This window comes from Coregonus clupeaformis, chromosome 28 (genome assembly GCF_020615455.1).
Source record: "Coregonus clupeaformis isolate EN_2021a chromosome 28, ASM2061545v1, whole genome shotgun sequence".
In the NCBI taxonomy this organism is placed as follows: Eukaryota; Metazoa; Chordata; class Actinopteri; order Salmoniformes; family Salmonidae; genus Coregonus; species Coregonus clupeaformis.
Genome location: NC_059219.1, coordinates 21,432,679 through 21,503,760, shown reverse-complemented (window position 1 = coordinate 21,503,760; position 71,082 = coordinate 21,432,679). Strand labels below are relative to the sequence as shown.

The 71,082-nt window shown below is 44.6% G+C and overlaps 4 protein-coding genes across 4 annotated transcripts; all 4 read right to left on the bottom strand.

Annotated features, from left to right (window-relative positions):
* Positions 1-21,393: 21,393 nt before the first annotated feature.
* LOC121542833 (apolipoprotein C-II) lies at positions 21,394-23,436 on the bottom strand. Its single transcript, XM_041852393.2, has 4 exons — positions 23,344-23,436; positions 22,524-22,586; positions 21,999-22,200; positions 21,394-21,901 (listed from the first exon to the last, which is right to left on the bottom strand). The coding sequence occupies exons 2-4, from the start codon at positions 22,570-22,572 to the stop codon at positions 21,814-21,816; spliced, it is 339 nt and encodes a 112-aa protein (XP_041708327.1). The 5' UTR covers positions 22,573-22,586; positions 23,344-23,436; the 3' UTR covers positions 21,394-21,813.
* Positions 23,437-25,727: 2,291 nt separating this feature from the next.
* On the bottom strand, positions 25,728-27,522 carry LOC123482148 (apolipoprotein C-II-like). The gene is made up of 4 exons (XM_045208746.1): positions 27,403-27,522; positions 26,971-27,033; positions 26,443-26,689; positions 25,728-26,357 (listed from the first exon to the last, which is right to left on the bottom strand). The coding sequence occupies exons 2-4, from the start codon at positions 27,017-27,019 to the stop codon at positions 26,270-26,272; spliced, it is 384 nt and encodes a 127-aa protein (XP_045064681.1). The 5' UTR covers positions 27,020-27,033; positions 27,403-27,522; the 3' UTR covers positions 25,728-26,269.
* Positions 27,523-47,004: 19,482 nt separating this feature from the next.
* Positions 47,005-48,859, bottom strand: LOC121542835 (apolipoprotein C-I). The gene is made up of 4 exons (XM_041852394.2): positions 48,810-48,859; positions 47,983-48,049; positions 47,555-47,696; positions 47,005-47,318 (listed from the first exon to the last, which is right to left on the bottom strand). The coding sequence occupies exons 2-4, from the start codon at positions 48,035-48,037 to the stop codon at positions 47,252-47,254; spliced, it is 264 nt and encodes an 87-aa protein (XP_041708328.1). The 5' UTR covers positions 48,038-48,049; positions 48,810-48,859; the 3' UTR covers positions 47,005-47,251.
* Positions 48,860-58,804: 9,945 nt separating this feature from the next.
* LOC121542836 (apolipoprotein Eb) lies at positions 58,805-62,397 on the bottom strand. Its single transcript, XM_041852395.2, has 5 exons — positions 62,358-62,397; positions 61,721-61,786; positions 61,043-61,196; positions 60,209-60,496; positions 58,805-60,086 (listed from the first exon to the last, which is right to left on the bottom strand). Exons 2-5 carry the CDS (start codon positions 61,761-61,763, stop codon positions 59,744-59,746), a joined length of 828 nt encoding a protein of 275 aa, XP_041708329.1. The 5' UTR covers positions 61,764-61,786; positions 62,358-62,397; the 3' UTR covers positions 58,805-59,743.
* Positions 62,398-71,082: the final 8,685 nt, after the last annotated feature.

Genomic DNA, 71,082 nt, shown 5'->3' with positions numbered 1-71,082 from the left:
AGGCCGTCCATCTAGCGCCTCCACTGCCAATTGAGAGTTACAGGAGATTAATGGGAGTTGTTGTTGTTGGGCAAACTCGTGAGACATAAAGTTCCCGGCTGCTCCTGAGTCTAATAGAGCTGATGTGGATATATGATTGCCATCTAGAGATAATACTATAGGTACTTTGATGCAAGAACTGGTGTGATGTGCTTGAACACAAGGACTCACCGAAGAGGGATTACGAGGAGGTGGTCTTGTGGGGCAAAACGCCCTCAGATGGCCCGGTTGACCACAATAGAGGCAGAGATGTTGACGTATGCGGCGTTCTCGTTCTTCCGGAGTCAGGTGAGTATATCCGAGCTGCATGGGTTCAGTTTGAGACAGAGTGACCGGGTATTGTGTGCTGGTGGGTACCGTTCTGAGTGGACGACGTGAACGAATCAGATTGTCAATCTGAATGGTTAGTTCGATGAATTGATTCAGCGATCTCCCTTCATCTCGGCAGGCCAGTTCGGATTGCAACTCCAAGCTGAGTCCCTTGCGAAAGAGCAGTTTAAGTGTGCTCTCCACCCAGTCGGTTTGAGCTGCTAGAGTGCGAAATGTCAAAGCATATTCTGCTGCGGTATTCCTGCCCTGGCTCAACGCAAGTAGTCGGTCATCAGCTCTCATACCTCCCCTCCGGGTGTTCAAATATTTCCCGAAGCGTTGAAGAAAGGTACCAAACGATGGGAAAGCAGTGCCATCCTCTCTCCAAACCGCCGTCACCCACTCTAACGCCTTGTCAGTGAGGAGTGAGCATACCAAGGAAATCTTGCTGGCATCGGTGACATACATCGCTGGTTGTTGATCAATGAATAATGAACATTGCAGTAGAAATCCCTTACTTTTAGTTGGGTTGCCGTCGAATTTATCAGGGAGAGCCAGACGTGGGTTAACTGTGAGTGACGGTGGTGGAGAAGCGCCCACACTCGCGTTCGGTTGAGGAGGGGCTGGGTTCGTTAGCGACACCGGCAACCTCTGTAGCGTCCTGACGAGTTCCTCTGTTACTGTAGTTAAATGGGTTAGCTGCTGTTGATGAATGGCGAGTTGGTTAACTTGAGTGGAGATCTCCGTGGACATCTGAACCAGAGCTGCTGGATCGTGTGTTGGCGAAGTCTTCTGTAATGACGCTCCAGGAGAGTGAGGATCCATTTGCAGTTTTATTACAATCTTGGTCGTACAAACAGGGTCAATCGCCAGCAGACACAACAGTAGGGATAAGGCAACTCGTAATCCAGGTACAGGCATAAGGTCAGGGCAGGCAGCAAGCTTACAACAATCAGTCCAGTAAAGAATATAGTCCAAGGCAGACAGCAAAGAATCAAGGAGGGAAAACAGTCCAGAGTAAATCCACGGGTAGACAGACACAGGCGAAAACGCTCAGAAATTATCACCAGGGCTAACAAGACTTCGCAAAGAGAGAGAGTTAGAGAGCACCTAAATAGTCTACTGATGGGAGTCAGGTGCAACGGTAATCAGAGCCAGGTATGTGGGAAATGAAGTTCAGGGGTTTAATACTCAGGAGAGGGTTCCCTCTGGTGGTGAGCAGGAGGAACAGCGGGAGTCTCGTTTGTGACACTAATGATGTGAGGGAACATATACAGTAAGCCAGTTCAGAGAGCACTGGTTTGTGAGGCCCTACAATGGATAGAAATCTGAGAGGAAGAGTTCGTGTGAGAGGAGGTCGAGGTGGTCGAGGTGGTCAGCGAAGACAAAGAACAGTAATATCTGATGAAATCAGAGCTACTGTGATTGACCATGTTCTTGTCCATGGTATGAGCATGAGGGAGGCTGGACAAAGGGTACAACCAAACATCAGTAGATTCACTGTGTCCACCATAATCCGAAGATTTAGAGAAGAGAACAGGTAATTACCTTTTTTTGACATTATAGTACAGTATGTAAATGTTGACAGCAATTACTGTATGACATACTATATACTGTACCACAGTATACTGTAAGTAAATATATGTTTCAGTACATCACTGTACCAATGTACTGTAGTATTGTAATGGAGGGTTGGTCTAACTGTTTGTAGGCCTAGTATTCCATGTATATTTTTGTAACTCCATGTTCTCTTTTTGTAGAATTGAAAGACTGCCACATGGGGGTGGGAGGACAGGTATGTTCTCCCCACACCAAGAGACCCTAATTGTTGATATGGTCCGTGAGAACAATGCCATTAAACTGAGCGAAATTCAGCAGAAGATCATTGAGGACCATTTACATTTTGAGGGTATCAACAGTGTCAGCCTCTCTACTGTTGATCGTGTCCTCAAGCGCAACAGACTGCGCATGAAACAGCTATACAGAGTGCCCTTTGATCGCAACTCAGACAGAGTCAAAGAGCAAATATTCCAGTATCTACAGGTTAGCATATATCCAGACACATTCAATGTTGATTACTCTAAGTAGTGATTTACTGTAGTGGCCTAAATCACTTTTTCCGTATCACTTACAAAAATATATATTTCTACAGAGGGTTTTTCAACTGGATGCAATGGAAAGACCCCATCAATACATCTACATGGATGAAGCTGGGTTTAATCTCACCAAAAGGAGAAGGAGAGGCCGTAATGTGATTGGCCATCGGGCCATTGTTGGTGTTCCTGGGCAGCGTGGTGGCAATGTCACATTATGTGCTGCCATCAGCAATCATGGGGTTGTCCACCATCATGCCAACCTGGGTCCCTACAACACTCACCAGCTCCTCATTTTCCTCAATCACATGCGAGATGCTTTGTTAGGGCAGCAGGATGAGCATCCCATCTATGTTGTTGTTTGGGACAATCTGAGTTTTCACAGAGCCCTCCAGGTTAGAGAGTGGTACAATATGAACCAAGGTTTTATCAATCTTTGCCTTCCACCGTACTCCCCTTTCCTAAACCCCATTGAGGAATTCTTCTCCTCATGGCGGTGGAAGGTATATGAACGCCAACCTTACACCAGGGTAAATCTCCTGCAAGCCATGGGACTTGCCTGTGGTGACATAGGTGTGGAGGCATGCCAAGCCTGGATACGGCATGCCAGGGTTTTTTCCCCCCGTTGCCTGGCCAGACAAAATGTGGCCTGTGATGTGGATGAAGTCCTGTGGCCTGACCCAGATGGAGACATGATGCTGTGGCTGAGTAATGCACTTATTTGTATATTTTTGTACTTTATTTTTACATGGGCTTACTGTACACAAGTGGCAAACGCATAAGATTTCTGTTTGTTTTTACAAGTGCTACATGTAAATGCACAAGATTTCTGTTTTGTCTTTTTGTACAAGTGCTAAATGCACAGGTTTTTTTTGTTTTGCAACATGCATTTAGCCTACAGTGAACAATAAACATGTATTTCTCCAGCTTCATGTCCTGAGCATTGTGTTTTCTATTTTTCTACGTAGTGTTTAGTGACTGTTCAGTAGTGTTTTTTATTTTGATTGACTCGGGGCACGATTTGACAACATAGTTCAGTTTTGAGCACAGATTGAACTGTTTTGAGGTGAAAGTTTGGTTTTGCAAGAAGAGTCTGAGGTTTTGTGAATGTAGCTTGAAAATGGGGTTTTGTGTTCACAGTTAAGAGAAAAGGAGAGCAGCTTTCAAGAAATGTGTCTTAGCAATCGAGAAAAACTGTAATGTGAGACTTGTTATAGGCAAGAAATGTATCGGAGGTTTGTGATAGGCCAGTATTGTTAGTATATGTCGTCCTCTGCTGGTGAATAAAATAAACGCATGCTGGATATGATAGACTCAATGGGGCAAGTGAACAGAATGTTTCAGTACATATCACTTTTTTGTTTTTCTTTTCAATCACCATGTTGTAGCTGCTGCTGCAGTGGTCCACACAGGTGCAGGTGTAGGATCAGGGGTGTTCATGATGTCACTGATCCAGTCAAGGTACAGGCACAGGCTGGTGTACAGACCAATGTCAGAACAACCAGACCAGAACAACCCCTGTAGCTCACCCCCACACACCAGAGAGAGAGAGAGAGAGAGAGAGAGAGAGAGAAAGAGAGGAAAATCTTGATTAGCTCGTTGATCGTACTATTCTCTTATACTGTTCCAATGTGACAGCCAGAGATACAAATATAAATGTTTGCAGAGTAATGTGCTGTTGATGTACTGACAAGGCAATTGTCGGTTGAGAGGAGGGTTTTAGCACAGAATGTGTGTACTATCCAATAAACGGGCAAGGCTATCTGGCACATCTTGTCATCTATGATCCGCTGTGTTTCACACGTCTGTATGGAGGGACAGAGAGAGGGACTCAGGGGAGTTTATTTGGTGCTTATCTATTCCATTAATTTGGGTTGAGGCATATAGCCCTCCCCTGGCTTTATGGTCCACTCACCCTGTCCCGGTATGGTGGAGCCCCAGCCGCTGACCAGACACTTCTCATGGAGCTGAGGGCAGCATGTGAGTAGGGCTACGGGCATGACATGCTGAGTGAACCGGGCAGGCTCTGCCAGCTTCACCATTGCCAGACTGTGAGAGGGGCCTCGTGCATACGGCCCGTGCTGCACATATCTGGCCATCTGGATGTGCTGCTCTGTCCCTTCCTCCACCGTCAGGTTATGCTCCCCCAGAGACACCATAGTGTGGCCAGGTTTGAGGAGGAGAGGAGAGGAGTAGAGTAGAGTGGAGTAGAGAGGAGAGGAACTTATGGGCTGCATGCATTTTCACACTGATTTCAAGAAAGGAAAAAAGGGGGAACACCCACTCGACAAAGCAGTTCCACTCGTTGATGAGGGCACCACTGCACCTTTCCTTCCCATACCAGCCCCCCTTAGTGTTCCACAGGTAGACCTGCCAGGGTCTGGAGTGGGGTTGGCAAACTTCCTGCAACAACGCTCCATCCTCCTCCACTGGAACAGCCGCTAAATAAGAGAGAGAGAGAAAGGGAGAGAGACAAATGGTCATAGTATAGATGTACACTGAGTGTACAAAACAATAAGAACATATTATATACATATTATTCCTAATATTGAGTTGCACCCCCCCATCTTCAGCCTGCTACCCTCAGAACACCCTCAATTCGTTGGGGCATGGACTCTACAAGTTGTCGAAAGCGTTCCACAGGGATGCTGGCCCATGTTGACTCCAATGCTTCCCGCAGATGTGTCAAGTTGGCTGGATGTCCTTTGGGTGGTGGACCATTCTTGATACACATAGGAAGCTGTTGAGCTTGAAAAAACTCAGCAGTGTTGCAGTTCTTTACACAAACCGGTGCGCCTGGCAAGTACTACCATACACTATTCTTAGGCACTTCAATATTTTGTCTTGCCCATTCACCCTCTGAATGGCACATATACACAATCCATGTCTCAGTTGTCTCAAGGCTTAAAAATTATTTAACCTGTCTCCTCCCATTCATCTACACTGATTGAAGTGGATTTAACAAGTGACAATAAGGGGTCATAGCTTTCATCTGGATTCACCTGGTCAGTCTATGTCATTGAAAGATCATAATGTTCATAATGTTTTTTACACTCAGTGTATATCTCCCTCCCTAGCCTCCAAAAAAAGAAGGTATCATTCTTCATGCTCTTGCATGGCATAACAGTCTCATGATGCTGCAGATACTGTGTAATACAGTCTTACCTGCACACCCCAAAGCCAAGGTCATCAGTAGCAGCTTCATTATGTCCTGTTCTCTGTATGAGACTCTGGGTTTAGTCTGTGGTTCTTTTATACCTGTGTATGTATCTGTTTCTCTAGCCTTTAGATCTCTGGGAGTTGACTTCCTGGGCTGCACCTGTGCTTCGTTTTCCTGGCACTTCTCTTATGTTTGTGACTGAATTTACAATTCTTGACATAAGTACAGTAAAGTATTTAGTCAGCCCCCCCCACTGTGATGAAAGTACTCAGTGTTATCTACAATTACGCAACCCCTTGTATCAGTGTGCTGTGCCCTCGTTTAGTAATATCAATTGAAGCTATTCATAAACTGTGGTTTGATTACTAAGAGATTACTGTGAGACAGATAAAGTTGTGAGAGTAATTGGGAAACCAAGATGTGGAAATGCAGGTACTCAGAAGAAGCCTAATCAGGGATTTTAGGTATTTAGTTTGAATACATTTTGAGTCAGTTTGAATGAATCTTTGACTTAGGCTACATCAGATTGGCCATATCCCTGCTAGTGTCACAACACTATGAAGAGATTAACTAACAGTTCAAGATGTGTTTAGATCTCCTCTGTGATCTTGTAGCTCCAGGCTCTTACATCTTCAGTGAACATGATCATATTTGAGGTCAAATGTATTATTTCTGTCTGTTTTCATTGCAGCTTCAAAAGGATCATGAATAGCTCACTTCGAACCTTTCTGAGATCAGAAACCCAGAGGGCACCCTTTTTTCCCACTAATTTAGAAACTCAAGCTCTGGTTGAGAACGTGTCTGTCAGAAACAAGTCACAGGAATCTGTGTTTTCGTTTTCCTCTGTGTTTTCGTTTTCCTCTGTATGACCTCTTTCTTTTATTCAGAGGAGAGGCAGTTTACTCAGTGTTAGGTGGTAGTTATGTACAGTAGGCAGTTGACTCAGTGTTAGGTGGTAGGTTAGGCTTGCCTGTTTTGCATGTTATTTTGGCATTAATACGTGTCACATATCAGTTTGCAAACAATGTAAAAAAAAAAATATCTCATTGAGTTAATAAAGCCGCGTACAAACATTGTCTCTTTTTTGTTTTCTTGAGTAAGGCAGCTCCAAAATGCAAGTGTTTCAGCCTAGCTCAGTGCTTTCTGTGGTGGGACAAGCCAGCAGAAAATAGGAGCGTTGCGCCGTGATTGGCTCAGTGTTCTGTCACTCATGGGGACACTACGTCACCGCCAAGTCCTTAGTAAGGGCAGACATCGAAAATTCAAGCCCTTTGGGTCCTGCTATAGAGTTACATTAGAAGTGCCCTTCCAAGAAGGCTCAAGGTCATTGGCCACAGATAAAATGACGTCAAATCACGTTATATGTACAGTAGCTTTGATTGGACTGATCATGTCAACATCTTACTTTAAAAATCTTAGCTAGCAGTCATCATCATGAATCAAGTCGACAATCTACTGGCAAATCCTTTTTAATCCTTGTCATTGAAGAGAAATAATGAAGAGAAATTATAGATAAAAGGTATCGGTGCTCATCGGCCATTGGACATAAACATTACACATTTACATTTACATTTACGTCATTTAGCAGACGCTCTTATCCAGAGCGACTTACAAATTGGACACAACAAGTTGGAAATCGCAAATTCAACAATGAGTGGTTTGGAAGGAATCGGTGACAGTGGCTAACTGCAAGCATTGCAACTGGGAAGTCGGGAATAAACGAGCTCAGACTGAGAATATATGTTTTGAACGGTCATCCAACTCGGAATTATAAATCCGGCCTCTTTCTCTTTCTTTGATAACAAAATTTGCCCACGAAGGACCACCGCACCACCTTCCTGTTCAAGTGAGCACATCACAACAAGGTGAGTCCAAAAATGTCTTATATGCTGCTGCATAAATGATGTAATATGCCAGGGAGATATGTATACTGTTGCTAAGAAAGTAATACTAAGTGTATGTTGTGTAGTAAGCTGTTAGTAGCCCCTAATAATTTGGTCGATTTTCACCCCTTAATTTCGCCTACTGTTCTGACTTGGTGGGCACATGTAGCCTATAACCTGTTTTAGAGAAATGTAATCATTGAATATTGTAAGAGCTTTCATTGTCTGCTCATATGCCCCCTTTATTTATCCTACGGTTCTGACTTGGTGTACAGGGAGAACACTGTAAGAACGGCCCATGTTCTGAATTCTGTCGCTGTACATTTCAAAAGTGCTGAACAAATAGTTTTATTGACTACGTCCGTCCTGGCTTGCTCATTAATGTCTTAATCGAAATTACGGATTGCCTCTTATCCGCTTGTCCTCCCCTTATGCCATGGTTTGTACATCTCAATTGTCAGTAAAAACCACAATTGTTTAAGCAAGTCAGCCATATCAGCTATGTTTTTTTTAAAGGCAGTAAATGAGGCTGAATGAACTGTTTCGCTGCCAGACAAGGCTCCGCTGATAGCCAGGTGTAGCAGTGGTAAGGTGTGTGGACTGCTGCTGGGACTCAGTTTGTGGGCACCATTTGTCACCGTTATAGTTTAATTAATGTATTGATTAGTGTTGTGTTGTGTAGTGGCTTTGCTGACATGCATCCCACATTTGTATTTTTTGCCCCACCAAGATTTACATGCTAAAATCGCCACTGACAGTAGGTATTGTGAGACTGCATATTGTCCATATTGTAAGCTCTGAGACATGATGTACACATAACCATATTGATGACACGAACCTGTGGGAGAAATGCATAAACATAGCCTACGTTTCTCAACTTTGTCTGATAATGCAACACTAAGCACATTGCTCATACTGACTCATATGAATAATGCCCTTCAAGTAACACATAGAGTTTACTGGTTTTCTACAAACGCATGTTTTTATTTCAAGATAAGTTGACATAAAAAAACATTTAAAAAATGATTTTCCTACTAGCACTGACTTTGCTGATAGCTACTTTATTGTGGAAAAATGTACTTGCCATGACTGTGATATGTGGTTGTCTCACCTAGCTATCTTAATATGAATGCACTAATTGTAAGTCGCTCTGGATAAGAGCCTCTGCTAAATTACTAAAATGTAAAATGTTGACATCAAATAATACTGTATTTCAATCTACACAGACTGAAGCTGATCAGAGGCTCCAGGATGTAGGGGCCCACAGCTGCGACGCTCTCCTCACCAAGGACTTTGAGGACGTTGGGGACACAGAGGGAAACCAGGAAGGGTCTTTACTGTTTGTATAAGATGTGGTAGACCTGGTCCTGCAGGATGCCAGAATAGTAGGCCACCGCCACGGTGGTGCCAGCGTAGGCATTCCTGCGGGACACACAGACACATGGACAATGCATTAACTGTCAGCCTGCTATCTTGACCTGCTGTTCCGTTCTTGTGTGCGTTCGTGCATGTGTCTTACTCTGCCTTCTCCTTCAGCTTCAGGCTGTCCAGCCAGTTGGTGGCGGTGCTGATGGATGTTTCGTAGTAGCTCTTGGACGGCGCTGGTCAGCTTTTCCAGGGTTCCCTGCTCTGCATCAGCCTCGGCAACATCAGCCACCCGGTTCCTCAGGCGCACCCTCCTCAGCTTACCTAGGAAGACGGAGGCCCTGAACAACTGGAAGGGGAGGGTTAGGGTTAGAGAGTCAAAATGGTTGGTTGGTTGGTCAGTCTGTCAGTCAGTCAATGTTGCTGCTCGAGGTGCTCTTATTTGCAGTCTGGAGTGTTTAACGTTTCAAATCAAATCACATTTTATTGGTCGCATACACATGCTTAGCAGATGTTATTGTGGGTGATGCGAAATGCTAATATGATATGGCAACCTTCTGGGATGCGCACAGTGAGGCTGCAAAAAAGACACCCTGGAACAACACCAGTCTGTCAATCAGTCTGTCAGTCTGTCATTCAGTCAGTCAGGGTCTTGGGTGTGTACTTACTGAGGCCCAGAAGAGTGATGAGCACAGTGATGACCAGAAGCTTGTTCATGATGTCACTCAGATCTGTGTGCAAAGCAAACATCTTGCTGAGGTCAGATAAATCATGTATCAACTTGTCCACTAGGTGGCATCATTTCCTCCTCCTTTTCAGCTCTGCTCTTAGCCTTACAGTGAGGGGAAAAAGTATTTGATCACCTGCTGATTTTGTACGTTTGCCTACTGACAAAGACATGATCAGTCTATAATTTTAATGGTAGGTTTATTTGAACAGTGAGAGACAGAATAACAACAAAACAATCCAGAAAAGCGCATGTCAAAAATGTAATAAATTGATTTGCATTTTAATGAGGGAAATAAGTATTTGACCCCTCTGCAAAACATGACTTAGTGCTTGGTGGCAAAACCCTTGTTGGCAATCACAGAGGTCAGATGTTTCTTGTAGTTGGCCACCAGGTTTGCACACATCTCAGGAGGGATTTTGTCCCACTCCTCTTTGCAGATCTTCTCCAAGTCATTAAGGTTTCTAGGCTGACGTTTGGCAACTCGAACCTTCAGCTCCCTCCACAGATTTTCTATGGGATTAAGGTCTGGAGACTGGCTAGGCCACTCCAGGACCTTAATGTGCTTCTTCTTGAGCCACTCCTTTGTTGCCTTGGCCATGTGTTTTGGGTCATTGTCATCCTGGAATACCCATCCACAACCCATTTTCAATGCCCTGGCTGAGGGAAGGAGGTTCTCACCCAAGATTTGATGGTACAATGCGCCGTCCATTGTCCCTTTGATGCGGTGAAGTTGTCCTGTCCCCTTAGCAGAAAAACACCCGCAAAGCATAATGTTTCCACCTCCATGTTTGACGGTGGGGATGGTGTTCTTGGGGTCATAGGCAGCATTCCTCCTCCTCCAAACACGGTGAGCTGAGTTGATGCCAAAGAGCTCGATTTTGGTCTCATCTGACCACAACCCAGTTCTCCTCTGAATCATTCAGATGTTCATTGGCAAACTTCAGACGGGCCTGTATATGTGCTTTCTTGAACAGGGGGACCTTGCGGGCGCTGCAGGATTTCAGTCCTTCACGGCATAGTGTGTTACCAATTGTTTTCTTGTTGACTATGGTCCCAGCTGCCTTGAGATCATTGACAAGATCCTCCCGTGTAATTCTGGGCTGATTCCTCACCGTTCTCATGATCATTGCAACTCCACGAGGAGAGATCTTGCATGGAGCCCCAGGCCGAGGGAGATTGACAGTTATTTTGTGTTTCTTCTATTTGCGAATAATCGCACCAACTGTTGTCACCTTCTCTGCCTGGCGATGGTCTTGTAGCCCATTCCAGCCTGGTGTAGGTCTACAATCTTGTCCCTGACATCCTTGGAGAGCTCTTTGGTCTTGGCCATGGTGGAGAGTTTGGAATCTGATTGATTGCGTTTTTCTGGATTTTGTTGTTTATTCTATCTCTCACTGTTCAAATAAACCTACCATTAAAATTATAGACTGATCATTTATTTGTCAGTGGGCAAACGTACAAAATCAGCAGGGGATCAAATACTTTTTTCCCTCACTGTATCTCATCTCAGCCTCATCTAATCTCTTCTATTTGATCTCAAACATGTTTCTAACAGGTTTCCAATTACTAAGGTAAGGCTATTCTGAGGTTGGCAATGTTTTTAATGACAATGAAACTAGCATTTTTCGTGGTTTCTGTCACACTATGATGCAGCAGACCACGTAGAGATGCAGGATCTTAATTTGACCAGTTTCTCACAGCAGGAAAATAATCCTGGAGAAACAGGAAATGTGAATTATTATGTGGATCATAATTAATGGACATTTTTGTAGGGGTTGATCTTTTTTTTTTTAGGACAAATCAAGTCTGAAATGTTAAATTACACGTTTGCGTTTCCTACATCTGTATAGACATGCCATCATTTCTTTAGTTATTCTGTACAGTTGGAACCCCTCTCAAGACCCTGTACTTGATCTCTCCCAGAGAGCGTTTTGTCCAACAGTCTGGAGACAGACATGTGTAATACCCATCTAATAATACAACACAACACCTTATAACAGTGATATTATCATGACGTGCACCCTGAAGTAGCTACACTAGTAAGAGGTGTTTTATTTATCTCCATGCAGGTGTGTGAACCTAAAGAAGATGGTGATCAGAAAGATGGCGAACCAAAAGATGGTGAACCAAAAGGTGGTGAATCAAACGAAGATGGCTGTACTTACTGTTTCTCCTCTCTGTACTGGGTGACAGGAATTAATAGCAAGCAGTAGCTGAGAGCCAGCAGTGAGCTTGCCTGTATATATATGAGTGGGGATGTGTTGACTTGTCGTTCTCCGAGCCAAAGTGCACTCCTCGTAGATAAACACCCACTGTTCAGGCGTTTGTATATGTGATAAAGTAAGTGAGAGAGAGTGCAGACAGGGTCAAAGATGGAGATGCTATGGCAGTAACATGTTCATAATTTGTTGATTTAGTATCATTTAAGTTTAGTGTAGGGACATCTGTGTATTTGCCAGATCCAGATAGGTGTATTGAAATATAACAGGACAAGTTATCCTGTTTGCTGATTGGTTTTGATTGGGGACTGGTTGATTTCCATTGGTCTTTATTAAGTCAGTAGAGTAACCCATTCATATTATATATTGTGTTCATATTACAACCCCTACCACCACCCCCTTCCACCTACCCCCTCCCATGCCTAAGCACACAGTCCTAAGTCTAGATCACCATTGACACGTTGGTCTGTCTACTACAGGTTCTCACAGACTCCACTGCAGCCAAGTGGTGCTGGTAAACTAGGACAAAGATTCACCAAGTGGTGCTGGTAAACTATAGGTCAATGACTCACTACCAGTGAAAGTTAATGGTGGGGCAGCATGATCTGTTATCACTGAATATCTAATCTGAAGCCCAGGGCTGTAGCTGTGGGCTGTTTAAACTGTATAATTTAAATCTTGAGGTGCATTATGATGAATCTGCCATGGTATTTGAGCAAGGCACTTAACCCTAATTGCTCCTGTAAGTCGCTCTGGATAAGAGCGTCTGCTAAATGACTAAAATGTAAATGTAAAATGTATTTTAGCTAAAAACTCATCCTAATAACATGTCCTGGCTGTGTGTGTGAGGTTAAGTGATTTTACAATAGAGTATGATTGTACATTTCCAGTATTATGTTACATTTCCCGTGTTAGACTTGATTGGTTTAACGGGGGAAAGTGTCTATGGGTCAGGAGAAACTGTAATCCATGCTTCAGTTTTCTTTTAACAGTCACTACAAACTCAACAATAAGTTGTGAAATACTGAACTTTGCCTTAATATGTAAGGCCCCTTTTCTTTTTATACTCAATTTAGTGCTGTGTAAACACTGGCTGTACTCACTGTTTCTCCTCTCCGTACTGGGTGACAGGAATTAATAGCAAGCAGTAGCTGAGAGCCAGCGGTGAGCTTGCCTGTATATATATGAGTGGGGATGTGTTGACTTGTCGTTCTCTGAGTCAAAGTGCACTCCTCTGTTCAGGTGTTGATGAAGAGTGCGAGCGAGAGTGTAAACAGGGTCAAAGATGGAGATGCTATTCCCACGTAATGTGGCCCCGTGTAGCTCAGTTGGTAGAGCATGGCGCTTGCAACGGCAGGGTTGTGGGTTCGATTCCCATGGAGGGCCAGTATGAAAATGTATTCACTAACTGTAAGTCGCTCTGGATAAGAGCGTCTGCTAAATGACTAAAATGTAAATGTCATTTCAATGTGGCGAATTGGGTAATAGTGTGTTGATACGTTGATCAATGAGATTGCAACCTATTTTCACTGACTTAAAAAGACAGCCAAAAGTTTGCTGAATTCCCAATGCGATATCACTATGATTTCAACAATCTAAAAGCACAACCAAATTCCAATGGAAAATCAATGTCAGATTTCTTTGTTTAGTTGTCACCTAAATGTGTTATCACTGTGCTTTCAACCATTTAAAAGCACAACAAATTTCAAATGGCAATACAATGTCAGTTATTTTATACAGCAACTTAAAGGTGCTACACAAAGGATATATATACTTTTTTTGCATTGTAATAAATAAATAAAATCCATAATATATCTGCAGTAATAGTGGAATGATAGTGTTTCACAGGGAGACTTGTTTTGAATGCAGCCCAGTGCTAGGTGAATTGCAACAGCACTGGGCTGCATTCAAAACAAATATCCCCCTCCCGGCGGAGACTTGTGCTTGAGCCTTTTACCTTTGGATTTGGTCCACCAGCTTCAAACAGCTATAAAAATGATGTTGATTGATGTCACGAACCTGTGGGAGAAATGCATAAACATAGCCTACGTTTCTCAACTTTGTCTGATAATGCAACACTAAGCACATTGCTCATACTGACTCATATGAATAATGCCCTTCAAGAAACACATAGGGTTTACTGGTTTTCTACAAACGGCAGTTTACTCAGTGTTAGGTGGTAGTTATGTACAGTAGGCAGTTGACTCAGTGTTAGGTGGTAGGTTAGGCTTGCCTGTTTTGCATGTTATTTTGGCATTAATACGTGTCACATATCAGTTTGCAAACAATGTAAAAAAAAAAATATCTCATTGAGTTAATAAAGCCGCGTACAAACATTGTCTCTTTTTTGTTTTCTTGAGTAAGGCAGCTCCAAAATGCAAGTGTTTCAGCCTAGCTCAGTGCTTTCTGTGGTGGGACAAGCCAGCAGAAAATAGGAGCGTTGCGCCGTGATTGGCTCAGTGTTCTGTCACTCATGGGGACACTACGTCACCGCCAAGTCCTTAGTAAGGGCAGACATCGAAAATTCAAGCCCTTTGGGTCCTGCTATAGAGTTACATTAGAAGTGCCCTTCCAAGAAGGCTCAAGGTCATTGGCCACAGATAAAATGACGTCAAATCACGTTATATGTACAGTAGCTTTGATTGGACTGATCATGTCAACATCTTACTTTAAAAATCTTAGCTAGCAGTCATCATCATGAATCAAGTCGACAATCTACTGGCAAATCCTTTTTAATCCTTGTCATATGAAGAGAAATAATGAAGAGAAATTATAGATAAAAGGTATCGGTGCTCATCGGCCATTGGACATAAACATTACACATTTACATTTACATTTACGTCATTTAGCAGACGCTCTTATCCAGAGCGACTTACAAATTGGACACAACAAGTTGGAAATCGCAAATTCAACAATGAGTGGTTTGGAAGGAATCGGTGACAGTGGCTAACTGCAAGCATTGCAACTGGGAAGTCGGGAATAAACGAGCTCAGACTGAGAATATATGTTTTGAACGGTCATCCAACTCGGAATTATAAATCCGGCCTCTTTCTCTTTCTTTGATAACAAAATTTGCCCACGAAGGACCACCGCACCACCTTCCTGTTCAAGTGAGCACATCACAACAAGGTGAGTCCAAAAATGTCTTATATGCTGCTGCATAAATGATGTAATATGCCAGGGAGATATGTATACTGTTGCTAAGAAAGTAATACTAAGTGTATGTTGTGTAGTAAGCTGTTAGTAGCCCCTAATAATTTGGACGATTTTCACCCCTTAATTTCGCCTACTGTTCTGACTTGGTGGGCACATGTAGCCTATAACCTGTTTTAGAGAAATGTAATCATTGAATATTGTAAGAGCTTTCATTGTCTGCTCATATGCCCCCTTTATTTATCCTACGGTTCTGACTTGGTGTACAGGGAGAACACTGTAAGAACGGCCCATGTTCTGAATTCTGTCGCTGTACATTTCAAAAGTGCTGAACAAATAGTTTTATTGACTACGTCCGTCCTGGCTTGCTCATTAATGTCTTAATCGAAATTACGGATTGCCTCTTATCCGCTTGTCCTCCCCTTATGCCATGGTTTGTACATCTCAATTGTCAGTAAAAACCACAATTGTTTAAGCAAGTCAGCCATATCAGCTATGTTTTTTTTAAAGGCAGTAAATGAGGCTGAATGAACTGTTTCGCTGCCAGACAAGGCTCCGCTGATAGCCAGGTGTAGCAGTGGTAAGGTGTGTGGACTGCTGCTGGGACTCAGTTTGTGGGCACCATTTGTCACCGTTATAGTTTAATTAATGTATTGATTAGTGTTGTGTTGTGTAGTGGCTTTGCTGACATGCATCCCACATTTGTATTTTTTTGCCCCACCAAGATTTACATGCTAAAATCGCCACTGACAGTAGGTATTGTGAGACTGCATATTGTCCATATTGTAAGCTCTGAGACATGATGTACACATAACCATATTGATGACACGAACCTGTGGGAGAAATGCATAAACATAGCCTACGTTTCTCAACTTTGTCTGATAATGCAACACTAAGCACATTGCTCATACTGACTCATATGAATAATGCCCTTCAAGTAACACATAGAGTTTACTGGTTTTCTACAAACGCATGTTTTTATTTCAAGATAAGTTGACATAAAAAAACATTTAAAAAATGATTTTCCTACTAGCACTGACTTTGCTGATAGCTACTTTATTGTGGAAAAATGTACTTGCCATGACTGTGATATGTGGTTGTCTCACCTAGCTATCTTAATATGAATGCACTAATTGTAAGTCGCTCTGGATAAGAGCCTCTGCTAAATTACTAAAATGTAAAATGTTGACATCAAATAATACTGTATTTCAATCTACACAGACTGAAGCTGATCAGAGGCTCCAGGATGTAGGGGCCCACAGCTGCGACGCTCTCCTCACCAAGGGACTTTGAGGACGTTGGGGACACAGAGGGAAACCAGGAAGGGTCTTTACTGTTTGTATAAGATGTGGTAGACCTGGTCCTGCAGGATGCCAGAATAGTAGGCCACCGCCACGGTGGTGCCAGCGTAGGCATTCCTGCGGGACACACAGACACATGGACAATGCATTAACTGTCAGCCTGCTATCTTGACCTGCTGTTCCGTTCTTGTGTGCGTTCGTGCATGTGTCTTACTCTGCCTTCTCCTTCAGCTTCAGGCTGTCCAGCCAGTTGGTGGCGGTGCTGATGGATGTTTCGTAGTAGCTCTTGACGGCGCTGGTCAGCTTTTCCAGGGTTCCCTGCTCTGCATCAGCCTCGGCAACATCAGCCACCGGTTCCTCAGGCGCACCCTCCTCAGCTTACCTAGGAAGACGGAGGCCCTGAACAACTGGAAGGGGAGGGTTAGGGTTAGAGAGTCAAAATGGTTGGTTGGTTGGTCAGTCTGTCAGTCAGTCAATGTTGCTGCTCGAGGTGCTCTTATTTGCAGTCTGGAGTGTTTAACGTTTCAAATCAAATCACATTTTATTGGTCGCATACACATGCTTAGCAGATGTTATTGTGGGTGATGCGAAATGCTAATATGATATGGCAACCTTCTGGGATGCGCACAGTGAGGCTGCAAAAAAGACACCCTGGAACAACACCAGTCTGTCAATCAGTCTGTCAGTCTGTCATTCAGTCAGTCAGGGTCTTGGGTGTGTACTTACTGAGGCCCAGAAGAGTGATGAGCACAGTGATGACCAGAAGCTTGTTCATGATGTCACTCAGATCTGTGTGCAAAGCAAACATCTTGCTGAGGGTCAGATAAATCATGTATCAACTTGTCCACTAGGTGGCATCATTTCCTCCTCCTTTTCAGCTCTGCTCTTAGCCTTACAGTGAGGGGAAAAAGTATTTGATCACCTGCTGATTTTGTACGTTTGCCTACTGACAAAGACATGATCAGTCTATAATTTTAATGGTAGGTTTATTTGAACAGTGAGAGACAGAATAACAACAAAACAATCCAGAAAAGCGCATGTCAAAAATGTAATAAATTGATTTGCATTTTAATGAGGGAAATAAGTATTTGACCCCTCTGCAAAACATGACTTAGTGCTTGGTGGCAAAACCCTTGTTGGCAATCACAGAGGTCAGATGTTTCTTGTAGTTGGCCACCAGGTTTGCACACATCTCAGGAGGGATTTTGTCCCACTCCTCTTTGCAGATCTTCTCCAAGTCATTAAGGTTTCTAGGCTGACGTTTGGCAACTCGAACCTTCAGCTCCCTCCACAGATTTTCTATGGGATTAAGGTCTGGAGACTGGCTAGGCCACTCCAGGACCTTAATGTGCTTCTTCTTGAGCCACTCCTTTGTTGCCTTGGCCATGTGTTTTGGGTCATTGTCATCCTGGAATACCCATCCACAACCCATTTTCAATGCCCTGGCTGAGGGAAGGAGGTTCTCACCCAAGATTTGATGGTACAATGCGCCGTCCATTGTCCCTTTGATGCGGTGAAGTTGTCCTGTCCCCTTAGCAGAAAAACACCCGCAAAGCATAATGTTTCCACCTCCATGTTTGACGGTGGGGATGGTGTTCTTGGGGTCATAGGCAGCATTCCTCCTCCTCCAAACACGGTGAGCTGAGTTGATGCCAAAGAGCTCGATTTTGGTCTCATCTGACCACAACCCAGTTCTCCTCTGAATCATTCAGATGTTCATTGGCAAACTTCAGACGGGCCTGTATATGTGCTTTCTTGAACAGGGGGACCTTGCGGGCGCTGCAGGATTTCAGTCCTTCACGGCATAGTGTGTTACCAATTGTTTTCTTGTTGACTATGGTCCCAGCTGCCTTGAGATCATTGACAAGATCCTCCCGTGTAATTCTGGGCTGATTCCTCACCGTTCTCATGATCATTGCAACTCCACGAGGAGAGATCTTGCATGGAGCCCCAGGCCGAGGGAGATTGACAGTTATTTTGTGTTTCTTCTATTTGCGAATAATCGCACCAACTGTTGTCACCTTCTCTGCCTGGCGATGGTCTTGTAGCCCATTCCAGCCTGGTGTAGGTCTACAATCTTGTCCCTGACATCCTTGGAGAGCTCTTTGGTCTTGGCCATGGTGGAGAGTTTGGAATCTGATTGATTGCGTTTTTCTGGATTTTGTTGTTGTTATTCTATCTCTCACTGTTCAAATAAACCTACCATTAAAATTATAGACTGATCATTTATTTGTCAGTGGGCAAACGTACAAAATCAGCAGGGGATCAAATACTTTTTTCCCTCACTGTATCTCATCTCAGCCTCATCTAATCTCTTCTATTTGATCTCAAACATGTTTCTAACAGGTTTCCAATTACTAAGGTAAGGCTATTCTGAGGTTGGCAATGTTTTTAATGACAATGAAACTAGCATTTTTCGTGGTTTCTGTCACACTATGATGCAGCAGACCACGTAGAGATGCAGGATCTTAATTTGACCAGTTTCTCACAGCAGGAAAATAATCCTGGAGAAACAGGAAATGTGAATTATTATGTGGATCATAATTAATGGACATTTTTGTAGGGGTTGATCTTTTTTTTTTTAGGACAAATCAAGTCTGAAATGTTAAATTACACGTTTGCGTTTCCTACATCTGTATAGACATGCCATCATTTCTTTAGTTATTCTGTACAGTTGGAACCCCTCTCAAGACCCTGTACTTGATCTCTCCCAGAGAGCGTTTTGTCCAACAGTCTGGAGACAGACATGTGTAATACCCATCTAATAATACAACACAACACCTTATAACAGTGATATTATCATGACGTGCACCCTGAAGTAGCTACACTAGTAAGAGGTGTTTTATTTATCTCCATGCAGGTGTGTGAACCTAAAGAAGATGGTGATCAGAAAGATGGCGAACCAAAAGATGGTGAACCAAAAGGTGGTGAATCAAACGAAGATGGCTGTACTTACTGTTTCTCCTCTCTGTACTGGGTGACAGGAATTAATAGCAAGCAGTAGCTGAGAGCCAGCAGTGAGCTTGCCTGTATATATGAGTGGGGATGTGTTGACTTGTCGTTCTCCGAGCCAAAGTGCACTCCTCGTAGATAAACACCCACTGTTCAGGCGTTTGTATATGTGATAAAGTAAGTGAGAGAGAGTGCAGACAGGGTCAAAGATGGAGATGCTATGGCAGTAACATGTTCATAATTTGTTGATTTAGTATCATTTAAGTTTAGTGTAGGGACATCTGTGTATTTGCCAGATCCAGATAGGTGTATTGAAATATAACAGGACAAGTTATCCTGTTTGCTGATTGGTTTTGATTGGGGACTGGTTGATTTCCATTGGTCTTTATTAAGTCAGTAGAGTAACCCATTCATATTATATATTGTGTTCATATTACAACCCCTACCACCACCCCCCTTCCACCTACCCCCTCCCATGCCTAAGCACACAGTCCTAAGTCTAGATCACCATTGACACGTTGGTCTGTCTACTACAGGTTCTCACAGACTCCACTGCAGCCAAGTGGTGCTGGTAAACTAGGACAAAGATTCACCAAGTGGTGCTGGTAAACTATAGGTCAATGACTCACTACCAGTGAAAGTTAATGGTGGGGCAGCATGATCTGTTATCACTGAATATCTAATCTGAAGCCCAGGGCTGTAGCTGTGGGCTGTTTAAACTGTATAATTTAAATCTTGAGGTGCATTATGATGAATCTGCCATGGTATTTGAGCAAGGCACTTAACCCTAATTGCTCCTGTAAGTCGCTCTGGATAAGAGCGTCTGCTAAATGACTAAAATGTAAATGTAAAATGTATTTTAGCTAAAAACTCATCCTAATAACATGTCCTGGCTGTGTGTGTGAGGTTAAGTGATTTTACAATAGAGTATGATTGTACATTTCCAGTATTATGTTACATTTCCCGTGTTAGACTTGATTGGTTTAACGGGGGAAAGTGTCTATGGGTCAGGAGAAACTGTAATCCATGCTTCAGTTTTCTTTTAACAGTCACTACAAACTCAACAATAAGTTGTGAAATACTGAACTTTGCCTTAATATGTAAAGCCCCTTTTCTTTTTATACTCAATTTAGTGCTGTGTAAACACTGGCTGTACTCACTGTTTCTCCTCTCCGTACTGGGTGACAGGAATTAATAGCAAGCAGTAGCTGAGAGCCAGCGGTGAGCTTGCCTGTATATATATATGAGTGGGGATGTGTTGACTTGTCGTTCTCTGAGTCAAAGTGCACTCCTCTGTTCAGGTGTTGATGAAGAGTGCGAGCGAGAGTGTAAACAGGGTCAAAGATGGAGATGCTATTCCCACGTAATGTGGCCCCGTGTAGCTCAGTTGGTAGAGCATGGCGCTTGCAACGGCAGGGTTGTGGGTTCGATTCCCATGGAGGGCCAGTATGAAAATGTATTCACTAACTGTAAGTCGCTCTGGATAAGAGCGTCTGCTAAATGACTAAAATGTAAATGTCATTTCAATGTGGCGAATTGGGTAATAGTGTGTTGATACGTTGATCAATGAGATTGCAACCTATTTTCACTGACTTAAAAGACAGCCAAAAGTTTGCTGAATTCCCAATGCGATATCACTATGATTTCAACAATCTAAAAGCACAACCAAATTCCAATGGAAAATCAATGTCAGATTTCTTTGTTTAGTTGTCACCTAAATGTGTTATCACTGTGCTTTCAACCATTTAAAAGCACAACAAATTTCAAATGGCAATACAATGTCAGTTATTTTATACAGCAACTTAAAGGTGCTACACAAAGGATATATATACTTTTTTTGCATTGTAATAAATAAATAAAATCCATAATATATCTGCAGTAATAGTGGAATGATAGTGTTTCACAGGGAGACTTGTTTTGAATGCAGCCCAGTGCTAGGTGAATTGCAACAGCACTGGGCTGCATTCAAAACAAATATCCCCCTCCCGGCGGAGACTTGTGCTTGAGCCTTTTACCTTTGGATTTGGTCCACCAGCTTCAAACAGCTATAAAAATGATGTTGATTGATGTCACGAACCTGTGGGAGAAATGCATAAACATAGCCTACGTTTCTCAACTTTGTCTGATAATGCAACACTAAGCACATTGCTCATACTGACTCATATGAATAATGCCCTTCAAGAAACACATAGGGTTTACTGGTTTTCTACAAACGCATGTTTTTATTTCAAGAAAAGTTGACATAAACAAACATTTAAAAAATGATTTTCCTACTAGCACTGACTTTGCTGATAGCTACTTTATTGTGGAAAAAATGTACTTGCCATGACTGTGATATGTGGTTGTCTCACCTAGCTATCTTAATATGAATTCACTAATTGTAAGTCACTCTGGATAAGAGCCTCTGCTAAATTACTAAAATGTAAAATGTTGACATCAAATAATACTGTATTTCAATCTACACAGACTCCAGGGGGACGTCACCGAGGGTTGGAGGTCCGGTGGAGCTGATCAGAGGCTCCAGGATGTAGGGGCCCACAGCTGCGACGCTCTCCTCACCAAGGGACTTTGAGGACGTTGGGGACACAGAGGGAAACCAGGAAGGGTCTTTACTGTTGGTATAAGATGTGGTAGACCTGGTCGTGCAGGATGCCAGAGTAGGTGCTCACCGCCACGGTGGTGTCAATGAAGGCATTCCTGCAGGACACACAGACACATGGACAATGCATTAACTGTCAGCCTGCTATCTTGACCTGCTGTTCTGTTCTTTTGTGTGTGCGTGCGTGTGTCTTACTTGGCCTTCTCCTCCAGCTTCATGCCCTTGATGCTGTCCAGCCAGCTGGTGGCGGTGCTGATGGATGTTTCGTAGTAGCTCTTGACGGCGCTGGTCAGCTTTTCCAGGGTTCCCTGCTCTGCATCAGCCTCGGCAACATCAGCCACCGGTTCCTCAGGCGCACCCTCCTCAGCTTGCCTAGGCAGACGGAGACCCTGAACACCTGGAAGGGGAGGGTTAGGGTTAGAGAGTCAAAATGGTTGGTTGGTTGGTTGGTCAGTCTATCAGTCAGTCAATGTTGCCGCTCGAGGTGCTCTTATTTGCAGTCTGGAGTGTTTAACGTTTCCAATCAAATCACATTTTATTGTTCACATACACATGCTTAGCAGATGTTATTGTGGGTGATGCGAAATGCTAATATGATATGGCAACCTTCTGGGATGCGCACAGTGAGGCTGCAAAAAAGACACCCTGGAACAACACCAGTCTGTCAATCAGTCTGTCAGTCTGTCATTCAGTCAGTCAGGGTCTTGGGTGTGTACTTACTGAGGCCCAGAAGAGTGATGAGCACAGTGATGACCAGAAGCTTGTTCATGATGTCACTCAGATCTGTGTGCAAAGCAAACATCTTGCTGAGGGTCAGATAAATCATGTATCAACTTGTCCACTAGGTGGCATCATTTCCTCCTCCTTTTCAGCTCAGCTCTTAGCCTTATCTCATCTCAGCCTCATCTAATCTCTTATTTTTGATGGCAAACATGTTTCTAACAGGTTTCCAATGACTAAGGTAAGGCTATTTTTAGGTTGGCAATGTTTTTAATGACAATGAAACTAGCATTTTTCGTGGTTTCTGTCACACTATGATGCAGCAGACCACATAGAGATGCAGGATCTTAATTTGACCAGTTTCTCACAGCAGGAAAATAATCCTGGAGAAACAGGAAATGTGAATTATTATGTGGATCATAATTAATGGACATTTTTGTAGGGGTTGATACATTTTTTGTTAGGACAAATCAAGTCTGAAATGTTAAATTACACGTTTGCGTTTCCTACATCTGTATAGACATGCCATCATTTCTTTAGTTATTCTGTTCAGTTGGAACCCCTCTCAAGACCCTGTACTTGATCTCTCCCAGAGAGCGTTTTGTCCAACAGTCTGGAGACAGACATGTGTAATACCCATCTAATAATACAACACAACACCTTATAACAGTGATATTATCATCACGTGCACCCTGAAGTAGCTACACTAGTAAGAGGTGTTTTATTTATCTCCATGCAGGTGTGTGAACCTAAAGAAGATGGTGAACAGAAAGATGGTGAACCAAAAGCTGGTGAATCAAACAAAGATGGCTGTACTCACTGTTTCTCCTCTCCGTACTGGGTGACAGCAATTAATAGCAAGCAGTAGCTGAGAGCCAGCAGTGAGCTTGCCTGTATATATATGAGTGGGGATGTGTTGACTTGTCGTTCTCCGAGCCAAAGTGCACTCCTCAGAGATAAACACCCACTGTTCAGGTGTTTGTATATGTGATAAAGAAAGTGAGAGAGAGTGTAGACAGGGTCAAAATGGAGATGCTATGGCAGTGACATGTTCATAATGTGTTGATTTAGTATCATTTGAGTTTAGTGTAGGGACATCTGTGTATTTGCTAATCCAGATAGGTGTATTGAAATATAACAAGACAAGTTATCCTGCTTGCTGATTGGTTTTGATTGGGGACTGGTTGATTTCCATTGGTCTTTATTAAGTCAGTAGAGTAACCCATTCATATTATATATTGTGTTCATATTACAACCCCTACCACCACCCCCTTCCACCTACCCCCTCCCATGCCTAAGCACACAGTCCTAAGTCTAGATCACCATTGACACGTTGGTCTGGCTACTACAGGTTCTCACAGACTCCACTGCAGCCAAGTGGTGCTGGTAAACTAGGACAAAGATTCACCAAGTGGTGCTGGTAAACTATAGGTCAATGACTCACTACCAGTGAAAGTTAATGGTGGGGCAGCATGATCTGTTATCACTGAATATCTAATCTGAAGCCCAGTGCTGTAGCTGTGGGCTGTTTAAACTGTATAATTTAAATCTTGAGGTGCATTATGATGAATCTGCCATGGTCTTTTAGCTAAAAACTCCTCCTAATAACCTGTCCTGGCTGTGTGTGTGAGGTTAAGTGATTTTACAATAGAGTATGATTGTACATTTCCAGTATTATGTTACATTTCCCGTGTTAGACTTGATTGGTTTAACGGGGGAGTTCAGTATTTTTGTCCAACTTCATATTAGACGTTTCCTCACCCTGAAGGTGTCTATGGGTCAGGAGAAACTGTAATCCATGCTTCAGTTTTCTTTTAACAGACACTACAAACTCAACAATAAGTTGTGAAATACTGAACTTTGCCTTAATATGTAAAGCCCCTTTTCTTTGTATACTCAATTTAGTGCTGTGTAAACACTCTAGTCACCTGATTCCCTGTCACAACGTCAGGTTGTTTTGTGCCCTGTCAGTATGGATCACACATTGGCACACAGTTCTCTGGTAGGTGGTGGTGATAAACTGATGCACCTAATGTCTTGACATTTGTATGTCACTTTGAGATTTGCTGTAAAATGAAAAGCGTTGACTGAATAGAAGATATTAATATATGTATCAGTTGACATAGCAAGGGAATTGTCAAGGAAGGACAGAGTAATGCAAATGTTCTTAGGTCATCTGTAGCACTAAAGCAAAAACTTCCTGACCATATCCCTTCTCACTGATCATTGGTCGAATGGGAAGGGTCGTGCCCTTGATCATTATACAATCTGTTTGGCACAGAATTAGCTTTTGGAGTGAGATTGAAGTCGAACTCATTAAACGTATTTTAATTGGGGTATGTGTCTTATTTATTTGATTATTAATTTAGGACCTTTATTTAGCCAAGGAGGTTATGAAGAACATATTCAACTACATAGCGACCTGGCAAGAGGGTGCAAGTGAAACAGAGCAGCAACAGCAGACAAAATATTTGCACTCTGTGTTGGACCACCTGTATGCCTGCTGTATTTCTCTCTGGTAGTGGGAAAAACGTGTTGGACTTGTGAGACTCGGTTGCCCAGTTCAGGAAATATATTGTTCTATCCTTCCTCTGTACTCTACTATTCTGGACTGGACTGTTCTGTACTGTTCTGTACTGTTCTGTACTGTTCTGTACTGTTCTGTACTGTTCTGGGCTGTTCTGTTCTGGACTGTTCTTTTCTGTTCTGGACTATTCTGTTCTGTTCTGGACTGTTCTGTTTTTGACAGTTCTGGACAGTTCTGGACAGTTCTGTACTGTTCTGGACTGTTCTGGACTGTTCTGTTCTGGACTGTTCTGTTCTGGACAATTCTGTTCTGTTCTGGACTGTTCTGTACTGTTCTTTACTGTTCTGGACTGTTCTGGACTGTTCTGTTCTGGACAATTCTGTTCTGTTCTGGACTGCTCTGTTCTGTACTATTCTGTTCTGTTCTGGACTGTTCTGGACTGTTCTGGACTGTTCTGTTCTGGACAATTCTGTTCTGTTCTGGACTGTTCTGTTCTGGACTGTTCTGTACTATTCTGTTCTGTTCTGGACTGTTCTGTTCTGTTCGGTACTATTCTGTACTGGTCTGTAATGTTCATCATACAACTCTGGGAGATAAGCATGAACATATCCTACATTACACAACTTTGTCTAATAATACAAAACTGAACGAAGTGGTCTCAAGAAACACATAGGGTCTACTGTTTTTTTGTAAATTCATGTTTTTATTTCAAGATAATTTGTTGACATAAAATAATACAGTATTTCAATCTGTTCCAGATGTTCCTGAAGTCTGACGTCAGAGTCATTTGAGTCTACTGCACCACTGGGCACCACTATAATTTGACATGCACTGTGTTTCTGCCCTCCTGGGTTTCCTGTGGTGAAACATTAGGGCTCTTTTCTTCATTCATAATGGTAAGGTTCTGTGTGCTGTCTGAGGTGAGCCTAAAATCCGCATTCCATGTTCCGCTTGTGTTGAGCTTACCAAGTCCGCTACTGTTGTTCTGGCTGTACTGTGTTCTGGAATGCTCAGGAGAACTCTGTGTGTCCGAACAGGGTGGGTAGGGGATATTGGCACAATGTAGTAGAGAATACATGCACCCTGGGTTGGCTGGATGTGATTTGCCAGTTCAGAGTGGTGTGTTAGGGGAGGGTGGCGGAGAGAGTAGGGGCCCACAGCTGTGACGGTCTCCTCACCAAGGGACTTTGAGGATGCAGAGGGAAGCAAGGATTTATATTTACTGTTGGTGTAAGATGTGGTAGACCTGGTCCTGCAGGATGCCAGAGTAGGTGCTCACTGCGGTGGTGGTGTCAATGTAGGCATTCCTGATGGACACATGGACAATAAATTAGTTGTCAGCCTGCTATCTTGACTTGCTGTGCTGTTCTTGTCTGTGTGTGTGTATCTTACTTGGCCTTCTCCTGCAGCTTCAGGCCCTTGATGTTTTCCAGCCAGCCGGTGGCGGTGTTGACGGATGTTTCGTAGTAGTTCTTGATGGCGCTGGCCAGCTTTCCCAGGGTTCCCTGCTCTAATGCGGCAGCGGCCTCGACAACCTCAGCAGCCTCGGCAACATCAGCCACCGGGGCCGGTTCCTCAATCACGGCCTCCTCAGCCGCGCGCTCCTCAGCTTGCCTGGGCAAACGGATGCCCTGAGCACCTGGAAGGGAGGGGAGGGTTAGGGTTAGAGGTTCAAAGTGTGTGTGCCAGTCTACATTTAGCCGGCTCAAAATGGTTGGTTGGTCAGTCTGTCAGTCAGTCAGTCGATGGTGACGCTCCAGGTGGACTTTTTTTCAGTCTGGAGAAGTTTAAACGTTTCAAGAGCCACACCAATATGGCAACCTTCTGGGATGCACAGTGAGGCTGCAAAAAGACACCCTGGAACAACACCAGTCTGTCAGTCAGTCTGTCAGTCAGTCAGGGTCTTGACTGTGTACTTACTGAGGCCCAGAAGTGCTATGAGCACGGTGATGACCAAAATCTTGTTCATGATGTCACTCAGATCTGTGGGCAAAGAAAACATATTGGTGAGGGTCAGACAAATCATGTATCAACATGTCTTTCTGGGATTCTGTCCCACTATGATACAGCAGACAACATATAGACATGCCATTATTTCTTTAGTTACTCTGTACAGTTGGAACCCCTCTCAAGACCCTGTACTTGATCTCTCCCAGAGAGCGTTTTGTCCAACAGTCTGGAGACAGACATGTGTTTACCCGTCTAATAATACAACACAACACCTTGTAACAGTGATATTATCATGACGTGCACCCTGAAGTAGCTACACTAGTAAGAGGTGTTTTCTTTTTCTCCATGCAGGTGTGAGAACCTAAAGATGATGGTGAATCAGACAAAGATGGCTGTACTCACTGTTTCTCCTCTCCGTACTGGGTGACAGGAATGTATAGCAAGCAGTAGCTGAGAGCCAGCGGTGAGCTTGCCTGTATATATATGAGTGGGGATGTGTTGACTTGTCGTTCTGTAACGATCCCGGCAGTCTGAGTCGGGTCCTGTCTGGTGACTAGTTTTTCTGTTCGTGATCTCCAGTTTCCCGAGGGTTCGGGAACGCTCCGGGGAGCTCTCTTGTTTTCCGCACCTGCATCCCATCAGCAATCTGCACACCTGGTCCTGATCATCACCCTTCTTAGGCTCTGGCCTAACATCCATTCCCTGCCGGATCGTTAGCCATGAACAGTAGGTTTACCAGAGTATCAGTCTTAGAGCTTCTAGCGTTAGTTTTGTTGTTTTTGCACCTTGTTGGTTTGTTGTTTACTTACCTCCGTTTTGTTCCATCTGCAGTCACTCGTCCGGAACCTTCATCCAACCTCTGCCTGGTGGTCGGCGGCTGCCGAGCCATGATGGGATCAACCACTGCACCTCCAACAACTAATCAACGCCGCCCGCTCTGTTCCCTGGATTATTCAGCATCACTCTTGAATTTGTAAATAAACACTCACCTTCGTTTCAACTTACCTTGTCCTGGTCTGCTTCTGGGTTCTGGCTTTGTAACTCGTGACAGAACGATCCGGCCAGTAATGAACCCAGCGGACCTGGACTCTGTTCGCCATGCCATTACCCATCAGGAGAAGATGTTGGGCCATCATAGCACGGTACTACAGGGAGATCGCGTTGTCAGTTCGGAACCTTTCTACCGGTCTGACGGAGGTCCAGAACCAACGCAAGTTTCCGGTGGAGGATCCACTACCGGTTTCACCCATCTCGCCTGCCGCTTCTGGAGCTGTGTCCTTCCGTGAGCCCAAGGTTCCGACGCCGGATAAATATGAGGGGGAGCTGGGAAGATGCCGTTCCTTCCTTATGCAGTGTGGATTAGTGTTCGATCTACAGCCCTACTCTTATGCCACAGACAAGGCTAGGATAGCCTTTGTGATTGAGTTGCTGCGTGGTCGAGCGCTGGAGTGGGCTTCAGCCGTTTGGGAACGACAGGATCCCTGCATGGCTTCATACCAGGGGTTCACGGCCGAGATGAGGAAGCTCTTCGACCATTCCGTCCGAGGGAGGGACGCAGCTAGGCGCCTGTTTTCGCTTCGCCAAGGAACTCGCAGCGTGGCCGACTTCGTGATCGAGTTCAAGACGTTGGCTGTGGAGAGTGGGTGGAATGAGGAGTCTCTGCAAGCGGCCTTTTACCAGGGTCTGTCGGAGCAGCTCAAGGATGAGTTGATCTCCTATCCGGAGCCTAGTGACCTGGACAGCTTGGTAGCCTTGTCTATTCGGGTGGATAATCGAGTCCGAGAGCGAAGGAGGGAGAAGCAATGGGTTCCGTCCAACCGATCAGCTTCTCAGGTTCCAGTCGGGTCGGGGATTGGATCAGAATACGTCGATCATCGGCCACCACACAGGATTAGTGGAGAGGTTCTGTCTCCCGATTCTGAACCCATGCAAGTGGGGCGGCACGGGTTAACCAAGGAGGAGCGCCAACACAGACGTAGGACTAACTGTTGCCTTTACTGTGGTGGTTCGGGACATTACCTCGCCACTGGTTGCCGGCGGTCGTCAAACTGCGCGGCTCGCTAAAGTTGGGAGGACTTTTAGCGAGCCAGTTTCGACCTCTCAATACCTCTGTCAGACCCCGTTTCCCGGCTACCCTTATGAACAGGAATCAGAGCTTAGCGATTAACGCTTTTATCGATTCAGGTGCCGATGGAAGCTTTCTAGATGCCGAGTTGGTGGAACAGCTGGGGCTTTCCAAGGAGCAATTGCCGGAAGCCATTGAAGCTACCACTCTGGACGGCAGTAGTCTGGCACGTATCACGATGAGGACTGAACCGGTTAAGATGCTGTTGTCGGGGAATCATTCTGAGATGATTTCATTCTTCATTCTGCCGTCTTCCCATGTTCCTCTGGTCCTTGGATACCCCTGGCTGAAGGAACACAATCCCACGTTCGATTGGGTGACGGGCAAGGTAACGAGTTGGAGCCTTGATTGTCATGCTAACTGTCTCAAGACTGCCTGTCCCCATTCGGTTCCCAGTCAGGTGATTGAGGCTAAACCCCCAGATTTGTCCCTGGTTCCCGAGACATATCACGATTTGGGGGAAGTTTTCAGTAAGCAGAAGGCTCTGTCACTCCCTCCCCACCGACCATATGATTGTGCCATCAACCTGTTCCCTGGAGCTGTCTACCCCAAGGGAAGGTTATACAGTATCTCCCGACCTGAACGTGAGGCTTTGGAGACCTACATCAAGGAGTCCCTAGCTGCTGGTCTCGTTCGTCCCTCGTCATCACCCCTGGGGGCAGGATTCTTCTTTGTGGGTAAGAAGGATGGCTCTCTTCGACCGTGTATTGATTATCGGGGGTTGAATGACATCACGGTCAAGAACAAGTATCCCCTGCCCTTGATGAGTTCTGCCTTCGACTCCTTACAGGGTGCTACGGTGTTCACCAAGCTAGACCTACGCAATGCGTATCACATGGTCCGGATCAGAGAGGGGGACGAGTGGTTGACGGGTTTCAATACACCGATGGGTCACTTCGAGTATCAGGTGATGCCGTTTGGACTGACCAATGCTCCAGCGGTATTCCAGAGTATGGTGAACGACGTCCTGAGAGATATGATCGGTCTCTTTGTGTTTGTTTACCTGGATGACATTCTGATCTTCTCGAAGGAACCTTCCGACCACGTCCAGCATGTCCGGCAGGTTCTGCAGCGATTGTTGGAGAATCGCCTGTTCGTGAAGGCCGAGAAGTGCGAGTTTCACGCCCACACGACATCCTTTCTCGGGTACATCATCTCCAGGGGAGAGATTAGGATGGACCAGGAGAAGGTTAGAGCGGTTCTGGAATGGGCCCAGCCCGGTACGAGATTGCAGCTCCAGAGATTTTTGGGGTTTGCGAATTTCTACCGCAGATTCATCCGGGATTACAGCCGTGTGGCCGCTCCGTTAACTGCCTTGACTTCCAGTATCAGGACCTTCAAGTGGAATCCGGAGGCGGATCGAGCGTTTCTGGATTTGAAGAGGCGATTCACCAACGCACCGATTCTCTCTCAACCGGACACGGCCCGTCAGTTCGTCGTTGAAGTGGACGCGTCTGATGTGGGAGTTGGCGCCATCCTGTCGCAGCGATGCTCCACGGACAGTAAACTCCATCCCTGCGCCTACTACTCTCGTCGCCTTTCGCCTGCGGAGAGGAATTACGATGTGGGTAACCGGGAGCTTCTCGCGGTGAAACTTGCCTTGGAGGAGTGGCGCCACTGGTTGGAGGGGCGGAGCAACCGTTTATTGTCTGGACTGACCACAAGAATCTTGCTTACGTGCAATCGGCTAGACGTCTCAACTCCCGTCAGGCCAGGTGGTCGTTGTTTTTCGGACGATTCAATTTTTCCCTGACGTTCCGACCTGGATCTAAGAACGGCAAGGCGGACGCCTTGTCCCGGATGTTCTCCAAGACGGAGGAGAGTGGGTCCAAGACCGAGACAATTCTCCCCCGGAACTGCGTCGTGGGAGCAGTTATGTGGAAGATTGAGGAGGAGGTGATGGCGGCCCTTCGGACTCAGCCCGGTCCCGGTAACGGTCCACCCGGTCGGTTGTTTGTGCCTGAGTCGGTTCGTCCTGCTGTCCTCAAATGGTCCCACGCCAGCAAGATGGCTTGTCACCCTGGCGTGGCTCGGACGATGGCGTTTCTTCGCAGACGTTTTTGGTGGCCTGCCATGGCCGAGGATACTCGGGGTTTTGTTGCTGCCTGTCCAGTGTGTGCGCAGAATAAGAGTACCAATCGGCCCAGCTCTGGACTACTTCACCCCCTTCCTATTCCCCGGCGACCATGGTCGCATCTGGCCCTGGACTTCGTCACTGGGTTGCCCGCTTCTGAGGGGAACACGGTCGTTCTGACTATCGTGGACAGATTCAGCAAGTTCGCCCACTTTGTGCCAATTGCCAAGCTTCCCTCTGCCTCGGAGACGTCCGAGATCCTGGTTAGGGAGGTTTTCAGGGTCCACGGTTTGCCCAGTGATATCGTTTCCGACCGTGGCCCTCAGTTTACCTCTGCTGTCTGGAAGTCCTTCTGTTTGGCCATTGGAGCTACAGTCAGTCTCACATCTGGTTTTCACCCCCAATCCAATGGTCAGGCGGAGAGAGCCAACCAGAAGATGGAATCCACGCTACGCTGCCTGGTCTCTTCCAACCCCACCTCCTGGGTCTCTCAGTTGCCTTGGGTTGAGTATGCCCACAATACTCTCCCTACATCTGCCACTGGGATGTCTCCCTTCCAGTGCCTGTATGGCTACCAACCTCCCTTGTTCCCTTCTCAGGAGAAGGAGCTCTCAGTGCCTTCTGTTCAGGCCCATATTCGTCGTTGCCACCGGACCTGGCATCGGGCCAGAAAGGCACTCCTTAGAGTTTCGGACCGGTATCAGCTCCAGGCGAATCGTCGCCGGATCCCCGCTCCCACCTATTCCATCGGAGATAGGGTCTGGTTGGCCACACGGGATCTTCCGTTACGGACTGAGTCTAGGAAGTTGTTACCGAGTTCATTGGTCCGTTTGTGGTGGAGAAGGTGATCAATCCGGTGGCAGTTCGACTCAAACTCCCGAGGACGCTCAGAGTCCATCCCACCTTTCATGTCTCCTGCCTCAAGCCTGTTTTCCTCAGTCCTCTGTTGCCTCCTCCGCCTCCTCCTCCTCCTCCTCGGATGATCGGAGGTGGTCCTGCCTACACGGTGCGTCGCATCATGGATTCCAGACGGCGGGGCCGGGGTTTCCAGTATCTCGTGGACTGGGAGGGGTATGGTCCTGAAGAGAGGAGTTGGATTCCGCGGCGACAGGTCCTAGATGCTGACCTCATCAGTGACTTCTACCGCCTCCATCCTGGCGCTCCGGGGAGTCCGCCCGGTGGCGTTCGTCGGAGGGGGTACTGTAACGATCCCGGCAGTCTGAGTCGGGTCCTGTCTGGTGACTAGTTTTTCTGTTCGTGATCTCCAGTTTCCCGAGGGTTCGGGAACGCTCCGGGGAGCTCTCTTGTTTTCCGCACCTGCATCCCATCAGCAATCTGCACACCTGGTCCTGATCATCACCCTTCTTAGGCTCTGGCCTAACATCCATTCCCTGCCGGATCGTTAGCCATGAACAGTAGGTTTACCAGAGTATCAGTCTTAGAGCTTCTAGCGTTAGTTTTGTTGTTTTTGCACCTTGTTGGTTTGTTGTTTACTTACCTCCGTTTTGTTCCATCTGCAGTCACTCGTCCGGAACCTTCATCCAACCTCTGCCTGGTGGTCGGCGGCTGCCGAGCCATGATGGGATCAACCACTGCACCCCCAACAACTAATCAACGCCGCCCGCTCTGTTCCCTGGATTATTCAGCATCACTCTTGAATTTGTAAATAAACACTCACCTTCGTTTCAACTTACCTTGTCCTGGTCTGCTTCTGGGTTCTGGCTTTGTAACTCGTGACACGTTCTCCGAGCCAAAGTGCACTCCTCTGTTCAAGTGTTGATGAAGAGAGCGAGAGAGAGTGTAAACAGGGTCAAAGATGGAGATGCTATCCCCACGTCATTTCAACGTGGCGAATTGGGTAATAGTTGGTTGATACGTTGATCAATGAGATTACAACCTATTTTCACTGACTTAAAAAGACAGCCAAAAGTTTGCTGAATTCCCAATGCGATATCACTATGATTTCAACAATCTAAAAGCACAACCAAATTCCAATGGAAAATCAATGTCAGATTTTTTTGTTTAGTTGTCACCTAAATGTGTTATCACTGTGCTTTCAACCATTTAAAAGCACAACAAATTTCAAATGGCAATACAATGTCAGTTATTTTATACAGCAACTTAAAGGTGCTACACATAGGATATATATACTTTTTTTGCATTGTAATAAATAAAAAAAATCCATAATATATCTGCAGTAATAGTGGAATGATAGTGTTTCACAGGGAGACTTGTTTTGAATGCAGCCCAGTGCTAGGTGAATTGCAACAGCACTGGGCTGCATTCAAAACAAATATCCCCCTCCTGGCGGAGACTTGCGCTTGAGCCTTTTAACCTTTGGATTCGGTCCACCAGCTTCAAACAGCTATAAAAATGATATTTTTGGTTATTGAAAAGATATTTCACAGTGATTTAGATGGTACAATGATTCCCTACATTGTTCAGTGCTTGTTTTCTCACATAAACTGAAATTGAGCAAACAATGTAGAATTTTAGCAACCAGGAAATGACAGAGCGATATCCACTAGATAACACAGCCACAATGTCAGAACAGCTTTTCCAGTTTGACAAAAGATGCCGCTCAGGCGGGAGAAATCAATAGGCGAATATCACAGCCAATCACAACACTGGCGGGTAAGTAATACTGTGAAACACTATCATTCCACTATAACTGCAGATATATTATGTACATTTTCTGAAATTACAATGTAAAAGTAAAACACCAAATCCTATGTGTAGCATATTTAATGTGTTATCACTGTGCTTCATCTAGTAGCACAACCAAATGACCTGGATTGCAGTTGAGATTACATTCAAGTACATGTCGCAAGTGATCAATACCGTTCGAGATTCTGCACAGATTATTATGTGGCCATGGTTGTGTTAATCATTTGAAGGTCGAATAAATACTGTTACATTAGTTTATAAGATAGCCCTAACTTTAGGCTATTTACTGTATTACAAAAGTAATATTGAATTGTGTTTGGTTGACAATGAAACCAAATATCAACATTTAAAGGAGATGTATCTACTGCTTAGATAGTTCCATCTGTGCCACTGAGTCTGGTTTTAATTCCAGTTTGTCCACAAATGTGTAATGGATATGTAGGATTCACTCTCCATTTCAAACAAAAATCTAAGTTATAAATAGGTCATTTAGCAGACGCTCTTATCCAGAGCAACTTACAGGAGCAATTAGGGTTAAGTGCCTTGCTCAAGGGCACATCGACAGGTTTTTCACCTAGTCGGCTCGGGGATTAGAACCAGCGACTTTTCGGTTACTGGCACAACGCTCTTAACCACTAAGCTACCTGCTGCCCCGGACTAAATCAAATCAAACTTTAAATGCACTTTAAATCCAGTTTGATTTGATTTAGTCCTATTCTGTAACTTTGATTTTTTGTTGAGATGGAGACGTGAATCCAACATATTTATTACCTTATAGATTCAATTTTAAATCAACCAAACTTGAAACCCTAGGCCTATATGTATTGTCTATTTTTAGTTGAATCCTGGGCTTAATTAAAACAATAGCTGTTGATGACTTCCCAAATGCTATATAGGCCTAAATAGCATCATTGATGACATATAATTAATCATGTATGGTTACATTTCATTTCCTCTGTTAAACCTATACTTTGGAATGACTTCAATAACAACAATTAATCTATTAAGTGGAGATTTCTCTACAATCATTCTCACGATTGTAAGGTTCTGTATTTGTTTTCTTAGTTCACCTTGTGTTCTTGTACGTAGCCCTGTTTCTTTGTGTTCGTGAACGTAGCCCTGTCTTTCATTTTTGTTCATTGATTTCACCTGTGTTAGTTACTCACCTGGTCTCATCACCTCCTTATTTAGTTCAGTTCTTTCTGTTTGTGCCTTGTGAGGTATTGTTCGTTTTGACTGTACTAAGCCTTTCCTAGCTCGTTTGTGAGAACCAGTTTTAGCCTTCAGTCCTAGTTTTGTTTCACCTGCCTGTTTGCCTGCCTGTGTATGACCATTGCCTGCCTGTGACCACGATTCCTGCCTTCTACGAAGGCATAATAAACACCTGCCGCACTCTGCGTGTGAATCTACACCTTTTTCTCCCTGAGTATTCATTACAACGATAGCACATTGGTAATAGTCAGTGACAAATATCAAAGTCAAGCAGGGCTTGGTTAAAACTCTGAATGGGAAACCAAAGGGATAGCTGTAGATAGATCAACTCTCCAGTAGGAGGTGCTGACCAGCCTATTGTTTTTTTCTGATGGTGGATATTAGATTGAAGATCTGACGTTGTTTCAAAGGTACAAATTCAACATATTTTATACAAGGTTTGTCTATGTTGAAAATTGGTTATCATAATGACATAATCCTGTGGTTGAAATTTCACCCTCAAAACAACAGTTTAAGTCACAATACGTTGACAAATTACGTTGAAAACAGTAACTTGTTCATTATTTGTTGATTTAGTGTCAGAGTTTAGTGTGGGGCAATCTGTGTATTTGCCAATCTAGATAGGTGTATTGAAAAGTAACAGAACAAGTTATCCTGCTTGCTGATTGGATTTGATTGGGGACTGATTGATTTTCATTGGTCTTTATTAGGTCAGTAGAGTAACCCATTCATATTACATTTAGTGTTCAGATTACGACCCCCACCACTACCACTACCACCCCCTCCCACCAACCCCCTCCCAATACGTAAGCCTACACCTCCTTATGTAATGCAACATATCCTAATAAGACAGTCCTAAGTCTAGATTACTATTGACACATTGGTCTGGCTACTACAGGTTCTCACAGACTCCACTGCAGCCAAGTGGTGCTGGTAAACTAGGACAAAGATTCACCAAGTGGTGCTGGTAAACTATAGGTCAATGACACACTACCACTGAAAGTAAAGATGCAGTCTGGGATCTTAAGTACAATACATTTGTAAAATATTGTACAAATTGGATTCATAACATTGACACGTGATTGACTTTCCGACGGAACACTTTATTTTGCCTATACTTTGGTCAAGTAAAGCAGAAACGTACCAGGTTTGTTTAAACTTCATATGCAATTAGTCTATCTTGCAATTGTTTGTTTGTTAGGCCTATACAGTGCCTACAGAAAGTATTCACACACCTTGACTTTTTCCACATTTTGTTATGTTACAGCCTGAATTTAAAACGGATTAAATTTAGATTTTATGTCACTGGCCTACACAATTGTTACTCCTGAACTTATTTAGGCTTGCCATGACCAAGGGGTTGAATACTTAAGACATTTCAGCTATTTATTTGTCAAATGTCTAAAAACATAATTCCACTTTGACATTATGGGGTATTGTGTGTATCTACAATGTTCTCTTGCATTTTGTTAATAGTCTAACTACCGCATATGTATTGAAATGTATTATGCTATGGCAAATAGGGAATGGGCCATTTGGCATGTCGCCCTGCTGTGTGCTCACTACACTGCTCTGTTGTGAGCTGCCAGACTCTGGAGGTGCAGTCAAATTCAAATATGCTAATTGTTTGTGACATCACGATGTCGTCACCATCGACAATAGTTGTCAAATATTGTTGATAGAAGATGCAATCTTAAAATTGCCCAACACTACTGTCAGTATGGATCAAACATTGGCACACAGGTCTCTGGTAGGAGTGGTGGTGGTAAACTGAGGGAACATTTGTAAATCACTTTGAGAGTTGCTGTAAAAAGAAAAGCTTTGACTGAATAGAAGGTCTTAATAAATATATCAGTTGACATAGCATGGGAATGGACAAGGACCGAGTAATGCACATTTTCTTATATCATCTGCAGCAATAAAGCAAAACCTTACTGAGTGACCATATCCCTTCTCACTGATCATTGGTCCAATGGGGAATGTCGTGACACCGGTCCAACCAGTTATGCCCTTGATCATTATCCAATCACACATCCACAGAATTAGCTTTTGGAGTGAGATCAGTGCTTGACTTAAAATAGGTTTCCGTACTCATTTTGGGTGCTGGTACTGTTTATATTTAGGTGCAGGAGCTCCACAATACTTTTGAGCTAATATTCTATAAGAGGAACAGGAGCTCAAGCAGTAGAACATTTGAGGTGCCAGTACTCAGCTCCGATGAGCTCCTGCCCAAGTCAAGCACTGATGAGATTGAAGATCAAACTCATTAAACTAATTTTGGTTGTTGTATGTGTCTTATTTATTAATTTATTAATTGAGAACCTTTGTTTAGCCAATTAGGTTATCGAGAACATACTAAACTATATAGCGACCTGGCAAGAGGGTGCAGTGAAACAGTGCAGCAATAGCATACGTACTGTTCTGGACCATCCTGTTCTGTCTTGCTCTGTTCTGTCCTGTTCTGTTCTCATCTGTCCTGTTCTGTTCTGTTCTGTTCTGTTCTCTTCTCTTCTCTTCTCTTCTCTTCTCTTCTCTTCTCTTCTCTTCTCTTCTCTTCTCTTCTCTTCTCTTCTCTTCTCTTCTCTTCTCTTCTCTTCTCTTCTCTCCTTTCCTGTAGAAAATGACAAGATATCAGTGGGTAGTTTCTGCTACTTACATAAAGAAACACTATTGGTAGTGAAATGTATGGTCTGGGATCAGGAAATCTGTTCAATGGCCATCTCAATTATTGATATTTACAAATAGTTTCTTAAAGAATATAACTTGAGCTTAGCACACCCGGCTTTTTCATAACTCCAAATATAACATATTGCTCCATTGGTAACAAACAACAGGAACGTGAACAAGCAATATAGTGTCCAACTATGTTTAAAACTATCATGTGGATGTCATGGACTGTCAGTCCTTGTGTCTAGAGTGCTGTCTATGAATTTATGAATGTAGCCCCATCCCTCAGCTGTACATCAAAACTAGTGACGGGCTACAGTTTTGTTGTGTGTTAAAATCTCAGAATGCAGCTTTAACCACTTGGTACCAAATGGTGCTTGTTTGAATGAAATCCAAAGAAACATATATATATATATTATTGTGTATATACCATGTTACCATGTAATTATTAAATAATTAATAATATTAATAATAAATACATAACTGGTCATTTCTTTGCCCTAAAATAAAGTGCTACCATCACTTCTTAATAACTAAACAATTAAGCAGTTTGATCAACATTTTTCACTTGCAGTATCTTTCTTTAAATCTGGTTCATGATATTATTATTCATATGGATGAGTAAAAATGTTTCTGCACCAAATACTCTAATTAAACATAATGCTCAAGTATCAGTCAAGAGTTTCAACTTTCAGATCTTTATTAAACACACACATACACACACACACACAAACTCCTGTTAGAGTATCAAACACGTAGTTATATACATGCACAATGTTAAAGCTCTTGCAAGATGTCAGTCTTCCTATCCACCATGCTTTGACCTTCAATTCCCTTGAATAGTCATGTCTAGGAAAGTGTTGACATAGAAAGCGGGAGGGGATGCGTTTTGCATTGTGCATTTCTCTTCTCAATCACCTTCAGGTATTTCCCCCTTCTACCATTTAATACATGTATCAGAAGCACAGCTATAGCAGAGCCAAGCCCTGTGTGGAAAGGTACAAGCGTGTGGGGTGGTCCGATGCGACGGAGGCTATCCAGGGCTCAATTCTCGGCAGGCAGGACTTTGTCAAGGTAAACCTTGATGGATTTGATGGCCTCGTCCAGGTAGGTGCCGACATGGGGGCGCACGTAGTGTCCGTACAGACCCAGACCGGCCATACGGGCCTTGTCCACCAAGGGTGCTGCTTCCTGGGCCAGACCACTGGACAACACACACACAAAGACAGGAAGGGATGTCAGTAATGTTATAAGTTAACAGCCATCATATGTGTCTCAGACCTGGGTTCAAATACATGTGTATTTGAGTATTTTTTTATTTAAAAAGAAATATCTGTGTATTTGAGTATTCTGAATTACACAGCCCAAAACAAGTACTTTTAATTGAGTATTTGAATGGTTAATTGAGAAAACTGAAACAAATAGTCTTTCAAATTGTATTTCAAAGTATTTCAAATACCTGGGTTAAATGCATGGGAGCGTATTTGAGCCAGTGTATTTGAGAATTTTGTGAAAGTGTATTTCCAACTACTTGTTTTTTCAAATAAAGATGATCTGAATACTTGTTTTGAAATGTAATGGAAATACCTGAAATAGTATTTTAACCATGTTCTGATGTGTCCAGTGGTGAACGTTTAATAGAGAATGGTAAAATATCTAGGTAACATGTTGATAGGCATGAAGCGCCAGTATCTAAGATCCTATAATCATTTGAAGTCCTACTTCAAAGTTATGGACAGATAGACAGTAGAACTGACAGTACATCAGACGGATAGACAGACAAACAAGCAGGACAACAGAAGGACATCGACAGACTGACAGACCGACTCAATGGGATAAGGTAACTCGGGTGAGTCGGGGTGGGGCACTCACGTTCCGATCTTGACAACGCTCTGGAATTTGGGATTGCCCTGCAGCTCCTCGATGTAGTCTTTGGCAGCCTGGCCCTGGCCCATGTTCTCAGTCAAAGGCCCCACAGCAGCCTGCAACTTGCTGTAGGCGTTCAGCAGCCTCTTGTAGAACACAGACTTCATGTCCTCATACTTCTCCACCAGCTCCTTGTCGGGCTCTGGTACCTGACACAGGCACACAGAGACTGGAGGGGAGACAGGGGAAAGATCGTTTTTATTAATTAATTGCACTTGCTTGACTGCTGTTATTGAGTATCTAAAACCACTGGACTAACTTTAGCCACAAAATAGCCCTAATATACTAATACGCTTCGCATAACCAGGCAGTGTGTGTGAGTAAGGTTGATTTTGTGTCTGTGTCTGTGTAATGGAGGTAGTCACAGGGTTTGATCGTTCTCATGATGAGTAAACTTGGCTGTAATAATCAAAGGCCATTTCAACCTGACATCTGAGATCTCTCTTATCTCTGCTGATATTGTAGCAGTGGGGTTCGATGTCCATAGTGTCACTGCTCAATGTGGTCAGCCTATCACCTCCACAAGTCCATCACAGTTCAAAGCCTATCACCTCTCAGATAAGCATGCAACTAACTGCTATACATTCCTGTTGCTGACATGTTCTCTCACTGTCACTGACAGGTTCACAGCTGCAGGTCAAAGGTAGCTATTACCTTCTGTTTTATAAACAGCTGGAATGAACGCTATATATCCATTTTCATAAATGTTGGCAAATTAGCTTTTATTGTTTAAAGACATTATGAAAGAGATTGGTGTGTTTTTCACTATCTAATCATGGCATGGGGTTGTTCAATTGATGGTCTTACCTTGAAGCGCAAGCACGAAGGCTAATGCCAATTTTCCGTTCATCTCTGAAAGAAAAAGACAAACCACATAGGATTTCAATGCAATGCCTGCCTATTTATTAGACAAGAAACCAGACCATTCTGATCAGGCATCAATGAAACTGATAAGCTGTTTAGAACTGATACAAAAGGAAGATGCATCTTAAAATACATGAGTCATTAATTCATTAATTCATTAATTAATTTAAAATGTTAGAGATTACTAGAGCATTGAAATAATGTATCTATAAAAGTTGAGCGAAGACAGAGAAAAATATTACCTCCTTTTGTAGTGGGTGTACAGATCCCAGTGAAATAAATGACACTCTTCTCTGGTGGCTGAGTTGTCTGTAAAGCAGTCTGGACAAGTAGACACCATGATATAGGGAGGACTGTAAATAAACGTCATCTAATGAGTATGCACGCACACAAACACCTACACGAACACACACGCACGCACGCACACACACCCACGCACCCAGACTCACCAGAACCCACTGTACCTATGGGACAAACATCCACACACTCGTTCGCCTACACAAAGTCCATTGCACTTGAGTCCCCTCATATGTACGTCCAGACAAGTGATGCAATGCATCCAGATTATCACTTGATTGGATTCTGAAATCTATTTATGCTGCAATGCACTCTTCTGCATATGTAGGAAAGCGTCAATTCCCCCATAAAAACGTTCACATATCAGTGCATGAAATAGATTTTTGTTTGAATGAATGATCGTGTTAAGCATTATAATTGATTTGCCAGCATTTGTGTGGAACATAAACCAGTATGCTTGACTGCCTCTATGTAACTAATTGCAAATCATTAATCTTGCACACATTCATAATTCACGAACTCAACAACAAAACTCTCTTCACAATGTATAACAAAAGGAATCTCAAAGGCTTATTCATGCTAAGGTCCTTTCTCACTGTCTATTTGAATGTGTTTCATGTATCCCAGTTAGTCAGATTATGGTTTTGATTGGAACAGGGCCCTGAGTGTCTTGACTGTGTTCCAGGATCGATGTCTGCAGTCCACACAGAGAGAGCTGAAGGAAACGGCCTGCAGGTCACACACATCTCCCCTCCTGCCAGACACACCTGCTGAACCTTGTATCTCAACTGTCAACTCTCACCTAGGCAACACTTCGATTTCAGCACAGTCTGTAGACATCACTCCCATCGCTGATGTCTCTGTATGTATGTCTGTCTGGCTCTCTCTCTCATCTGTCTGTCTGTCCCTCCATCTGTCTCTTTCTTTCGGTCTCATTCTATCTCTTCCTCTTTGTCGTTCACTGTTGCTTTCTCTCTGCCTCTCTCTCTGCTATTCTAAAATATTTTCTCAGTCTCTCTCAACTTTCTACTTCATTCAGTTCAGAGATTGATGAATGTGGGCAGTGTAGACAGTGTCAAGGGAAAGTTTATGAAAAGGCTCAACACTATAATGATATTATTGAATGTTTTTATTTATTTAGTGTTGCTTCATTTTGGTGGTTCACAATAGTTAATTGACTCATTCAGATGCAATATGTGACCCTTGTTTGATAACGGTATGATTACTACTAGACTAGGGCAGTTTTAATACTATCACAACCCTTGTGTTGAGGTTAGTGTAACACTAATAAACGGGTGTCGTCATTCACCAGCCAAATCATACAGCAGTGTTCACGTGCTCTTCTAAAACATTGTAACACAAATGTCCTACTTGTAATCCCTAGTGCATATGAACATAGAATCAGTCCTAGTATCACCTTGCATGAGTATATGTGCTAGCAGTGAGCTGGGTGGGTGTTTGTCTGCCTTAGATTCAGGTGCCATTAGATGGGTCTGTACTGGTCGATCTTTTCCTTGACTCTGTCCCAGAAGGAACTGGTGGAGGCTGAGGCCCAGTCCATGTAGGGGTCAGCCACTGGTTTGATGTGGTCCTCGTAGTATGCACCAGCAAAGGCCCGTACCACCTCTCCTATTCTCTGGGCTTTAACTTTGGCTGCCCTGTAAAACACACACACACAAGAACAAAGCACTTGGGAGCAGCATCTACTGAGTGCAGGCCTTTTGTCTTTATCCTTAAAATGGCATGGTCGGCCATAGTGAGTGTGTGTCTGTTTGTACCTGTATGCCTCTGTTGCCCGCTGCAGAACCCCCTCAGAGTCAGAGTCCCCTGGGGCTGGTGTCTGGGCCACTATGGACACACATGCTATGGAGGAGAAAGGTTACAGTAGGGTACAGTAGGTTGGAAACCTGGAAACCATACTCAAAATACTACCAGTCCATGTCAGCAGTTCAATGGAGGATAGAATAGACAGACAGTAAAACATGTTGACATGCACAGCCACACCTTGAATGAGCAAGAGGAGAGCAACTAGCATCCGTTTCCATGGCATCTGTCATAGAAACAGAATGAGGGAAGATTAGCCTAAAATACACATCTCACTTACAGTGGGGAGAACAAGTATTTGATACACTGCCGATTTTGCAAGTTTTCCTACTTACAAAGCATGTAGAGGTCTGTAATTTTTATCATAGGTACACTTCAACTGTGAGAGACGGAATCTAAAACAAAAATCCAGAAAATCACATTGTATGATTTTTAAGTAATTAATTTGCATTTTATTGCATGACATAAGTATTTGATCGCCTACAAACCAATAAGAATTCCGGCTCTCACAGACCTGTTCGTTTTTCTTTAAGAAGCCCTCCTGTTCTCCACTCATTACCTGTATTAACTGCACCTGTTTGAACTCGTTACCTGTATAAAAGACACCTGTCCACACACTCAATCAAACAGACTCCAACCTCTCCACAATGGCCAAGACCAGAGAGCTGTGTAAGGACATCAGGGATAAAATTGTAGACCTGCACAAGGCTGGGATGGGCTACAGGACAATAGGCAAGCAGCTTGGTGAGAAGGCAACAACTGTTGGCGCAATTATTAGAAAATGGAAGAAGTTCAAGATGACGGTCAATCACCCTCGGTCTAGGGCTCCATGCAAGATCTCACCTCGTGGGGTATCAATGATCATGAGGAAGGTGATGGATCAGCCCAGAACTACACGGCAGGACCTGTTCAATGACCTGAAGAGAGCTGGGACCACAGTCTCAAAGAAAACCATTAGTAACACACTACGCCGTCATGGATTAAAATCCTGCAGCACACGCAAGGTCCCCCTGCTCAAACCAGCGCATGTCCAGGCCCGTCTGAAGTTTGCCAATGACCATCTGGATGATCCAGAGGAGGAATGGGAGAAGGTCATGTGGTCTGATGAGACAAAAATAGAGCTTTTTGGTCTAAACTCCACTCGCCGTGTTTGGAGGAAGAAGAAGGATGAGTACAACCCCAAGAACACCTTCCCAACCGTGAAGCATGGAGGTGGAAACATCATTCTTTGGGCATGCTTTTCTGCAAAGGGGACAGGACGACTGCACCGTATTGAGGGGAGGATGGATGGGGCCATGTATCGCGAGATCTTGGCCAACAACCTCCTTCCCTCAGTAAGAGCATTGAAGATGGGTCGTGGCTGGGTCTTCCAGCATGACAACGACCCGAAACACACAGCCAGGGCAACTAAGGAGTGGCTCCGTAAGAAGCATCTCAAGGTCCTGGAGTGGCCTAGCCAGTTTCCAGACCTGAACCCAATAGAAAAATCTTTGGAGGGAGCTGAAAGTCCGTATTGCCCAGCGACAGCCCCGAAACCTGAAGGATCTGGAGAAGGTCTGTATGGAGGAGTGGGCCAAAATCCCTGCTGCAGTGTGTGCAAACCTGGTCAAGACGTACAGGAAACGTATGATCTCTGTAATTGCAAACAAAGGTTTCTGTACCAAATATTAAGTTCTGCTTTTCTGATGTATCAAATACTTATGTCATGCAATAAAATGCAAATGAATTACTTAAAAATCATACAATGTGATTTTCTGGATTTTTGAAGTGTACCTATGATAAAAATTACCGACCTCTACATGCTTTGTAAGTAGGAAAACCTGCAAAATCGGCAGTGTATCAAATACTTGTTCTCCCCACTGTATAAAAAATAGATATTACATTTAATGAAATTATTCAATAAACAGTACATTCAATTTTTCATCAATCCAAACAAAACTAATCATATGTTCAAATGATATATCACTGATATATATATATATATATATATATATATATATTTCTGTAATCAACAGTATCACTCATAACAGCTGGCCTCCAGTATAAAAACAGCTATAAACTACACAATTCAAAGTGAGTGAAAGAGCATTTTAGGGGAGCATTTTACCTTAGTGTTTGTTCTCAGTATTGTCCAATCTGTTTGGCGGAATCAAGTCACTTTATTTGATTTAGGGGAGTTCTCACAGTGCTTTTTCTTGGTTACACGTGTACATTGTTCTTGTTTTGGTGACCACTGACCGATGGTCTGTTTTTGGGTGGGAAGTGGTGGACTGATTGGATTGGCTTGGATGATCAGTGAGTCAGTCGTAAGTAGTCCAGTGGTTCGATACTCTCTATTTATTTAAGTTCTGAGAAAATATTTTCTGGGTACATTTACTGAAAAAAACTAAATGTAAGCAAGCCTAAATATCTTAGATTTAGTGATAATACCCTTAAAATTGTTTATTTTTCTTATCAAACAAAATTATCTAATGTCATTGGCTGATAATTTTGCTAATTTTACAATAAAAAAGGCTTAATACAAGTAATTTCTCTTATTTCAAGATATTTTTCAAGATATTTTACCTTCTTATTTCAAGATATTTTTCAGGATATTTTACCTTGAAATATCTTGAAATAAGATAAATTACTTGTGTCAGCTGCTACAGTATCAAATGTTGCCGAAAAGAAACACTAACTCCTCGCAACACATTTAAAAAAAGCCTTTAATTTTAATATTTCATCCTTGTATTTGCCAAAAGGTTACATTAATCTCTTATCATCTTTTCAATTTCAACATTGTCTGGATACCTGTCCAACATTCCTGATGAGTGGACATATTAGCTGGTAAATATTCAGACCAGGCAAAGTCTTTATGTCCCTATGCACCAGATAGATTTATTAAGAAGACAGCAGGTGAATGAAATAGAGTACTGTTTTGGACTAGACCCAATGGTCCCAGTCAGCAGAACTCAAGAGAGTTGTCCACTTCAGAATACCTCTCTCTCTCTCTCTCTCTCTCTCTCTCTCTCTCTCTCTCTCTCTCTCTCTCTCTCTCTCTCTCTCTCTCTCTCTCTCTCTCTCTCTATCTTTGCAACACTTTTTCAGGCACAATGCTGAATGATACACTGATACATGACCAACTGTTGATGTCATTTTCAAATCTTGTTTTCCCACTATTGCTTTGTCCATTCGCCTCTTCACCTCTGGTCCTGTCGACAGACACAGCACAATAGTTGGTTGTTGTGAGAAGATGGTACGGAGAGCAGATTAAAGCTGCCCACTATTATGACACTCCACCAGAAAATAGGGTACAAATATGAGTATTACCTTTTGGGGTGCACAACCCTCTTTCCCCCTGGACCCCCTCTACCCCCCCTACCCCCTGACATCTAGTCAAACACAGGAGCAGATTCCAGTAAACAGGGACAGCATAGTAATCATTAACTCAGGATAAACAGTGACTTTAGCCGGGGCCTTGTGAAATGGAGGACCAGCAGCCAGTGTAGTGCTGGCAATTGCCCTTTGGTGGCTGCTATTGACATAGATAGACCACTCTCTCTCAAAGATCACTCTCTGCTATTAGTTAATTCTGCAGAATTATTTGACCGGGTTACTACCTCTCAATAAAGCTATTGATGTGTAGATCTCCAGAGAGATACATGATATCCAGAGCATCAAAGTATGTCTATTGCATTGCATTACATAGTGTTTATTGTTAAGGAGAGCTCAATAACAGCATAAATCCAGAGTCCATTTATGATTGTGACACAAGTTTGTATCTTTTTTTTAGTGGAAGCATATCTTAGCACAGGAACATTAAGTTTCAAGAGATTGAACATTGTTCATAGAGACACTTTTCAAGAATGCACACAACCAACATGCTGAACGGAAGAAAGTGGCCATTGGCAGACACTTGTGCTACTGCTGAATCTCAGTTAGAGAAGTGTCTGGGCAAAATGTGAAATTACATGTGTTCAGTCAGAATGTACTAATTATTTCTCTGGCCACCATGATGGTGTTTTTAACCCATGTGACATACTGGTCAGCTGACCATTCACGTTGACCACATTATCATCCTACACCTATCCCACAATGCATCATAAACAGAGAGGAAGTGAATGTGTGGTCTTTGTGCACAGTTTTTTATACATGTTATGCATACTGTCTATATTATTTGTACAGGTCTTCATATCCTTATGTGCCCCCAGATATTAGTTGAAGAGACACGTCAAATATAATAAATGCCAATCAAACTCATTGTTCAGAATAACTTCGCATTGCATGTATTAATTGGCCTCTTTAAAAATGAATAGTTTGACTTCTTACTGTATGCAAATCAAATGCGTAATACAACAACCCACAAATATAGTTTTATCACAAATGTATCTTTATTGTTCAACTCATTGTGATCCAGGTTATTAAAGAAAGCCATAACAATTACACAGAGATAACGTCGGCCTCTTCACAGAGGGGGAATATAACCTTTGTGTCTGTCGGCATAACGTATGTGTCAGCATCACAGCAACCGCGTCACCAGGCAAGACAGAGCAAGAAGCGTGATGGGGGGGGTCTTATTGGTCACAGATAGGCAGGGTCAGAGGTGTACAGGCTTACTACTGCTTGGGGAAGGTCTCGTCGAACTTGACCTTCATCTTGTCAAACTGCTCAGTGAACCAGTTCCTTGAGATGGGGAGACAGACACACAGTGAGTCATTTCAGTCTTTAATTATTTCAGTGTATCAATGTATATCTTCAATTAATTTAATGTTGGGTTATGTTTTGGTGTGTGTGTGTGTGTGTGTGTGTGTGTGTGTGTGTGTGTGTGTGTGTGTGTGTGTGTGTGTGTGTGTGTGTGTGTGTGTGTGTGTGTGTGTGTGTGTGTGTGCATGCGTGTGCGTGCGTGGGTGCGTGTGTACCTTGTGTTGGTGGCGAACTCGCTGTCCCCGATCTTTTCAACCAGGTCCTTGGTCTTGACAGTTAGGTCATCAGTTAGCTCCTTCATCTGATTGCCGAAGGTGGCAAAATGCTCCTCAATGGTCTTCTCAGCCTCCTGAGCCTCTGTAGAGTGAAAGGGACATAGGGTTAGAACTATGAACAGAAGGGGAGAGTTTTAGATTTATGAATAGAGAAGGGGAAAGAGACAGGAAAAAGGGGAGACAGAGGGTTTCATTAAGAAGAGAGAAAGAGAGAGAGTGTGTGTGAGAGAGAGAGAGAGAGAGAGAGAGAGAGAGAGAGAGAGAGAGAGAGAGAGAGAGAGAGAGAGAGAGACGGAGGTGAAGGAGCAACGGTAATGATTAGATAGAATGAGAGTGTAATGGCTGCCTAATAGGGTAGGGCTTTATACCTGTGTGTGCGGCGAACACAAGCATCAACACAGCAATGGCAATGGACAGTTTCATCTTGACTGTTGGCTACAAGGGAAGGACAAACACGTTTATTTAGTAACAAAACACCCTGCCTTTAATATCCTCCATCATAAAATGTTTTCATGATGAGTCAGTTATGAGTTAAAACAAAATCTAAGCATAATGCCATCAGGGTTTCGTCAGGAGTTGTGCTAAAAAAGTGAAACGTAAGACATCTTATTATTATTGTCCTAATAAAGGATCAACAGCTGTTATGTTAGTGTTATAGGGTTGAAACCGTTGTCTGAAACATGTGCACGTGTATCTAGTGAAAGAGTGCACCCGTGCGGTCAGCACAGTGGACAGCTCCCTTTGCGTTCTCTAGCCTACACACAACTTCGATTGGTGACTTTACATGGGCAAGAACAACACTTTTGATAGGCTTACATTTTACATTAAACTCGACCTGATCAAATTAGTAAACTAACAGAAGAATTGTTTCTATGAATATCTGTCCTGAGCATTGGATGGCGCTCAGAAACAGAAGGTAGACTGAATGTCTTTCCTGCTTGTATAAACTACACCTAGATGTCGCCACAATACCGCATACAGATTTTGAGAGCCTGGTATAGACTAACGGAAAGTTTTGGGTATAAAATAAAGAACTGCATTCTCGTGCAAATAAACTGATGAACAAAAGTCGCAGATATACCAGCTTATGTGTTTGCTTTGATAAGACCAAAAACATGCAAAGATATTTACATTTGAAGTTATAACAAAGAAAACAAGTCTCTAGAAATGCGAGTGAAATGTAGGTTAATCTTACCTGTTTTCCCGTCTCAGACAGAAAATGTGTCTGACAGACTGACGGAGTCCCTCTATATATCCCAGCACGATGACGTAATCAGTAGTTACCACTTCTGACCTATGGTGACCCCTCATCGCACAATGAAGCGGGCGCCAAGAGCGGCCTACTCCCACCTTCTCCTCCAGATTAACCAACACTCCCACATCTCCCTTTTCTGGGATCCCAGCAGAGGTATAGTCAATGTCCTGTCTTGTTTCAAACCACACATAATCACGTATATAATCAGATGTGGGAATGACTGGATCTGTAATTCACGGTCTGATCTGGAGGTTTTTTCAACCTGCCTTAGGTTTTATAATGTGATATTAATTTGCCATAAAATATCCATTGTAAATCAATGGATGTAGGTCAGAGAGGGTAGACCTATCATCAGTTCATAGTTCTCTGGTTGATATCTCACGTCAGTATCCATGATGACATAGTCATATCCATATCTGACAGCATCAGGCTGTGAGTGCACAGAGATACAGACCTAAAGTGGACTATGACCATAAGCTAGGTCACAAAGGTACTTATACTACTGATACTGAGCTAAGATATTGATACGGTTCTGCAGTGGCATCACTAAACAGCACCGCATTGACTCTGGTGCTCAATGCAGATCTGTCTCTGAGTCCACCAGACCAGTCCACTTAGGGCTCTATTCAATCCATAGCACTGAAGAGCTGCGATCGATAATTAAAGGCAATGTTCCCACCGTTGCGTAGACTGCATTCAATTACCTTTACATTTTAAAGCAGATCGTCTGCGATACGGATTGAATCCAGCCCTTAGTCATTTTGGCAAGGCAAGTATTTGGGCCCCATTCCATCCTTCCCTCCTCCCTCCCTTGAAGTCATACCTGTTCTGACATCTCTGAATAGATGAAAGCTGTGTGATGGAATGCTTGTTGACACCTGTCAATTTCATAACATAAAATATTAAAATTAGGCCTATAACGTGCACTTCTTCCCCTCTGATCTACTTTCAGTCCCATTGCCCTTCACTGATCTCACACACAGATCTGTGCTAGCTGTGTTATCAGTTTTATCATGGGATACAGCATGGACAGTATCAACTTTGCCCACTGTTATGTAAATCTGATAGAAGTACATTATATTAGTGCTCCTCCGTGCTGTCTCCAACAGAGAGAAGCTGGGGTCAACAAACCTCTACAGTACTGGAATAGCCTATACGGAACTCCACGTCCAAGAACTACAAAGTCTGGCAAAGTCTATGTCACCTTCTTCTTTTTTGTGGGGGCGTCAGTGTCTGTGTGTGTGTGTGTGTGTGTGTGTGTGTGTGTGTGTTATGTTTGGTGTGGTACAGGGGTTTGGTGTAGCAAATCACATTGACACAACTCTGAAAACACCCGATTTTTTGTTATTTGACCCGAGAGTCTTATGGCTTTATTTGCACTATTCTTGAAATAGGGAAGTAAGTCTAGGAGGTCATTCTCTGTGTTGGAGCATACAGGGGTAGTGGACTACAGTTTGTTGAACTATAGTAACCTCTCATTAGTGCTGGAGGGGTATGTGGGTTTTCCTCATTGCAGCACTTCCCTCTTTGCACCTAGCCCTCTGCTGCCCATTGCAGGGTGCCCATTTGGTGCTGATGGCTTTAGCCATATGATACCCTATGATGATGCGCAGATGACCATTGTCCTGCATGAACCACACAGTACCGCTTCCTCACCTGTGGCAGAGTGTGCGATATCTCCATCTCCTCCAGAGTGTGTGAGTCTGTGTGATGCATGAGGCGTGAACGTGCATGTCTCTCTCGCTCATGAATTGCAATAACAAGCCGCCTGATAAAATACTGTTCCCCCCCCCCTTCTTTTGCTTAAGGGTTCCTGTGGTGACGGGTTTGTGTTCCAGCACCAAGATGGGGGAGGAGAGGGGAGGAAGGGGGTAATAAGAGGTAACATCTCTGTGGGGGAGTTGTGGGGGGGTTACTGTCGTTTTTGCTCTGCCAACACCTGCTAGCTGGATCCTTTTGTTTCTGCAGCCGGAGCCGGAGACACCCAGGAGCTGCAGTATAGTACGTGAGAAGAAGTGCTGACTGGCAGAATGCTTGTGGTTTTCCTGTTTTCTCCTTGGCCAGACCCCTGCAGCTACATACAGGGTTTACTGTAGTGTAGGACACTTCACCCAAATAGGGGGAGTTACAGAGATAAACACAGCCTTCCAGTAAAGGAGGAACAGAAACAAACTGTGACTCAATAACTTACTCACTCGCCTACAATGAAGTTGCATGCAATGCACTTCAGCACAGAGGTTGTTACTAGGAGTGTGACCTGATTTAGGGGAGAGGTCATTGTAGTCATTTTTACTCTTCATTTTTACTCTTCTTCAAACCAGAATCTCTAGTGGCACAGCTAGCACTGCGATGCAGTGCCTTAGACCACTGCGCCACTCGGGAGTCTTCAAAAATAAAGATGCCCATAGTGCTCTTGTATACAGTGAGAATGAACTTTGTTTAGTTTATTGAAACTACCAGTAACAACAACACTAAAGTACTGTAGGTGTAAGTGCTTAGGGGATTGGTGGAGCAGAGAGGAGGGACAAGTGGTGGCCTTCACTGCCTGGCTTCCAGCCTAAATATTTACTGGTTGGCCTCTATCCTACGCTTCAGAGGCAAACTTTGTGACTCACACTTTCTTTAAATTACACTCTACAAAACATTAGGAACTCTTTCCTAGGGCTGTTGCGGTGACCGTATTACCGCCACACCGGCGGTCACGAGTCATGAAGGCAGTCAAATTCCACGTGACCGTTAGTCACGGTAATTAGGCTTCTCCAAGCTCTGATGGTTATTAGCAGCCTACCAAACTTGCTAACTGCCTGGTACTCAGCAATATATTGTCCCTCTAATCACTCAGACATCAATGCAAATGTTTTGAAAATCTAATCAAACACTTCATGAGAGCCCATGAGCTCATGTTGCGCAACATTTCAATAGGCTAACAGAGTGATGGCCTCTACTAAACATTTTAGTCATTTAGCAGACGCTCTTATCCAGAGTGACTTACAGTTAGTGAGTGCATTCATTTTCATACTGGCCCCCCGTGGGAAACGAACCCACAACCCTGGCGTTGCAAGTGCCATGCTCTACCAACTGAGCTACAGCGTTCTATAGGCTAGGCCTACTATATTTATTTCTCGACTTTCCTAATATTAAGCACATTACTTATATTTACAACAGGAGTATAGCCTACCTGGCTGGCATGAAAATAAACCACGGGGAAAAGCGTCCTCCATTCGCTATTAAAGTGCATAGATGACATGTATTTTTTCCCCTGCCGCTGTTTCGAGACAGGTGCATGATAATGGTCCATTCTAAATCAGGGTGCATTACGGCCACACAAAAGGGATGCCGCCGTGAAATTCCAGGCATTATCAAGTGCTTGTCAAATTGTGAATGAGTGACTGATGTAGTGTGTACAGCCTACGCAAAAAACAAAGCAGAGCTCATGCCTTTCAAGCTACTTCAACTCATCATTAGAGTCTGTCACACTCTGGCTCCAAGGACTGTGTGTTAGAGCCAGGGTGTATTTCATTTGGTGGTGTTGGGTTGGGTGAGTTTCATTTGTTTGTGTTTTTGGTGATTGGTTAATGACTCCCAATCGGAGGTAACGAGTGTCAGCTGTCGGCTCGTTATCTCTGATTGGGAGCCATATATATTCTGTGTGTTTTCTCCTGTGTTTTGTGGGTTATTGTTCCATGTTCCGTGTTCAGTCGTGTCACTGAGGACTTCATTATCGTCATTTGTTGTTTTGTCGTGGTTGCTTTATAAATAAAGTCATCATGTTCACTCCACGCGCTGCGTATTGGTCCGCTCCTTTCGACGATCGTGACAGAATAACCCACCATAAAGGAACCAAGCAGCGCGTCCAGGAACAAAGGGTCTGGACATGGAAGGAACTGGTGGAAGGTAAAGGGTCCTGGACTTGGGAGGAGATCCTAGATGGTATGGATCGCCGACCATGGAACAGACGGTGGAGAGGCGACGGCGAGAGGAGCAACGGCATCAGCAGGGCCATCATCGTCGGAAGGACGAGAGGCAACCCCAAGAAATTTTTGGGGGGCACATGGCTTGGGCGACGGAGCAGCAGGAGGCTGCCACAAGGCAGAGTCAGAGGGCTGCCAGGTTAAGGGGGCTGACGGAGGCAGAGAAGGGACGGATTCAGTGGGCTACCAGGTCAAGGGGGGCTACTGGGTAAAGCAGGGAAGGAAGGTGTTGAGGCACGGCGTGAGGTACTGGGGTGTGTAACCAGTTCGGTCCGGCCCGTTCCTAGTCCCGAGGTGCAGCCAGTAGTGTGTGTTCCCGTGCAGTACGGCCTGTTCCGGTCCCTCGCACTAAGTGTAAGGTGCGCGTCGCCAGCCCGGTTCGGCCTGTTCCTGCCATACGCACCAAGTGTACGGTGCGCGTCGCCAGCTCAGCCCGGCCTGTTCCTACTCCACGCACCAGGGATACGGTGCGCTCGCCAGCCCAGCCCGGCCTGTTCCTACTCCACGCACCAGGGATACGGTGCGCTCGCCAGCCCAGCCCGGCCTGTTCCTACTCCACGCACCAGGGATACGGTGCGCCGCCCAGCCCGGCCCGGCCTGTTCCGGCCACTCGCACCAGGGATACGGTGCGCGTCGCCAGCCCCCGCCCGGCCTGTCCCTGCTCTCCGCACTAGGCGTGAGGTGAGTCCCCAGGGTCCAGCATGCCCTGTTCCGACTCCCCGCACTAGCCCTGAGATGCGTGTCCTCAGCCCGGTACCTCCAGTTCCGGCACCACGCATCAGGCCTACGGTGCGTCCCCCAGGGCCAAGCATGCCCTGTTGCTGCTTCCCGCACTAGCCCTGAGATGCGTGTCCTCAGCCCGGTACCTCCAGTTCCGACACCACGCATCAGGCCTACGGTGCGTCCCCCAGGGTCCAGCATGCCCTGTTGCTTCTCCCCGCACTAGCCCTGAGATGCGTGTCCTCAGCCCGGTACCTCCTGTTCCGGCACCACGCACCAGGCCTACGATGCGCCTCAGACGGCCAGAGTCTGCCGTCTGCCCAACGGGGCCTGAACTGTCCGTCTGCCCAACGCCGTCTGAACTGCCCGTCTGCCCAACGCCGTCAGAGCCTTCCGCCAGACAGGATCAGCCAGAGCCGTCTGCCAGACAGGATCAGCCAGAGCCTTCCGCCAGACAGGATCAGCCAGAGCCTTCCGCCAGACAGGATCAGCCAGAGCCTTCTGCCAGACAGGATCAGCCAGAGCCTTCTGCCAGACAGGATCAGCCAGAGCCTTCTGCCAGACAGGATCAGCCAGAGCCTTCTGCCAGACAGGATCAGCCAGATCCGTCAGTCGGCCATGAGCAGCCAGATCCGTCAGCCAGCCATGAGCAGCCAGATCCGTCAGCCAGCCATGAGCAGCCAGATCCGTCAGCCAGCCATGAGCCAGCCAGCCAGGATCCGCCATTTAGTCAGGTGCTGCCCCTTAGCTCGGTGTTGCTCCTTATCCTGGTGCTGTCCCTTATCATGGTGCTGTCCCTTAGCCTGGTACTGCCCCTTAGTCCGGTACTGCCCCTTAGTCCGGTACTGCCCCGTAGTCCGGTACTGCCCCTTAGTCCGATGCTGCCCCTTAGTCCGGTGTTGCCCCTTAGTCCAGGTGGGGTTAGTTGGAGGGTGGTCATTGGGAGGAGGCTACCGAAGCAGGTTGTGACTGCGGTGGGGTGGGGATCACGACCGGGGCCAGAGCCGCCATCGGGGACAGACGCCCACCCAGACCCTCCCCTAGACTGTATGCTGGTGCGCCCGGAGTGCGCACCTTTAGGGGGGGGTACTGTCACACTCTGGCTCCAAGGACTGTGTGTTAGAGCCAGGGTGTATTTCATTTGGTGGTGTTGGGTTGGGTGAGTTTCATTTGTTTGTGTTTTTGGTGATTGGTTAATGACTCCCAATCGGAGGTAACGAGTGTCAGCTGTCGGCTCGTTATCTCTGATTGGGAGCCATATATATTCTGTGTGTTTTCTCCTGTGTTTTGTGGGTTATTGTTCCATGTTCCGTGTTCAGTCGTGTCACTGAGGACTTCATTATCGTCATTTGTTGTTTTGTCGTGGTTGCTTTATAAATAAAGTCATCATGTTCACTCCACGCGCTGCGTATTGGTCCGCTCCTTTCGACGATCGTGACAGAGTCGCATCATGCAGCCTTACAATGTATTGCAAATCAAAACATATAGCCCAACGTTTGTAGAATAACTAAAGTTACATTAATAATTCTAAATTAAGCATATAGGAGTACCTATTTCTTTGTTAACCGCTCAACACAGAATAGCCGCATGTGCGCACTCCCTCAAATCATTTGGAGAAAATATAATTTATATTTTATTCAGCTTTGTTCAATTGTATTCTTCATACTATAAAATAATGCCACGGAATTCTAAGCAAATCTTGTCTGCTAAATGAATTAGTGTAGCCCACAGCATTTGGCATAGCCAGATCAGGACCTAACATAAGGACAACTCAGAGTATGCTATTTTGTTCTTCTGAAATAGACTACATTTGCTTCATATCATGCTTATTTAGACCTGTCTAAAATAAATAATGGATTTATTGTGAAGGTGTAGACTACATTACATGGATTTATTAGACATTTAAAAATGTAGATGTTCCAAAGGTCTGCATCAGTGGTCTGTAGGCGATGTGTGGAATCCAGGAGATGCTAAATGTGTTTATGTTAATTAACGGTCAATTACCGGGAGACCGACAGTTATTTGCTTGACAATCACCGGCTGGTGAAATTTCGTGACCGCCACAGCCCTACTCTTTCCTTGACATAGACTGACCAGGTGAATCCAGGTGAAGGTGTTCCTAGTGTTTTGTACACTCAGTGTAGTTGGTTTGTGTATGTCTTTATGTGTGTATGAGATTGGGAGGGGCCCTAAGTCGCTGCGGGGCCCTAAGCGATTGCTTATGTCGCTTATGTCTAGTGCCGGCCCTGGGTGAAGGCAAGCTACAGCCACAGAAAGGCCTGGCAAGAAGATGTTTCTCTCTCAGGTTGCCGTTCAACACCATTGAACCCAAATGGTGCAAGACTGTTTTGTTTAGGGCCATGTGTATGTCTTTACTACATGTTTTGTTTGGTCTGCCAGAACACCTTACTATTACTGGGTGTTTCTGGTGTTTACATGTTCTTTTAAACCTGATTTATCTGGGTTAAAACTAGAATCTCTTGGATAAAATCTATTTTGCAAGACAGACTGGGTCCAAGATAGCAGCAGGGTCAGCGATATTACAAGTCAAATTGCAAACATGAAAAACTAACTGTAGAGCCATCAAAAGCAATTATCATAGCATTTGTGTACCTATGTACCTGTGTGTGTGTGTGTATCTGCGTGCATGTCTGTGTATCTTAGACGGGAGAGGAGGGTAGAATATCTATAAACATAGTAGATGAAAACAAAAACATGGTTCCCGAAACCTGCTGGGATAAAGAGAAAGGAATGTGAGAGCAGATCCCGACAAGCCAGGACCGGGGAGGGAGAGAGGGAGGGAGGTATGGAAGGAGGGAGGAAAGGGGACAAAAGAGAAAGAAAGACCTGCAGCGCAGGAGGGGTGGAAAGGCCCATTAATGTTTGGTCAATCAAGCACCAAATGTACAGATTAGGAGATGAATTGACAGTGTTTGTGGAGAGGGGTGTATGGGTGGTGGGGTGGTGGGGGGGAGGGTCCTAAAAGAAAAGGTGAAAGGGGTAATGTGGGTTAGGGAGAAGGAAAGGTACCCTGAAAAAAGCTCTTACTGCAAATCATCACACATTTACCATGTATAAGTTATCCCTATAAACGCATATAACAACAGCCTGAAGAAAGTGTATGATAAGGAACGTGTGTGTTTATGAGTGTACAGGTAGTAGAGAACTGCCTACAGGGGGTTTAGGGTTGGTGTTTAGGGATTGAAGACATGGGATCTGGGGATGGGAAAATATGATAGAAAAGATGATAGATCATGATATGACGAGGACATTCTGTCCAACCTATTTCTGGAGCCTCCAGATGTGATGTTAAGTGACATTATAACCTAACGTAGATCTCAATTAAACTTAAATTGTTGGTGGTTTATAAAGACCAACACTTAATTACTGAATGTCAGGGGTCTCCAACCCTGTTCCTGGAGAGCTACCCCAGTTGTAACTAACCTGGTTCAGCTTATCATTGTTATCAGAACTTGGTGCATGATAGAGTGAATTTATAAGCATAGGAATGTCTTGATTTTGTGTGTTCATCAACCATAGATTGTAAGATGAAGATCCATTTATTCAGGTACAGTGAGGGAAAAAAGTATTTGATCCCCTGCTGATTTTGTACGTTTGCCCACTGACAAAGACATGATCAGTCTATAATTTTAATGGTAGGTTTATTTGAACAGTGAGAGACAGAATAACAACAACAAAAATCCAGAAAAACGCATGTAAAAAATGTTATGAATTGATTTGCATTTTAATGAGGGAAATAAGTATTTGACCCCTCTGCAAAACATGACTTAGTACTTGGTGGCAAAACCCTTGTTGGCAATCACAGAGGTCAGACGTTTCTTGTAGTTGGCCACCAGGTTTGCACACATCTCAGGAGGGATTTTGTTCCACTCCTCTTTGCAGATCTTCTCCAAGTCATTAAGGTTTCAAGGCTGACATTTGGCAACTCGAACGTTCAGCTCCCTCCTCAGATTTTCTATGGGATTAAGGTCTGGAGACTGGCTAGGCCACTCCAGGACCTTAATGTGCTTCTTCTTGAGCCACACCTTTGTTGCCTTGGCCGTGTGTTTTGGGTCATTGTCATGCTGGAATATCCATCCACGACCCATTTTCAATGCCCTGGCTGAGGGAAGGAGGTTCTCACCCAAAATTTGACGGTACATGGCCCCGTCCATCGTCCCTTTGATGCGGTGAAGTTGTCCTGTCCCCTTGGCAGAAAAACACCGCCAAAGTATAATGTTTCCACCTCCATGTTTGACGGTGGGGGTGGTGTTCTTGGGGTCATAGGCAGCATTCCTCCTCCTCCAAACACGGCGAGTTGAGTTGATGCCAAAGAGCTCGATTTTGGTCTCATCTGACCACAACACTTTCACCCAGTTCTCCTCTGAATCATTCAGATGTTCATTGGCAAACATCAGACAGCCCTGTATATGTGCTTTCTTGAGCAGGGGGACCTTGCGGGCGCTGCAGGATTTCAGTCCTTCACGGCGTAGTGTGTTACCAATTGTTTTCTTGGTGACTATGGTCCCAGCTGCCTTGAGATCATTGACAAGATCTTCCCGTGTAGTTCTGGGCTGATTCCTCACCGTTCTCATGATCATTGCAACTCCACGAGGTGAGATCTTGCATGGAGCCCCAGGCCGAGGGAGATTGACAGTTATTTTGTGTTTCTTCCATTTGCGAATAAAAGTTGTCACCTTCTCACCAAGCTGCTTGGCGATGGTCTTGTTTGTAGGCCATTCCAGCCTTGTGTAGGTCTACAATCTTGTCCCTGACGTCCTTGGAGAGCTCTTTGGTCTTGGCCATGGTGGAGAGTTTGGAATCTGATTGATTGATTGTTTCTGTGGACAGGTGTCTTTTATACAGGTAACAAATTGAGATTAGGAGCACTCCCTTTTTTCATATTATAAAAGACACCTGGGAGCCAGAAATCTTTCTGATTGAGAGGGGTTCAAATACTTATTTCCCTAATTAAAATGCAAATCAATTTATAACATTTTTGATATGCTTTTTTTTGGTTGTTATTCTGTCTCTCACTGTTCAAATAAACCTACCATTAAAATGATAGACTGATAATTTCTTTGTCAGTGGGCAAACATACAAAATCAGCAGGGGGATCAAATACTTTTTTCCCCTCACTGTATATTAACTACCTCAGTTGTCATTGTAACTAAAAATAAAGACATTTCAAAGTTGAAAAAAGTGTATAAATGTTTGACAAGAAAAGAACACTGACAATTTAGCATCTCTTTACATATTTTATTTACGCAGCACTGGGTAGCACACTGCAGTCAGCCAGACGGACAGTGTACTATGGTGAGAAGCATGGGCATGTTACATTGTGAAGTGGCAGAGACACTCTTGCCAAACTGAAATAATACAGACAGGTAGTATATGGACCCTGTGAAGTATGCCTTTTAGTTTGATTGTCATATTCGCATCATATCACAGTCATAGTAAATACACTTCTATATGAATCACAACAAATACAGAGCCTACAGAGCAGGTGTTGATACAGCATCATAGACAAGCAAGGCACAGAGTGGTTCTTCTCCAATGGTTCTGGAAAGACTGATGCTAGTGCTGGAGATAAGCCCAGTCTTAGTTCAGTGCAGTTATTGAAATGAAGGACAGGGACAGCGCTGGAATGGGCCCCAGCCAATTTGGCTTACAATTGGAAGATACTGTTTCAACCCCCCCTTGTGTCCCATATAGTAGCCTTAGAAACCTGATGCAGATTAGTAGAACATTTTGGAGGAGACATCTAGAGCACTTATAACGAGGAAGACAAGCGAAGCAGGTTAAAAACAATAGCCTCTTGTGTGTTTATGAAAGGCAGTATTGAGTGTGGCTCTTGTGTTCTGGGATGAGGAGATAATACAGCGAGAGAGTGATTGAAGTGATTTAAACAGTAAATGCCTTTCTGAGGCCTAAACAAACATAAAGGACTGTGTTTGTCTGCTCAAAACCCATTCAAAGCTCTGTCTTCCTCACCCCTCTCTCTCTATCAACCCCCCTCACCCCAAACACACAGTGCCAACAGAGTGAAAACAGCACTCCCTCCTCCTCTCTGTGGTATCTAGGTGAATGGTGGCACAGTGCTTCACAACCTGCACCCCTACTTAAACAGGGGTGTAGTGGCGGGACACCGGTCCTCCAAACCCCTCCCTCCCCTGGGTCCATTTAGGCATTGGTCTCCTTGACCTTGTCCATGATGGTCTGGAGCTGCTCACGGATCTTGGCGGCGTAGGGAGCGATCAGGCTGCTGAGCTCATCGATCTTGCCCTCCAGGGTGGTGCGCAGGTCCTCGGCAGTGGCCTCCAGCTGCTCGCGCATGCCTTCGGCCTGGGTGGAGACCTGCTGGCTCAGGTCCTGGGCCTGGTTCTTCAGAAGGTCAGTGAAGCTGCCCAACCTCTCGGCGGCGGTGTCGTGGGCCTGACTCACGTAGGGCTCCACACGCTCCTTCACGAGATCCATGTTTTGGGAGGTACGGGACTGGATCTCACCCAGGTAGGTGGCTACGGTGCTGGGGAGGGAGAGGGAGAGGGGGTTAGCATCACATAGAAGACATATTAAAACGGTATTTTGAAATTCTCTGTTAGGAAAGCAAGCTGTTACAGTACATTAGCTGCTGCCATCTATACTCACTTGCGGATCTCCTCGGTGTCCTTGTTAAGGCGTTTCTTCAGTTTGCGGATGTAGGTGTTGCCGCGGTTGTGGACATCATCAGCATTCTGCTCTATCATGGTCTTGAGCTCTCCCAGGTACTGTGTGCTGCGCTCCTTGGCGTCAACCATGTCAGTCTGGAGCTTGGTGGTCAGAAGCTGCAGGTCCTGGCCCAGCAGGCCGGCTGTGTCTTGGGCATAGGGCCCCAGCTTGGTCTGGATGTCCTCCCTGTACACGGTCAGCTCAGCCACAGTGTCAGTGATCAGGGTGCTGCAGACAGGGAGAAGGGAGGCATGGTTAGAGATGCCCAGTGGGGAGAGGGATACATGGTCAGTGACGTACAGGGACACAGGGGTACAGGGGGGACAGGGGAGAGAGGGGAGGCATGGTCAGGGACATAGGGGGACACAGATGTACAGGGGGAGGACAGGGGAGAGAGGGGAGGCATGGTCAGGGACATTAGGGGACACAGGGGGGAGGACAGGGGAGGCATGGTCAGGGACATAGTGGGACACAGATGTACAGGGGGAGGACAGGGGAGAGAGGGGATGCATGGTTAGGGACATAGGGGGACAGGGGGGAGGACAGGGGAGAGAGGGGAGGCATGGTCAGGGACATAGGGGGACGGGGGGAGGACAGGGGAGAGAGGGGAGGCATGGTCAGGGACATAGGGGGACGGGGGGAGGACGGGGAGAGAGGAAAAGAGGGGAAGCAAGGTCAGGGACAGTCACACAAGGTGATAATGGAGAGCGATGAAGCAAGGTATATGAGCCTATATCACTTCAGAATGAAATAGTGTTACAATGCGCCACTCACTCGAGTTCTCTGCTGAGCTGGGAGGCCTTGAGGTTGTCCACCAGTCCGTCGGCTCTGCTGTTGAGCTCAGACACGTAGGTCCAGAAGCGCTCAACGTTCTCCTCCCAGCGGTTCTGGGGGGCCTCTGCCTGGCGCACAGCGCGGGCATGGCAGCCTGCAGGGAGACACAGAGAGCTCTGAGGTGAGGTTTACATAATATACACCATCAGGGGGGTTAAATCCAGTCTGGTAATGAGAGCGTGGAGCCTTGGTACAGTATGAAGCTTAATTATACAAGACAGTATTACAGCATTGTAAGAGTTGATCCTAAAAGACTGATTTCAGCAAGGAGTAAGTAAATGCATTCATGCACATACAGTTGACCAATACTAAATATATATACCCCTTGGATTTAGCCTTGCAAAAGTATTCATACCCCTTGGATTTCTTCACATTTTATTGTGTTAGAAAGTGGGATTAAAATGTATTTAATTGTAATTTTATTGCCAATACTATTTTTTACAGATTAATAAAACATTAATAAAATATAGTAGTTAATTGTAAAGAATTACAATGAAATCCATTTTAAGCCCACTTTCTAACACAATTTGAAGAAATCCAAGGGGTATGAATATTTTTGCAAGGCACTGTATATATTGATAACAGTGTCAAAAAGGACCAGTGTAAACCCAGGCTTACCAGAGATGACTGTCAGAGCAAGGATTATTGCCACAGCCTTCATGATTGATTGACAGACAGATACACCTATGAAAACAGACATAGACCCATGTCAGACAGTGGTTGTCTATCAAAGCTATAGAAAATAACTACAACAACATACAAAGATACAATGGTAAATCATTGGAATAATTGGCAGAATATTTTTTGGGGGAATAAAGTAGAATACTATTGTGAGCCAATCGAATAAATAGGAAAAGTAACCTTTCATAGAATAGCAACTAAACTAGTTCTAAGCAATTAAACGTTTTAGATTCAACTTTAAATCCAGTCATTATGCTATAAACTAACTTTGTTCTCCATTATCATTTTTTGTTTCCCCTACAATGACGCTCTTCTTAACAGTTTTACCATACATTTGGTCTGATTAATCTGCACACTATAATAAGAAGATAAATTACTTGCTTTTCAGTGCCAACGTGTAGGCTACAGCAACCTAACCTAATGCAATAATTTATAAGTAGCCACTATCTCGGTATCAAATCTAGCCTACTTAGAGATGCTTTATGTTTCTACTAAAAATTATGTATTTCACTCATGACTAAAGCGCGTTTGTAGCCTGTATGGTCCCCATCAGTTGTCCCCATCCCTCACTCACCTAAGAAATCCAGTTCCTTCCGTGCTCTATGGACTGTTCGCGGGGCTATTTATACTGTCCTGGGACGGCCGCGCGCCTGTCGCTGGGGCTGAGAGAGCGCGCGCATGTGATGATGTGCGGCTCCGCTCATGGTTCGTTCCACGCGATGTGCCACTCCGCGTTCGAAGTTCTCATCTCTTTGATTTGTTGTTGGCTAAATGGTGATTGTGCAATATATAGTTTATGATGTACGTCAACGAAAATAGTTTGTGCTTCTATGAAAAAACGTGTAGGCTATTTCAAACAAGGAAACTCGTTTAAAGAACTCTGCTTATCGAATCCAGGCTCTGTCGTAGCCGGCCGTGACCGGGAGACCCATGGGGCGGCTCACAATTGGCCCAGCGTCGTCCAGGGTAGGGGAGGGAATGGCCGGCAGGAATGTAGCTCAGTTGGTAGAGCATGGCGTTTGCAACGCCAGGGTTGTGGGTTCGATTCCCACGGGGGGACAGTATAAAATAAATTAATAATGTATGCACTCACTAACTGTAAGTCGCTCTGGATAAGAGCGTCTGCTAAATGACTAAACATGTCAAATTAGATGGGATTGTGTCTCATTCAGTTTCTTTATAAACTGCCTTCTTGGTCTTTGGCTTTTTCAGGTGTGTTTTATGTAATCCGTTTTGGGAATGCAATGAAATGTTAAATGTCTCAGAGAACAATTCTTTGGACAATTATAATCTACTGCTGGTGCCAGGAATCTGTCAGGCAGCTCCAATGGTCTTCAATGCATTTTAATCAGTTTATCTTTAATCATGGTATCAGTGTATCAACAGCTACCCCCTGCCACCACTCACCATCAGTCTTCATTCATTTACACTGGGCTATTTGAATGCATGATGGTCACCAATCAAATGCATTTGAAAGGCACTGTCTCCACAATGACCAGACTGGGTAAGTAGTCTACATGATGTTGAACCCATGACCCATGGAACATTTTCTACCAGAATAACACGAATGATACCGTTCACTATTCACAATCCAACTAGGATCAGTCATATACAGTGCCTTCGGAAAGTATTCACACCCCTTGACTTTTTCCACATTTTGTTGTGTTACAGCGAATATAAAATTGATTAAATTGAGGATTTTTTGTCATTAGCATTCACACAATACCCCAAAATGTAAACGTGTAATAATGTTTTGAAAAATGTGTCTAAATTGATTTAAAATGAAAAACGGAATGTCTTAAGTCAGTAAATATTCAACCCCATTTGTTATGGCAAGCCTAAATAAGTTCAGGAGTAAGAATATGCTTAACAAGTCAGATAATAAGTTGCATGGACTCACTCGGCGTGCAATAATAGTGTTTAACATGATTTTTGAATGATGTTAAACACATCTATGTACCCCACACATACAGTGCCTTCGGAAAGTATTCGGACCCCTTGATTTTTTCCACTTTGTTACGTTATTGCTTTATTCTAAAATTGATTAAATTGTTTTTCCCCCCTCATCAATCTACACACAATACCCCATAATGACAAAGAAAAAACAGGTTTTTAGAAATGTTTGCAAATTTATAAAAAAAAATGGAAATATCACATTTACATAAGTGTTCAGACCCTTTACTCAGTACTTTGTTGGGGGGGTCTGAATACTTTCCGAAGGCACTGTACAATTATCTGTAAAGTACCTCAGTCGAGCAGTGAATTTCAAACACACATTCAACCACAAAGACCAGGGATGTTTTCCTATGCCTCACAAATAATGGCACCTATTGATAGATGGGTAAAAACAAGAAAAGCAGACATTGAATATCCCTTTGAGCATGGTGAAGTTATTGATTACACTTTGGATGGTTTATCGATACACCCAGTCATTACAAAGATACAGGTGTCCTTCCTAACTCAGTTGCCGGAGAGGAAGGAAACTGCTCAGGGATTTCACCATAAGGCCAATGGTGACTTTAAAACAGTTACAGAGTTTAATGGCTGTGCTAGGAGAAAACTGAGGATGGATCAACAACTTTGTAGTTACTCCACAATACTAACCTAAATGACAGCGGGAAAAGAAGAAAGCCTGTACAGAATAAAAATGTTCCAAAACATGCATCCTGTTTGCAACAAGGCACTAAAGTAATACTGCAAAACATCAAGGATGATCAATGGAAACAGGATGCACCTGAGCTCAATTTTGAGTCTCATAGCAAAGGTTCTGAATACTTATGTTAATAAGGTATTTCTGTAAAAAAAAAAAAAACATGAAATTATGAAAAATATAACATTCCACCCATGAGGCCACTACGGGCCGATTTGGTCATTTGACTGCAGGAAAGGGCTACATTGACTTGAACATCTATGAAATTACCTGAAAATAATCAACAACCAATTTGACAGAGCAAATGTTCCACAATCCATGTGTAGAAAGCTCTTAGACTTACCCAGAAAGACTCACAGCTGTAATCACTGCCAAAGTGCCTCGACAAAGTATTGACCCAGGGGTGTGAATACTTATGTAAATAAGATATCTGTATTTCATTTAATACATTTGCAAAATTTAGAAAAAAAAAACAGGTTTTCACTTTGTCATTATGGGGTATTGTGTGTAGATGGGTGAGAGAAAAATCTATTTAATCCATTTTGAATTAATTTTGAACACAACAAAGTGTGGAATAAGTCAAGGGGTATGAATACTTTCTGAAGGCACTGTAACATCTGTTATTTCCTCAAAACAATAACTCCCCAGGGTGACAAGCAGTGATCAGTGAAAAACAAGATAGGAGTAGGAGATACGGCTGTTTTCAGGGACATGTCTGGGCTTGGGGATAGAGCTGGGGTGCAGTAGGAAGGATTATGAGTGGGCGGAATAGAGAGAAAGAGTGGCAACAAAGACATTTCATACATCACATGAGTTAAAAGTACATAATCAGACTGAGGTTAGTTGGGATAGGCCTTTGTCCAATGAAAGAAAAATGTGTTTTTCAGTTTTGTATGTTTTTTCCCCCCTGTAACCGAGGTAAAAATGAGATACTGTAGAAAATTTGCATATTATAACCTCAAGATAACTCACTCAAGATAAGGGTTTGACAGAGCTAGCTTTATTGTTCAAAGACTGTAAGGAACTGAGACAATGACAAAAAAAGACAGAAAGTGCTGACTCCAACTGACCCATATGAGTTCAACTCACACACCCAAATGTAGCTCTCTAATTCTCCTTTGTTAGGTCTAGTCACAGTTCATGTATTGTTGGACATCTATCTCGAGGTCAGAGCTTTGGGCCAGTAACTGAAAAGTTGCTGGTTCAAATACCGGAGCCGACAAGGTGAAAAATCTCCCTGTGCCCTTGAGCAAGGCACTTAACCCTAATTGCTCCAGAGGCGCTGTACAATGGTGACCCTGGCCCCACTCCTTGCAGGCGTCTCAGGGGGAGTTGGCATATGCAAAAATAAAATAAAAAAATCCATGACACTTGTGTATAATTATCATCTTAGGAGTCAAACAAAGGTCAGAACTGATGTTATTTGTGAAAGGATAGTCATTCCATCTGTGCATCTGCATATTACTCTTCTTGATCAAAAGTAACCAATTGTCATACTTTAGTAAAAGTAAAGATACCTTAATAGAAAATTGTGGCCCCGTCCGACGATACCCCCAGACAGGGCCAACCGGGCCAGATATAACCCTGCCCACTTTGCCAAAGCACCTGCTGGAACAGTGCCTCAGCGATCTGGAGAGCGGTAGGGAGCAGGGAGAGGGATAAAATGGCAGGATTAGGAGAATCTGTCCACAACAGTGGTGAAACCATTAGACAGGGGAAGATCAGTGACAAAATCTATCGACAGATGGGTCCAAGGCTGCTGAGGAACGGGGGAGTTTCCTTGCTGGAGCGTTCCGGGGAGACTTGATTTGGGCACATACAGTGCTGGAGTTGACGTAGCGGGCAACGTCCTGCGCCAAGGTGGGCCACCAGTACTTAACGGAGATGGATTGAGTGGTGCGGGTGATACCTGGGTGTCCAGTGGCAAGGGATGTGTGCGCCCAGGTCAAAAGCCGATCCCTTACCTCAGTGGGAACGTAGGTGCGTGCCAGAGGACAGGTAGCCGGTGCAGGTTCCCTCTCCAGAGCCTGGCGGATGTCCACGTCTATGTCCCAGAGCACGGGGGCAACGAGTCGGGAGGGCGGTATGATGGGACCACTCAGGACAGGGACCTCTCCCGAATCGTGGAGATGGGACAGGGCATCGGCTTTGATGTTCTTTGAACCTGGGCGGTATGACAAGGAGAAGTTGAATCTAGTAAAGAAAAGGGCCCACCTTGCTTGGTGCGGGTTCAGCCGCCTCGCTGTCCGTATGTACTTCAAGCTCCGATGGTCGGTGAGGATGAGAAACGGGTCCGTGGCGTCCTCCAGCCAGTGTCTCCACTCCTCTAATGGCAACTTCACCGCCAGGAGCTCCCAATCACCGACGTCATAGTTCCTTTCTGCAGGGCACAGTTTTTTACAGTATTATGTACAAGGATACAGTTTTTGTGGATTACCTTGACGTTGTGACCGGACGGCTCCCACGTCCACGTCTGAGGTGTCCACCTCCACCACGAAGGGCAGCGTAGGGTCTGGGTGTTTCAGCAACGGGGCGGAGGTGAAACACCCCTTCAGCAGGCAGAAGGCCTCAGCTGCAGGATTCCATGCCAACTTATGGGGACCACCTTTGAGGAGAGGCGATGGAGCTGAAGTTTCTGATGAAGCGGTGGTAAAAGTTGGCAAACCCCAAAAACCGTTGTAGTCCCTTTATGGTGGTTGGACTGGCCATGACCTGACCCCATATACCTTCCTTTCCTCCATAACCACCCCCTGTGGGCTGATCCGATATCCCAAGAAGGAGACAGCGACCCGATGGAACTTCTCCGCTTTGACGTACATATGATTCTCCAGGAGGCGTCCCAGGACTATCCGGACGTGGGCGATGTGCTCCTCCAAGGTGGCTGAGTAGATCAGGATGTCGTCGATATACACAACCTCCTGGTGCCCAAGCATGTCCCGAAACATTAGTTCACGAATGCTTGGGACACCGACAGAGCACTGGCTAAACCATAAGGCATCACCAAGTACTCGTAGTGCCCAGACACCGTGCTGAAGGCCGTCTTCCATTCATCCCCCTCCCGGATGCGGATCAAATTGTAGGCACTCCGCAGGTCCAGCTTGGTAAGAAACTGGGCCCCGCGTAGCTGTTCAATGGCGGCCGGCACCAATGGGAGTAGTCAATACACGGACGAAGACCCCCCTCCTTCTTGGCCACGAAGAAGAAACCAGCCAACGCAGGGTAGGTGGATGGGCGGATGAAACCCTGTTGGAGAGCCTCCTGGATGTACTCCTCCATAGCCTTGCTTTCAGCCACCGACAGGGGGTAGATGCGGCTGCGCAGAGTCTGTTAGCAGGTTGAGGGCACAGTCCCAGGGGCGATGAGGAGGGAGACAGGTGGCGAAAACCTCCTGGAGATCCTGGTAAACCTCCGGGATGTTGGCCTGGATGGCAACCACAGGACTCTCAACTGATGTGGAACCACAGGGTAAGGGAAAGCAGGTCTTCCGGCATCCGGGTGCCCAGGCCGTAATCTCCATCCTTGGCGAGAAGATGGTGGGGTCGTGACGATGGAGCCTGTGGACTTTGTGTATGGGTGCTTGGATGATGAGGAAGTGGAGGCTTTCATGGTGCAGAGGTCCCACGGTAATGGTGAGTGGTGCTGTGTTGTGTGTGACTGTGCCAGATCCAAGTGGTCGGTTATCGAGTGCTTGAACTGGAAATGGAGAGGAAAGCGGGTATGATGTTTTGTTCAGGAAGGAGGCAAGGGCCTAGTCAATAAAATTCTCAGCGGCACCAGAGTCCACATAGAGCTGTGGAAACAACACATGAGGGACAGCCAGCTAGTGAAATCAGTACTAAAAAGGGTTTGGTGGAGAGTGAAGATGATGGAATATTCACACCTACCCCAGGAGACGGCTGATCACTGGACCATCCCTCTGCTCTAGTGACTCTCGGGTTAGAACGTAGCGGACACCGTTGAAGCTGGTGTCCCTCCTGGCCACAATAGGGACAGAGCCCCAGCTGTCTCCGACAGCGTCGCTCAGCCGCGGGGAGGCGTGTGGCCCCTACCTCCATCGGTTCAGAATGTCTCAGATTGGTCAACAAAGGAGGGAGAGAGGCGATGGGAGTGCCGGTGCTCCCGAAGGAGGTTATCCAGATGGATGGCCATCGTAATGAGTGCATCCAATGAGAGGGTGTCGTCTCGGCATGCCAGCTCCGTCTGGACCTCTTCACGCAATCCTCTTCTGAATAAAGTGCGGAGCACCGGCTCATTCCATCCGCTGGATGCTGCCACTGTACGAAAGGTGAGGCCGTACTCCGCAGCGGTCTGGTCCTCCTGCTGTAGTTGGAGTAGGCGCTCAACCCCCTCTTTGCCCTCCGGTGGATGATCGAAGACTCCTCTGAACAGAGCCATGAACCTCCCATAGGAACCCAGCTCCTGCTCTCCTCTCTCCCAGATGGCCATAGCCCATTCCAACGCCCGCCGGTCAACAGGGAAATAACCGTGGCAACCCTGGACCTCTCGGTGGTGGGGGCTCCAGTTTGATGAGAAAAATAGAGGGAGCACTGGAGGAGGAAGCCACGGCATTTGGATGGAGTCCCGTCATATTTGTCTGGAAGGGACAAATGAGCATCGCTGACCTGGGCAGAGTGCTGAATGGGCTGGGGTGCTGGCTCGCTGGGTCAACTCATGGTAGAGGATCCTCCGCTCGTTGAGGGTGATGCCCCTTGGGGAAGAACTAGACGTTGACGAACGCGGAGGACCTCACTCAGACATCATTTACAAACGAAGCATGTGTTTTTAGTGAGTCTGCCATATCAGAGGCAGTAGGGGCGACCAGGGATGTTCTCTTGATAAGTGCGTGAACTGGACCATTTTCCTGTACTGCTAAGCATTCAAAATGTAATGAGTACTTTTGGGTTTCAGGGAAAATGTATGGAGTAAAAAGTACATTATTTTCTTTAGGAATGTGTGAAGTAAAAGTAAAAGTTGTCAAAATATAAATAGTAAAGTAAAGTACAGATAACCCCAAAAAACTACTTAAGTAGTACTTTAAAGTATTTTTACTTAAGTACTTTACACAACTGATGAATACAATGGAAGTACATCAAGGTATTGCTTGTTCATCTCATGGATCGGATTTGTCCTGAATAGTTTCATTTAGTCTGGCGTAGTAATATCTAAGCATGGTTAAGGCTTGGTTAGAGACGGTGATGTGTGGTGAATGTGAACGTTAACATCTTGGGTCTTGTAAGGGGTTCTGGAAAGCCCCAGTGGAACAACAACAGAGCTTTCATAATGATGAATCTTCTGTTGAGTCATTGTTATACTCAGGTAATGACAGTCTATACCTTTGACTGTCTGTGTAATGCTGGCCATATATAGGCCTTGTTACTGTGCCTTGCAAAAGTATTCATCCCCCTTGGCGTTTTTCCTATTTTGTTGCATTACAACCTGTAATTTAAATGGATTTTTATTTGGATTTCATGTAATGGACATACACAAAATAGTCCAAATTGGTGAAGTGAAAAAAATAACCTTATTTCAAAAATTCTAAAAAATAAATAACGGAAAAGTGGTGCGTGCATATGTATTCACCCCCTTTGCTATGAAGCCCCTAAATAAGATCTGATGCAACCAATTACCTTCAGAAGTCACATAATTAGTTAAATAAAGTCCACCTGTGTGCAATCTAAGTGTCACATGATCTCAGTATATATACACGTGTTCTGAAAGGCCCCAGAGTCTGCAACACCACTAAGCAAGGGGCACCACCAAGCAAGCGGCACCATGAAGACCAAGGAGATTTCCAAACAGGTCAGGGACAAAGATGTGGAGAAATACAGATCAGGGTTTGGTTATAAAAAAATGTCCGAAACTTTGAACATCCCATGGAGCACAATTAAATCCATTATTAAAAAATGGAAAGAATATGGCACCACAACAAACCTGCCAAGAGAGGGCCGCCCACCAAAACTCATGGACCAGGCAAGGAGGGCATTAATCAGAGAGGCAACAAAGAGACCAAAGATAACCCTGAAGGAGCTGCAAAGCTCCACAGCGGAGATTGGAGTATCTGTCCATAGGACCACTTTAAACCGTACCCTCCACAGAGCCGGGCTTTACGGAAGAGTGGCCAGAAAAAAGCCATTGCTTAAAGAAAAAAATAAGCAAATACGTTTGGTGTTCGCCAAAAGGCATGTGGGAGACTCCCCAAACATATGGAAGAAGGTACTCTGGTCAGATGAGATGAAAATTGAGCTTTTTGTCCATCAAGGAAAACGCTATGTCTGGTGCAAACCCAACACCGTTCATCACCCCGAGAACACCATCCCCACAGTGAAGCATGGTGGTGGCTGCATCATGCTGTGGGGATGTTTTTCATCAGCAGGGACTGGGAAACTGGTCAGAATTGAAGGAATGATGGATGGCGCTAAATACAGGGAAATTCTTGAGGGAAACCTGTTTCAGTCTTCCAGAGATTTGAGTCTGTGTCAGCTTCCTGCCTCCTGTTTGTCTCCGGGCCTCTAGAGGTCATCTGTGTTCCCCTCTGCCTTAGTTCTTCCTCGTGTGTGTCAGCTTCCTGCCTCCTGTTTGTCTCCGGGCCTCTAGAGGTCATCTGTGTTCCCCTCTGCCTTAGTTCTTCCTCATGTGTCCTAATTAGCTT

Excerpts from the sequence above, each read along its gene's own strand:
- LOC121542836 (XM_041852395.2), bottom strand. The coding sequence starts at position 61,763 with ATGAAGGCTGTGGCAATAATCCTTGCTCTGACAGTCATCTCTG. Across the intron at positions 61,197-61,720 it reads TGCTCTGACAGTCATCTCTG|GCTGCCATGCCCGCGCTGTG; the intron begins GTAAGCCTGGGT and ends GTCTCCCTGCAG. Across the intron at positions 60,497-61,042 it reads CAGCTCAGCAGAGAACTCGA|CACCCTGATCACTGACACTG; the intron begins GTGAGTGGCGCA and ends CCCTGTCTGCAG.
- LOC121542835 (XM_041852394.2), bottom strand. The coding sequence starts at position 48,037 with ATGAAACTGTCCATTGCCATTGCTGTGTTGATGCTTGTGTTCGCCGCA. Across the intron at positions 47,697-47,982 it reads TGTGTTCGCCGCACACACAG|AGGCTCAGGAGGCTGAGAAG; the intron begins GTATAAAGCCCT and ends TTCACTCTACAG. Across the intron at positions 47,319-47,554 it reads GAGTTCGCCACCAACACAAG|GAACTGGTTCACTGAGCAGT; the intron begins GTACACACGCAC and ends CCCCATCTCAAG.
- LOC123482148 (XM_045208746.1), bottom strand. The coding sequence starts at position 27,019 with ATGAACAAGATTTTGGTCATCACCGTGCTCATAGCACTTCTGGGCCTC. Across the intron at positions 26,690-26,970 it reads CATAGCACTTCTGGGCCTCA|GTGCTCAGGGCATCCGTTTG; the intron begins GTAAGTACACAG and ends CCTCCCTTCCAG. Across the intron at positions 26,358-26,442 it reads AAGCTGCAGGAGAAGGCCAA|GAATGCCTACATTGACACCA; the intron begins GTAAGATACACA and ends TGTGTCCATCAG.
- LOC121542833 (XM_041852393.2), bottom strand. The coding sequence starts at position 22,572 with ATGAACAAGCTTCTGGTCATCACTGTGCTCATCACTCTTCTGGGCCTC. Across the intron at positions 22,201-22,523 it reads CATCACTCTTCTGGGCCTCA|GTGTTCAGGGTCTCCGTCTG; the intron begins GTAAGTACACAC and ends CTCCCCTTCCAG. Across the intron at positions 21,902-21,998 it reads AAGCTGGAGGAGAAGGCCAA|GAATGCCTTCATTGACACCA; the intron begins GTAAGACACACG and ends TGTGTCCTGCAG.